At 38.2% G+C, this 60,948-nt stretch overlaps 5 protein-coding genes across 8 annotated transcripts in view; 2 read left to right on the forward strand and 3 right to left on the reverse strand.

Annotated features, from left to right (window-relative positions):
• rundc3ab (RUN domain containing 3Ab) overlaps positions 1-3,516 on the reverse strand; it is a 13,609-nt gene extending 10,093 nt beyond the window's left edge. For both annotated transcript variants that reach the window (XM_030122231.1, XM_030122230.1), the window contains exon 1: positions 3,150-3,516. In XM_030122231.1, coding sequence (XP_029978091.1) covers positions 3,150-3,256 — 107 coding nt within the window. In that variant the 5' untranslated portion in view covers positions 3,257-3,516. The remainder of the gene's footprint in view (positions 1-3,149) is intronic.
• Positions 3,517-9,329: 5,813 nt separating this feature from the next.
• pth3r (parathyroid hormone 3 receptor) lies at positions 9,330-26,981 on the reverse strand. The gene is made up of 13 exons (XM_030122229.1): positions 26,750-26,981; positions 19,878-19,983; positions 17,954-18,064; positions 17,704-17,828; positions 16,243-16,337; positions 16,018-16,171; positions 13,974-14,127; positions 13,840-13,900; positions 13,679-13,745; positions 13,504-13,598; positions 12,031-12,172; positions 10,857-10,898; positions 9,330-10,755 (listed from the first exon to the last, which is right to left on the reverse strand). The coding sequence occupies exons 1-13, from the start codon at positions 26,828-26,830 to the stop codon at positions 10,267-10,269; spliced, it is 1,722 nt and encodes a 573-aa protein (XP_029978089.1). The 5' UTR covers positions 26,831-26,981; the 3' UTR covers positions 9,330-10,266.
• Positions 26,982-28,532: 1,551 nt separating this feature from the next.
• taco1 (translational activator of mitochondrially encoded cytochrome c oxidase I) lies at positions 28,533-33,344 on the forward strand. The gene is made up of 6 exons (XM_030122541.1): positions 28,533-28,656; positions 28,802-29,075; positions 29,172-29,278; positions 30,708-30,841; positions 31,862-32,024; positions 33,007-33,344. Exons 2-6 carry the CDS (start codon positions 28,805-28,807, stop codon positions 33,214-33,216), a joined length of 885 nt encoding a protein of 294 aa, XP_029978401.1. The 5' UTR covers positions 28,533-28,656; positions 28,802-28,804; the 3' UTR covers positions 33,217-33,344.
• A 1,562-nt stretch (positions 33,345-34,906) lies between these two features.
• On the forward strand, positions 34,907-45,918 carry kcnh6b (potassium voltage-gated channel, subfamily H (eag-related), member 6b). 3 transcript variants are annotated; one of them, XM_030121939.1, is made up of 12 exons: positions 34,907-35,184; positions 35,642-35,799; positions 36,944-37,369; positions 37,554-37,947; positions 38,059-38,258; positions 38,370-38,622; positions 38,711-38,904; positions 39,030-39,138; positions 40,819-41,022; positions 42,766-42,946; positions 43,042-43,246; positions 44,590-45,918. In XM_030121939.1, exons 2-12 carry the CDS (start codon positions 35,656-35,658, stop codon positions 44,884-44,886), a joined length of 2,607 nt encoding a protein of 868 aa, XP_029977799.1. In that variant the 5' UTR covers positions 34,907-35,184; positions 35,642-35,655; the 3' UTR covers positions 44,887-45,918. The 3 variants fall into 3 exon arrangements, with proteins under 3 accessions (XP_029977799.1, XP_029977800.1, XP_029977801.1); XM_030121940.1 differs by having other exon boundaries at positions 35,642-35,757; XM_030121941.1 differs by lacking the exons at positions 34,907-35,184; positions 35,642-35,799 and adding an exon at positions 35,808-36,631.
• Positions 45,201-54,669, reverse strand: LOC115410335 (DDB1- and CUL4-associated factor 7-like). The gene is made up of 7 exons (XM_030121942.1): positions 54,258-54,669; positions 52,846-53,004; positions 51,874-51,985; positions 51,660-51,778; positions 51,336-51,545; positions 47,840-47,957; positions 45,201-46,675 (listed from the first exon to the last, which is right to left on the reverse strand). Exons 1-7 carry the CDS (start codon positions 54,393-54,395, stop codon positions 46,503-46,505), a joined length of 1,029 nt encoding a protein of 342 aa, XP_029977802.1. The 5' UTR covers positions 54,396-54,669; the 3' UTR covers positions 45,201-46,502.
• Positions 54,670-60,948: the final 6,279 nt, after the last annotated feature.

The raw sequence follows: 60,948 nt of genomic DNA on the forward strand, positions 1-60,948 counted from the left end.
TCTGATGTTTACAGTGACTGGTCAAGCTTTGCTCTTTCTGCAAGTTTGACAGTCGGCTTCTACTGGACATGGTATTATAGGCATGACAGTATGCAACAGTCATGCTTAGATATAATAGCAGGGTGAGGACGTTGCTTGTCTAAATCTAACCTATCCTAGTCCTAACTAGAAGCACTCGGAGAGCGCAGACCTCCGCCAAGGCTGATCAGTGGCCCCCCCGTGGGCCCCCCCACCCCCGATCACCACCAAAATTTAATCATTTCTTCCTTATCCCATTTCCAACAAACCCTGAAAATTTCATCCAAATCTGTCCATAACTTTTTGAGTTATGTTGCACACTAACGGACAGACAAACAGACAAACAAACAAACAAACCCTGGCAAAAACATAACCTCCTTGGCGGAGGTAATTATAACCATTAAACCAAGCCTGAAAGGTTCATCTTAAGTTGGGATCTGACCAAAATGCTCTCCTTTTTTGTTTCAGGTCCACAAACTATGCTTAAAAACTATAACTGGATCTCACAAAGACTGTCACAAAGACCGACACACACACACACATAGTCAGTTGACTTGGTGCAGGCGTGTCTATTAGACAATGCTTACCCTAAGACAAACCACTAAGACAAGTGATTTCACTCACCCATTGTTCCAGGCAACAATGTCTCATTCACTGTCTGTGACTGTGGCCAGATACTGGACAATAATTGGCTGACTATCTTCCACATCAAAATGAGCACAATCCCCTGTGCTTTCACTGTATCACAGACTGCAGGGCTGTGGCACGACCCAGATAAGCCCATCAGTGGCTCAGCAGAGTTACAGTCCTGTCCACCTGCACAGCTCATGGACTGTGTGCACAGTTGATGCTCATATTCAGGTCTAAACACAGTATGACAAACACAGACTATGAATTTACGCGTGACTGCAGTCTCCATGGGCTTAGTGTTGGCTGTTGACTTTGGAAAAGCAAGTTCACTTTGATTGTAAAGATTAGCTGTGTGCTATTTAGTGAGATATAATTGTCTAGTTGCAGATTATAACAAAATGAATATCCACCTTCGCGCAAATTATTTATTGTTGAGTAGTGAATTTGTAGCTATATGTAAAAGCACTGGGGTCTAACACAAATGTCCCTCAGGTGACAAGGAGATATGATAATAAAGTATCGTATCATATCATAAATAAAGTAGCCACTCACTGTGAAACAAAAACAAAGGAGAGAAGGAAGCCTGCTCTTACCTAATGTAGAAAAATGGCAGAATCTATTAACAGTAGCTCATTCTTAGGCAAAGGTGTCAAACATATGGCCCGGGGGCCAAATCCGGCCCGCCAAAGGGTCCAATCCTGCCCATAGGATGAATTTGTGAAATGCAAAAATTACACTCAAGATATTAAAAGTCAATCCTTTTACTTTAAGGGCCATATAAAGCCCTACTTTAGTCTCAAGTGGGTCAGATCAGTAAAATACTACCATAAAAACCTACAAATAATGACAATTCCAAATTTTTCCTCTGTTTTAGAGTAAAAAAAGTTAAATTACATGAAAATGTGTAAATTTACAAACTAGCCTTTCACAAAAAATATGAAAAATTAGAGATGTCCTAAGAGAAGTAAGTGCAATTTTGCTAATATTCTGCCAGTTACTAAAATATTTTGTGTATTTGCAGATCCATTGTGATCTGTAAATTGTAATGCACATTTACAAATGATAAGCAGAGGCAGAATATAGTTAAAATTGCACTTATTTTTCTTGATAAATTTCTGAAATTTGTCATGGTTGTTCATGTTATTCACATTTTTAAAAGGACAGTTTATAGATGTAAATGTTTCCATAATGTAATTTGACTTTTTTCACTATTAAACACATTGAAATGTTTGGAGTTGGCATTATTTATACATTATTATGTTATTAATTTACTGGTCTGGCCCACTTCAGATCATATTGGGAAGATATGGCCCCTGAACTAAAATGAGTTTGACACCCTTGTTCTAAGGTAATGAAAACACAGCAGTTCTGATTTTAGAGTAATTGCACACTAATGAAAACATAATAATGAATATTATATTCCATTGCTGCAATTACATTATTCCTAAATCCTCTTAAATGAGTAGACCTTTAACACCCATGAAGTGAATTTCAGTCACATAAGCAGAACATTTAGAGACAGAGGAGACATGAAATCAGTCTGGCACTATAGGGACGGACAATATATCAAATTAATTAGATTACTTTTGCTTTTTGAAAACTGTAAAAATAAATAAATAAATAAATAAAAATAAAAAAGCCTACACAAAATCAAAAATCATTCCTATGAAGACCCATTGCGCACAACAAAAAATCGAAATGCAATTTGCTTTGTACTATTAATTATGATCAGATAGATAGATAGATAGATAGATAGATAGATAGATAGATAGATAGATTCAGTCAGATCTCATTTGCACTAGTGCAGCTTTTGTTTTGCTTTGGCTTCAGTAAATTCTGCAGGGTCCCAGTGTTTTAGTCCTACTTAAAGTCACTGCTGCTAAATATATCTTTGTAGGTGTGACTGATCAGCTCTGTCTCCAAGTTGTAGAATAAATGCATCAACATTTATTGTGTGGGTAAGAGCCGGAGTGTCTGTCTATACGTCTTACAAGTGCAGACCTCTTTCCAACCAAACCACAAAGGCTAATCAGGCCTTGATGTACAGGTCTTTTACTGCCTCCCTGCCCCTAGTCCCTGGGGTGCCAGCTAGTCCTTGCCCCAGGAAGGTTGTCGTCATAGCAACCACGCCATCAGCAGGGAAAAAAATAAATCGCACTGACAAAGATGACACCGCTAAAACTCCCACTGAGAAGAAGCTGTGTGTGCATTGTTGTTCTAAGTGGAGTGTATATTCCTGCTGGTGTGATGTGAGGTCGTCAGTGGAGTGTGTACACGCAGGCTCCGTGTCCTTACAGGCCCACGGGAAGTACATGAAGTTCATTCAAAAGGGGGATGACGTATGCGTGGATGTCAAAATGTGGTCGAAATAAAAACACTAGATTTCAATTTAGTCCACATGCAGGGGTTTACACGGACACCTTGGGTTAATAGCTGCAGGGTTTGTTAAAAATCCAGACATCCAGACATCACACACCGGTCTGGCCTTAAATTAGACTGACCTGCAAACGGTGAGGAGGTTTTTTCGCTCCACTGCCACGTTCCGAGTGGACGCCTTCATCGAGATATCTGCCATGGCCATCGCTGCCTGCACACAGCCGGGCTCCATTCAGGAGGAGGCAGCCCCTCAAACCAAAGGACCCCTCCCTGTCGGCCACCGTCGGCCCTCCTCACCTCACTCACTTCGGGATACTGAGGAGGAGGATGCTGATGCTGAGCGCCTGCATCCGAGCGGCTGACAGCGGTACCCGGTCCTCTAAGACAGCCTCAGTCCTGGATGAACGGGACCAAAACACGGGCTCTGTTGTCGGTGTTAGTCATTAGCGCAGAGGACTGAATTAGGTCCAATCTGCTGTTTCTCCTTCTGTGTCTCCGCCTCTTTTTTTGACGTCATCACTACGTCACTGGATCAGCTGGAACCAGGCTGAAGATGACGACACACTCATCATCACAACACACACATAGAGGAAATACTATTAGAGTCATTTATTACGCTAACTATACAGTAAATGTCACTGCTTTTATATAAAAATACATACATTATGTACACTGTAACAAGGATACTGTGAAATGTACAGTAACTTGCTGGCAGCAATTAGCAAGTAAGTTGCTGTATTACATTCTAAAGCATACTTACTGTATATTAAATTACAGTACCTGTAAAATACTGTAATTGCCATTACAGTACCAATCACAGTACTGTAGTTGCTATTACAGTACTGTAATATGGTGATGGATTTTGTATCACAGCAAATAGTGGATTACTGTGAAATGGGAATTTGGGGTATTTTATTGAACACTCCAAAACAAAACCAAGCACTCAACTTTTTGTTTTAAAATGATGAAGCGAAAGAAGACATGTAGATATGTGATATGCGCATAAATTTTAGACTTACATTTCTCATGGAACCAATAAAGCCATTCTTGTTTTTCTATCTCTTGCATGGTGAGTAAAAATAAAGAACTGCTGTTTAAGGTGATAGTTTGGATTTTTTTGAAGTAATACAGTTGAGAAAATGTTATGGCAAAGGAATGGGCTGTCTGATGGCAATGTAAAAAAAATGGGAATATCCTTTATTTAGCGTACTCTTGAACCAATATTGATTTATTTAGGTGGGCTTTGTTTTAGGTGGTTAAAATTCGCTTTGAGCTGAAAAGAAAGGTTGAAAATACAGCTGAAAAAGTTGAAAGTGTGGCTTGTTGAAGATTTCTACAATTTTACAATTTCATTTAGCAGACGCTTTTGTCCAAAGCGACGTACAACATAAGCAAGAATTTAGACTTGAGGGAAAAACCCTTAGTAAGTGCAAAAAGTGCTTCAAGTTTGACTGGCTGCAGGCGCTGCCATCAAGCATTAGAAGAAGTGCTGATTTCTCCATAAGAAACCATTACAAATTTTTGGCATGAAAAGCTGAATTTTTTTTTTTTAAAAATTGAAAAATATAAATACAAGCACTAATGACCTGAAGAAGCTGAACATTTTAAAGTTTGAAGGGTGAAAATCTGTGAAAATCAGATACATTTTGAGTAGTATTTTACTTGTGGAGTAGGTGGTCACATAAATACTTGCTCCCATCCCTAGTGAAGAATATTAAGAACAAATACGTGCTTACCTCTGGATAAATTCCAGTGATGTGGCTGCCTCCTCTGGATATTCAATGTTGACCACATAGTATGACCCAAAGAGGGCAGCTAAAAAAAAAAAAAAACCTGCTCAAAATTACTGTATTTTGATTTACAGTAAAATATATTTTACTGTAGAATTCACCCACCAATTAATTTTGCCCATGATGCTTTGCAGATCTACAGCAACATACTGTATACAGGTTCTACAGTAAGCATTTGCTCATTATACAGTAATAAAGCTGTGAAAACTACAGAAACTTGTTACAGTGTATCTTAACCCTTAAAGACTTGGAACTATCTTTATGGAGAGTTTTTCCTTTCGTAAGTGATTTATCCCCATTTATTATTACAATATAATCCTCTTTATTTGGCACTTTTCAGTAAAAATCAGGTATTTTCCTATATTTAATTTACTGATCCTGTAGATGTTCGTAGAAGCTAAGAGGGAATTCAAAGGTTATTACATTAAAAGGAAGAAAATTTAAAAATATCAGAAAAAAAAAATATTACCAAATAAACCATTGGTCAATGCTGCAGAACATGACATTGTTTCCATGTTCACAACAGAGCCTCTGAGTTTCCAAATGGGTCATATTTGATCAACTGAAAAGCTGAGAAACTGCATTTTACATGAATTAGTTTAATATATTGATTGGATTAGTAGTTCAAAAGTTATTAAACATATCAGATTAGATACTTTTAATTACTGAGGGCTGTTTTGGTCTTTGGAGGTTAAACAGCAATAGTAACTTTTATAATCATAATCTGATGCATTGGTTGACATGTCACATATTATAAAAAACTTCAGCACAGAATTTAATTCAACCAAAGAAATATATCTGATGCAGACTGTAGTCAAAATTATTCAATTTCTGAAGCCTAATTCTTCATATTGTGAGCCTCATAACTGAATGTCATATTTTTGGTCATAGTATGATATCTGTGTAACTTTACATTTCTAACACTGCTGCTTCATTTTTCATCATTTGCTATGTCATGAAAAAACATGAAAAAACATGAAGGAAATGATATGCGTTTCCCATTTTTATGTATTTTAATGTATTGATAGGATTAGTAGTTCAAAAGTTATTGAACATCTCAGATCAGTAGTCACCCCCCATGTCTGCGTGGGTTCTCTTTGGGTACTCCAGCTTCCTCCCACCATCCAAAGACATGCACTGATAGGTTCATTGGTTAATCTAAATTACCTATAGGTGTGAATGTGAGAGTGATTGTTTGTCTCTATATGTCAGCCCTGTGATGAACTGGAGACATGTCCAGGATGTACCCCACCTTTGCCCTTGAGTAGCTGGGATAGGCTCCAGTGACCCCCATGACCCTAGTGAGGATAAAGCAGGTTCACAAAATGAAGAATGAATGAATGAAGATCAGTAGCTCAGAAAATTCAAAGGTTACTATATCAAAAATGAAGAAAAGGTGATTTTTCCAGCAAAATATATCATGAACTGAACATAAAAACAAGTGTCTACAACCACTGTCATTTGTAAATCTTCATGGGTTTTATTGATGAATCAATGTTGCAGAAGATGATGGTGTTTTCATGTTCACTGCAGAGCCTCTGAACATCCAAATGGGTCATATCTGATGATGATGAAAAGCAGAGAAACTGCATTTTACCTGAATTATTTGCATGCATTGGTAGGATTAGTGGATCAAACGTTATTAAACATTTTAGATCAGTAAATGCTTTTAGCTGATGGTATTTGTTGAGGTCTTTGATGGATAAGAGGTCATTGCTGGACATTTGCAGCCAAATGAATGCTCACACCCTCGACAATGATAAAAAAAAATCACAAAAGTTATCATAGCCAGTGTCTATTTTGTGCATGATGGAATTTTCAATGAGGGGATGATAAATTCAGTTCTCACTGTTTGTATGCACATACAGTATTGTTTTTCAGTAATTTAAAATGTACAACTTCAAGAAATATAATATGTAAAATATAGAAAGTATACTTAATGTGACTTTACCTTTTGAATTTGCCACCTTAATTATGGGAAAAACTGAAATTTTAGTGAACAATGCCTACTTGTGTAGAATTTTAATAACTGCTGGTAAAAAGGCTGTGACCAGGCACTGGCTCCAACCTGAACCACCTAATCTGGAAAAATGGGTAGATATTGTGAATGAAATTTACCAGATGGAAAGACTAACCTTCTCCCTTCGGTTACAATGAACAAATTTTCAAATCTATGGCCAAAGTGGATATTTTTTGTTTACACTTACCAAACACAATCTGTTGGAACCCTAAATGTACAAGAAATGACAACGTAATGACAATGTACCTGGAATTGTCTTGTTTTTTATTTACTTAATTAATTCTACTTTTTATATTTATATTTATTTATTTATTTTCTTTTGAGAGAGGAAGTCAAAGTCTCTTGGTCTTTCGTATGTGTTTTCTTTATGTAACAATGCATCCATTGTTCACTGTTCAATTGTTTTGTTTATTATTAACAAAAAAAAAAAAAAGAAAGAAAAACTGAAATGTTTAGAATGGAACGATTGGTCATTGGTCACATACTTGTTACGTGACCACAGTGTAATTTCAATGTATGCTGAAATCTTCTCAATATTTCTAAATAAAAATCTGAAAAAAAAAAGAAATGTAATATGTTTGGATTTTCATGATTAGTCATTATTAAATTTTCCCATAGTTTTAGATGAAAACTATTTTGTATGTTTAGATTCTTTTGGTTGTAAATGTTTTCCTAACTGACTGGTAAGCCTTAAAAGAAGTTTGTTCTGTGGTTCGACTTGAAAAAATAACAATAAAGTGAGTCAAACATTTAGTTAGTTGACCTCAGCTTGAGATAACACTTCAAACCAGTCTAAACATAAATTATTAAACCATTATTATGATGAATTGAACAATATTCTGAGTCTGACAGGTGCCATGTAAACAACATTTTCCTCTTCAATATTCAGAATTAGGCCTTTTTGCTGAATGGAACATTTTGTGATTGAGACATAGAATAAGTTGATATTATTTTGGTTCTATGTGGATTCTTTGGACTTGTTTACAGCACATTCAAAATATGCATTGCAAGTGATTTATTTATTAATTTATATTGCGATATTGTTTTGTCACAGATTATAACACACATCCTACTTCTGAGGACATGCATAGAACGAGTGATATGTAAATTGGAATACACACCACCAATATTGTGGGGATATTAATTTTTATTGGATATGTAAACAGCTTATTTCGGAATATTTTCCTTTTTATGAAATTAGAGAAAAACAAATGTTCATGTAAATCTAGTTTGTCAGACACAGTAGATGATAGTTATGCACCTTAACACTGGATACTACCTACTATGGAACAGCAAAAAAGAAGCAGAAGTATATTCAGGGCTTCTGTAAACATACAGCAGCTCAACATAATGTATTCATTTTTGGGTGAATATACCTAAATAAAAAAAATAATGATAGACATTACATTAAATTTCTGTAATTACACCATTCCACATCTCCAAATGTTGCACACTCTTGTCTTATTGAGAAGAAAAAGGAGACAGTTCTGTGGTTTGATGTTACTGTTGTACTTTTATTTGCCTGTTTTTAATATTTTTGCATTATTTTCTATGGTTTAACCTCATAACAACCCTAGGGTTAGGATTAGGGTTAGGCCAATATGCATGTTAATAATGTTGGTGTAAACATGGCTCAAATGTAAGCCTAGAATGGGTCTCGTTTAATGTAAATGTACAACCAGGGAAAATGCTTCCTAAGTACCCTTCTGACAATATCTAGGGTTACTGTAAGGGTGATATCAGCAGCAGCGCAGTCATCATGTGGGATCATTTCCTTTTTCTGTAATGTCCAGTTAACTTCCTCCTCCTCCTCGTGCTAAGAGATGCTCACATTTCTGCAGCCACTGAATCAAACCAACTATAAAGTGTCATCACAAAGCTCACACAGACACCACCAAGTCCCAAAGCTTCCCTCTTTAATGAGTGGACAGCTGGTTGCCACCATACATTGCTGGTTGGGGGTAGGGGGTGGAGCTTTTTTGTGGAGCAACCACCCATGCATATCTGTGTCTGCTGCTCCATATGTTTAGGTCCTTAATATTTCAACAAATTAACTGAAAAATGTTTCAACTGTAGTTTCCAAGCAGTAATCCAGTCGTCTCTATAGCATCCCAATGGGCCCTATTTTTCCTTGCATAGGTGTTAAGGTCTACAGGGGTCTTGTGTGTTTTTCCATGCAATCCAGTTCCCTGTAGTAGGCTCTACAAACACAGACAGACACAGATAATGCCTCAGTGTCATTTATCTTGACAGTTGAGTCAACAGCGGGTCAGGACTTCCATTTTAAAAACAGGGGAAATAGCTTTATCTAGTCTAATCACTTTATCTGTGACCTTTTTATATAGCTTTTATTCTGCTACATAGTAAATAGTAAAACCAAACTTGAATTGAAGTGGAAAAAATACTGCAATAAAATGGTGTAAAAGCAGTGTGTTTCTGTCTGTCTTATTATATAAAACAGCTAAACTTTATTTGAAACAACATGGTAACACATTTATTTAGAATTATCTTACACTCATACATATATCAAGTACAAACATAGAACAATAATCAATGCCTCAAGTATTTACAGGTACAATGTTGTCTGTTTTATGGGTAGTATTTGCTGTGTTTGTGCTAGAGCCAGGTTTGTCACTCTTGCTCAAGGCCTACAAACATCTTGAAGCCTGAGACGATTGTGTGAAATACTGGACAGTGTTGATAGAGCGGTTGGGGCTAGAGGTTACACGCAGAAAGGAGTTTGAGGTTTAGTCTGCCAAGGGCAAAAGGTCTAAGCTTCTGCCTTTAGGTCCCTGTCAGACTGATAAATAGTACAGACAACAATGGACAAGATGCAGAGAGAATCTAAACTGGTTCAGACATGTGTTCTAGACATGACTAATAATTAAAATAACTCAGTTATGCAGAGATAGCTGAGCAGGTTGTAACAACAGGACTGTAATGTGTATCTGGCAGATGTCAAAATGTCAGATTTCTACAACAAATTCAACAAGACAGAAACACAAACTCAGCTATAAGTACAGTTTGAACTGAGGTTAAATGTTTCACTGGCTCCATTCAGACAATTCTGATCTGGAAAATCCAACACAGAAAAGACACATCACAAAAAAGACTCAGTGTTTAAACATCCAGGTCGGTGTGGGCTATTCTGAGTTCTCTACAGCATCGTATCTTCACATGTCATATTCCACATGGTACATATGACAAGTCTTACATTCCTTATTTGATGTATTAGGATCATTATGGCCTCACTGTCATTCTCCTGAACGACTATGTGTACATACTGCCTCAGAGTTTATTTGACTGAAGGTCAAGTTAGAGAATCTATTTTTCTGTTGCTCCCTGAAATGTCTGTTTAGATAGATCTTCAGTCCACCTTTGTCTTCTATAAGTCATATGCTGTCATGCTTGTGTGACTATTTATCCAAACATTCACAAAATAGTCTCCATCTCTTTCAGAGACAAGGAACTCTCTGAATCTGCTTCTGTGGTTTGTGGAGGCAGTTCCTCGTGATTTTTCATGTCACCACTTCCTTTGCTGGTTCTACTATGCCTGGGAAAAACCTGAGACTCCAACCCCCCCGGCCTCCGCATTGTGCACTCTTGGTTGGGATCAGAGGTGTCGGTATCACCACGTACGCAACCCGAAAGCTGGTTATGAGGATGGAGCGAGGTGGAGTAAGTCAGTCTGAACTCCGTCTCAACACCACTAGCAGCACCACCTGAGCCCATGACACCGCCAGTGACGGGCAGAGGCCTGGAGCCGGCAGCAGATAGGTTAACACTGTGGGTGGTGGTGTGTGACATCATGCCACCATAGTAACAGCTTCCGCCGCCAGCACTGCTGGTTATCCTGGCTTTCTGTTTGAGGTCATTCGCCAGACTGCGTCTTAACCATGCCTTTTTTACTTCAGCCTGCACCTGAGAACGGAAACAGTAAACAGGAAAAGTAAAGATAAATTGAAATAAAGACTGAAAAGAGTAAAAGACTTTATTTTGAAAAGAAATCGAAGTTATATTACCTCGCCATTGCAGAAACAGTAGATAAATGCCACAAAAAAACCCTACAAATGACAGTGAGGTTTGGTGAAACAGATGCACACGTATAGTATAACTGTATAACATATGATATGTAATTTGCTTTCAGGGCAAATTTGGTCTCATACTCAACAAATGCTGGTGCAGAAAATATCTTTAAACCCATTTAATGCTGTTTCTCAAAACAGTTCAGCTGGTCTCACAGTTTGATTCTCTCATAATTCACCAGTCAGCAGATACACAATGATTGTTGGTGCATTTCTGTTTATCACATCCCCAATTCCCTGTTTGAAAATTGGGGATGTGATACATGTACATGGCTACCTTTAATCAGTTTATAACATGCAGTTAGGTTAATCTGGACTCTAGTTTATTCAGAAAATTCACAGACTGATACAACATGTCAATATCTGTGTGACCCACAAGTAATTAATATAATAAAAGCAAAACATAAACCTTCCTATATTGCGTTAAACCTAAAACAGTAAATGATTGAATTCAGTTATGATGTTTGCATTGAATGTATCTTTGAATGGAAAATTTTTCACATCCCTGGTGGAAAATGCTCTCAGTTTTAACTTTTTAAACATTTACCAGAACAAACAAGCAAATATTACAAAGATGAAGGATCTCAGTGAAACGTGTGCAGCTTCACATATTTAATGTTTGGACTGAGCTCTTTACTTCCTGTTGCATCTTGAGAATTGCATCAAAGCCCTCAAACAAAAGGTTAGAATCAAGTTATCATTAAGATAGGACTAATATTTTTTAGTAAACATCATCATCTAAGTGTTTATATGTGCATTTTTCAATCACTCAGCCTTTTTTGAGTAAAACATGTTGATGTACATGTATCAGTACTGACTGGTTGCATTGCTTGAGGGACATATTATTTCTATATAAAGGTCACTTTAGTCACTTCATCTACTTTTGCACTGAAAAAAACTAATGATTTTTTTAAAGTGTCACTAAGGATATACAATTTAGGGAAAATTTGGGTTTAAATGGGTTAATTCCACTTGTACTTCATATTTAGGTTTTGCACTTATAAAGTAATTCACATTAGACTAGAACAGTTTTAACCAGCATTGCATTAACACCCTTGTTACTATAATAATGGCTGTTATTTATTTTAAGGATTGCATGTTTGTGTCTGACCTGGGAAGAGTTGAAGAACATCTCATAATGCATCTGCACCTGCCACAGCAATCCATTGACTTCAGTGTAAGGGAGAGCCATGAACACCATATAGTGAACTCCAAACAAGGGCATGAGGACCAGTGTGGACTTGAGCAGCTTCCTGCAGATAAGGAGAACAATAGGGCATGCATCTATAAAACTATATATGGTCATTTGACGTTTGTGAAAGCTAGTAATGGCTTAAGTACAAGGGGCAGCAGGCTGAAGGTTGCCAATGCCAACAGACTCAATAAGCAGATCCACAAGGCCAGTAGTGTTGTGGAGATGGAGTTTGACTGTCTGACACTGGTGTCAGAGAGGCGGATGTTGTCTAAAATTAAGACAATACTGGACATCTCCTCTCTCCCATTCCATGACGTGCTGGTCAGTTACAGGAGCACGTTCAGTAAGAGACTTTCCACTAAAATGCACCACCGAACCACACAGGAAATCATCCCTGCCTGAGACCATCAGAGTGTTTAACTCCACCTTATAACCTCAAAATTATAATTACACACAACTATATTTTTGTACACTTATTTTGTATATTTCTTTAACCTAAAGACCCAAACATCCACCAGTGATCAAAATTGTCTATTGATCTAAACTGTTTAATACTTGTTAATCCACTAATCCTATCAATCCATGTAAATAAATGGTGTAAAATGCAGTTTGTCATCTTTTCATGGTCATCAGATATGACCCATTTGGACATTCAGAGGCTCCGTAGTGAACATGGAAACACCATCATCTTCTACAATATTGATTCACTAGTAAATCCCATGGAGTTTGATAAATGACAGAGGATGGAGACACTTGGTTTTTGTTCAGTTAATGATATATTTGCTGAAAAAAGTCATTTTTCCTTCAGTTTTTTTCTGTTTGTGATACAATAATCCTCAATTTTAATCTGAGTTTTTGTGAACATCTATATGATCAGTGAATTAAATATAGGAAAATATTTGATTTTCACTGAAAAAATGCAAAATACAGAGGAGCATATCATAATAAATGGTGAAGAAAGGTTAAATAGAGAAAAAAAATGCATTTGGGAAGTGCCATAAACGTAGCACTGGGTCTTTATGGGTTAATTATCATATTGATAATAGATTGTCTAGTACATATTGTACAAATTGCTGTTCTAATTTTGTTTTAATATATATGCTTGTATATTTATATGTTTATTTATATATACTGTATGTATGTGTGTGTGTGTGTGTATGTGTATATATATATATATATATATATATATATATATTTATTTATTTATTTATTTATTTATTTATCTGTTGTATTGATCATTTCTTTCCTGCTGTTTTTTTATTATACTTGAATCGGGCAACTGTAACACCCAATAATTTCCCCCTGGGACTAATAAAGTATTCTAATTCTGATTCAGAAGAAGAATGTGTTAATATTATTGCATATCATTCAAGGAAAGTTCAGTGTTACCGGTATTGCTGCCGTGGATCCAGTTTGCCCGTGTTAGTTTCCCACAGTTTAGAGGCCAGCACACGTACGATGTTGAGAAAGAGGAGGAAATTCACCTGCAGGGGCACAGATGCAGCATTTAACCTAAGCATCAAATATCACTTAATAACATTACATGTGAATCTCATTTCCTTACAACAATGGCTGCTAGAATGGGAACTTGATAGATCCACTTTAGGTTTCCAGCACTGATGTCCCAGCACCTGGAAACAAAGGAGTATCTGATTTGATCATTTGCGCCATGGTATATACAATATGCATATTAAACTAGTCGTAGATGTGCATCTGATGACTCACTGTGTGTCTGCAAGTGATGCACGAGCACTGACCCAGATGGACACAAACACAGCAGGAACACCTAAGATGAACAGCGACTGGTAATTCACTGTCAGCATGATATGTTAAGCATAGCAGCCTGCCTTGTCGCTTACCCCACCCAGTGATGATGAGGACCCACAAGTAATTCCTTTCTGAGAGGAAGGCCATGAAGATGAGGCTGTGTAGGTACAAGCCCTCCACCAGGATCCAGTAGTGGTTGGTGGCCAGGAAGTACAAGAAGAAAGTGACGGCAACTTTACATCCAGCCTGGGAGAAAAAAACACCAGGAGCCACTCAAACAAACAGGAGATGGAATATCCAGTTGTGTTCATAAGTTTACATACCCTGACAGAATGAGCATGGGATGGTCTTGGATGTTTCAACATGACAATGACCCAAAACACAAGGCCAAGTCGACCTGTCATTGGCTACAGCCGAGAAAAGTGAAGGTGAAGGAGTGGCAATCCGTGTCTCCTGACCTCAATATCACTGAGCCACTTTGGGGAGGTCTCAAACATGCATTTCATGCAAGAAAACCCAAAATCTTAAAGGAACTTAAGGTGTTTTGCCAAGAAGAATGGGCAGCTTTACCATCTGATAAAATAAAGTGTCTCATCCACAACTACCACAGAAGACTTCAAGCTGTCATTGACGTTAAAAGGGCCAATACAGAGGATTAAGAACTAGGGTATGGAAACTGTTGATCAGGGTCATTTGGGTAGTTTCTGTTGTCAGTATGATTTAAAGAGCAAACACATTTATTTGATAACAAATGGCTTCACCCAACCACTAGCCACAAGTGAAAGAAATGTTTTTGTATGATCATTCATATTCTCTGAAAAATGGCCAAAGAATCATAAATTCTGCTGGGGTGAACACATGAGCACAACTGTATGCACCATTCTGTCAAACCAATACAAACTGCCCCACAGTCAAAAACATGGGTCAACTGGCCTCCTGTTACCTGGATAACAGGAGTTACCTGGGTGTTCACCTCAACAAATAAACTGGACTGGATAAACAGTTCAGATGGTTACCTGGGTGTTCACCTCAACAATAAACTGGACTGGACAAACAACACAGACGCCCTGTGCAACACGGGTCAGTCGTCTCCACCTGCTGAGGAGACTGAGGGCCTTTGAAGTGAGCAGGGTTCTGCTCTGGACATTCTGGGACACTGTGGTGGCCTCTGCAGTACACTTTGTCATCGTGTGCTGAGGATCGGGCAGTACGGACAGACAGGAAGACACTCAATACACTGATAAGGAGAGCCAGCTCTGTCTTAGGCTGCCCGCTGGACTCCACTGGGGAGGTGGTGGGCAGACGGATGTTGGCAAAGCTGACGTCCATCATGGATAACCCCTCCCACCCCTTGCACCAAACTGTAGAGGCCCTGAGCAGCTCCTTCAGCACCAGACTTTTACACCCCCTGTGCAAGAAGGAGCGTTTCCGTAGATCATTCCTCCCCACAGCCATCAGACTATATATACATATATATATAAATACCATATTTCTAATTTTTTTATTCCCACTTATGAGGTTTTTTTTTTCTACCTGTCTTTCTCTTGCACTGGTGTGTTGTCTGTTGCTGCTGTTAACTGTGAAATTTCCCGAAGGTGGGATCAGTACAGTCTTATCTTATCTTATCTTATCTTATCTTATCTTATCTTATCTTATCTTATCTTATCTTATCTTATCTTATCTTATCTTATCTTATCTCATCTCATCTCATCTCATCTCATCTCATCTCATCTCATCTCACCTCACCTCACCTCACCTCACCTCACCTCACCTCACCTCACCTCATCTCATCTTATCTTATCTTATCTTCACTTCTGCATTGCACTGCGTCAGGTCATCTCTCTTCATATTTCTTCTTGACTTAGACTAAGTAGAGAAATATTGAATGAAAGTGTGTATTTATGGGATTTTCCATGCAGCTTTTGAGCTCACTGCTTTGCTGAATAGTGGGGTTTTGATAGATAGCAGAAATATCGTGGACTTACACCACTTTAGAAGACTGAGTACAATGATGTCATATGTCCAAAAAGCATTTTCTGATCAAATATTTTAAGCTCCAGATTCTAACTTTAAACATACAAGATGCTTGATAAAAATAAATTATATCTAAAAAAGTAAATAAAACAACCTATTTACCATATGGGGCTTCTCTATTGTGAACTCAAACTCCATGTTGCTGTCGTCAGTTGTGGAGTAAAGAACGGCGTCCTTCACAAAAATGCTGACAGCCCGACATATAAAGGAGGTGAAGAGGTGAATGTGGATGTAATTGCGAGTGCAGTGGAGACGCCTGGAAGATGACAGAGACACCTTAAGGATGATGGACATCAAATTATTACACAAATATGTTTGTATTCATACTTAAAACAGCAGAGAATGGAAACTGCCACCAGCAGCGACGCCAGGGAAATGGAATATCCAATAGTGTACATGAGGTGAAGTCTCTCGAACACCTTCTGAAACAAAACCACACTGACTCAACTTTGTCAGAGAATAAGGTCAGCATGGCGGAAATGATCACACTAACTGAGCAGCAGAGCGTTGTTTTATACAGACATCACATAAAAAGCATCATCACACTGTTATGTGACTATTTTCCAGTTTTTGACACCGGTATTCTGATAAAAGAGCTTAGTTGGTGTAAATATGTTCAAAGTCATTCTAAATAAATGAGGAAAGGATAAATCTGGATGAAATTGTTTTTCTAATTGACTGAATCAGATTCTGCTTTGAGATGCTTTGAAGGATTGTTGCCATATACTTTTTGTACTTTTTAAACAAAGGTGCCAAGTAACAAAGTAAAAATACTTCATTATCTTACTTAAGCAGAAATTTTGGTTATTTATACATTACTGGAGTAATTATTCTTCACCTTACTTTTTACTTCTACTCCTTATATTTTCATGCAATTATTTGTACTTTCTACTCCTTGCATTTTAAAAATAGCCTTGTTACACCGATTTCATTCTGGCTTGTCATTGTTCAAATAGAAAAAAAAAAAACTATCCAGATAAATGGCACCATCCAGATAGAGTGAATCTGATTGTGGTTGGATGAGAAGTATAACCATATACCATTCTGACATCTTGTTGGTTTGTGCATGATCCATCGCACCTGACTTTTGGTACCATTCCACTACTCATATTCAACTAGTCATCATGTCTTCTGCTCCATGAAACACATGCTGATGCTCAGTAGGACACATATATGGTTCTTTAATACATTTGCACTGGACTAAAATCCGTTCAATTTCAATGGGTATATATGCGGCTGAGACAGGTAGCCTAGTGCATCACACATGTTTCAACATTAACATTTTAATATAACATTATGGTCATTATAGCCTTTACAAAAATGCTTTTTGGGGAGGTGGGGTAGTGCACTATAGGCCCTGTGGCACCACCTGAGCTTTTGTCCTAAAGGCATTTTTTTCCCCTTGCATTTACTTTTATACTTTAAGTACTTTTGGAACCAGTACTTTTACTTTTTTTTTTTTTGAGTAAACAGCTTGAGTTGATACTTCAGCTTCTACTGAAGTCTTTTTAAACCCTAGTATCTATACTTCTACCTGAGTAATGAATGTGAATACTTTGGACACCTCTGCTTTTAAATTGTTGACAGTGTATTATATGTATGCTCTTAGTTTAGTGATTTGTGTATGGTTTTAGATCTAAGTTTATTATGTGTTTTATGTATATTTTTAGTGTGGATATATGGCTGTGATTTTTATTTTCTGTAACTTTTGCATTAGAGATTTCTAATCTCAGTGAATTTTTCCCGAATGAAGCTTAAGTAAAATAAATAAATAAATTAATAAATCACCTCCTCTTGGCTCCTGTGGTTCGAGGTCAAGTATGTGGTGCACTCTGTGTAGTTGACCCATGTGCGGTTGATACTGGGAACCTGCTCCCAGTTTCCTGATGTGTCACACTGGCGATAGGCTCGACCTAGGACGCAGGTACACAACGCACTCATAGGTATAACGACAATTAATGGAGCAGTCTCAAACCTTGTACAAATAAACTACTGCGTTACTGCTGCATATTAACCCCCATCCACTGACTGTTTTTACCTCTGTGGTTGAAGTCATAGATGTATGCAGGACACAACACTGACACCAGCTGACCCGCTGTGCTCCGTGGCCAGCAGATGATCCCATCCCACTCTGGGATGCAGTCATCATCTTTAAAAGAAAATGGCAAACACATATCATTAGCCTCATTGCATAAATGGCAGAATCATGTTTTTTTCAGGACATAGCGAATGATGAAAAATGAGGCAGCAGTGTTAGGAAAGTAAAGTTACACAGATATCATACTTTGTTCAGAAATATGACATATTCAGTTATGCTATGAGGCTCACGATATGAAGAATTAGGCTTCAGTAATTTAATAGTTTTTACTACAGTCTGCATCAGATACATTTCTTTGGTTGAATTATATTCTGTGCTGTAGTTTTTTATAATATGTGAAATATTAACCAATACATAAAAGTTACTGTTGCTGTTTAACCTCCAAAGACCTAAACAGCCTCCAGCAACTGAAAGCATCTGATCTGATATATTTAATAACTTTTGAAGCACTAATCCGATCAAGACATTAAAATAATTCAGGTAAAATGCAGTCTCCCAGGGTTTCAGTAGCATCAGAAATGATGTTGGATGTTCAGAGGCTCTACAAACAATATCATGTTCTGCAACTTTGATTCACTAATAAAACCATGCAGTCTGAGAATTGACAGTGGTTTAACCATTTGTTTTTATGTTCAGTTCATGATATATTTTCCTGAAAATCTCTCTTTTTCTTGGTTTGATGTAAAAACCTTTTAATTTCCTCTGACCTTTTACAAATATCTATATGATCAGTAAATTGAATATAAGAAAATACCTGATTTTCACTAGAAAATGGAAAATGCAGAGGATAATATAATTTATGATGACAAAAGACAGAGGGAACGTGACATGTGGAGAAAAATTTTATTTGGAAGTTGCCACACAAATAGTTCAAGGTCTTTAATTTTGAAATAAAAATCAGGTATTTTCCTATATTTAATATACTGATCATGTAGATGTTCATAAAAGCTCAGAGTAAATTCAAAACATCTATATCAAAACAGAGAAAACTGAGGAAAAAGTGACTTTTTCAGTAAAATATATCATCAACTGAGCATAAAAAATTCTACAACCACTGTCATTTGTCAAACGACATTTTTATTGATGGACGTTGCATAATGAGACGGTTTTTCCAAGTTCAGTATGGAGCCTCTGAACATCCAAATGGGTCATATGATGTCAGTGACAATGTTAAAACCTGCATTTTACCTTAATTATTCACATGTATTGATAGGATTAGTGGCTCAAAGGTTATTCAACGTATCAGATCAGTAGCTGTATTTAGTAGCCGGTGGCTTTTGAGGTCTTTAAGGCTTAAGTGAACATCAGAATAAAAGCCACTCCAACACTTTTTTCTGTTGCTGTGTTCAGTGTGTTTCTGCTGTGTGTCATGCTTCTATGTGTTTCTTCTTTCGTCTTCACCCTGGGGCTCCATCTCATTAAGTTTCTTTCCAAATTATCTGAAAAGGCCGTCATCGGTTCCTACGTCACAGCTTGAATGAAAAATCTGCCACTATTGTCTGCACCTACATTCATCTGTCTAATCACAGAAACACCGGGCAGGAGGAAATGGATGGATGTTGTATCTGATCCTAAATAAATCACTGACTGTAATAAATACTGCTTCTGAATATACGTTGTGATGTGCACTTGCAGACCTCCCTTCGGGGTTTAAAGGATAACGCTGACAAAAAGGCAAAGCTGTCAACTGCATCTGTTCCCCTGAGGATGACCTTTTACCTGGACTGAAGGTTTAACTTTGCATAATGGCTGTGTGTTAAGTAACCAGCGTGACCTATAGTTAACCTGATTACACCTCAGTGGGGGTTTGGAGAATATTTCTCTGGTGCTTTATGTTTAATGGTGATGAATATCAGCGTCGTACCTTTAACGAGAGCCATTTGTGTCTGGATGTTCTTTTCACACCTGGCATGGGCACCAATCAGAATATAGATCTGCTCATCTCGGGTGATAACATCATCAGAGTCGACCTGCCGACACAATGTTGAATGGTTCAAACAAATATAAGGTGATGTCAATTTTACTACAAATACAAGTGGCAAGAAATAGAAATGTAGTTTGATTTAAGCAGTATTCTAACCAGCAGGTAATATATATCCCTTAATAAATTACCTGCAAATCTAACAACGAAAGCTGATCTGATGGTTCCGCACAACTGAATTTGTGTTATATATTTTTTCCTAATATAAATATAACTGTATTGATAAAACAGTTAACCTTCCAGAGTCCAGAGTTGCACTAAAAATAAATATTGTTGAAATTGCACTTAACTGTACCTTTCTTTGATTTGAGTTGTTGACTTCACACAGTACAGATGTTGATACAATGACAATACTTCCAATGTTGATGCAATATATATAAAATAATGTAAATATTTGGCCATCAGTCAAACTGTCCTTTTAAATATTGGTCTTCTTTTCCAAATATATTTATAATTTTGTGTGTAATTGCATAATAATAACCTCAGAACTAGAATCTGAATATTTTATTAATATCGAGGGAAACTGTTGTGTGTTATTTATTCTGTGCGAGTATGAAAAAAAATTAGTAGGAAAGAAATTATCAATACTACAAAATAATTTATACATGCATATATATGTATAGCTCTGATGTACATTAATATAAAATTCTCTGAGGATTCCATGTGCATAAATTGACTGCAGCTTCATAGCAATTTATTCTTTTGTTTGTACAACTAACTTACAATGTAACTTAAACATGATGATAGTACAAACCTGTACGCAAGGAAATATTCTCTATCTGGACCTGCTTAAATTATAATTGACTACCACTGGTCTAAAGGAACATGAATAATCCTCAACACATGCCTTTACTTTTTGATGAATTATTCTTTAGTGCTCATGATTTCCATAAAAACATGTTTGTGACTGAGCTCTTAACTTACCTTGAAAATGACAAATAATAATCTCTTCACTATTGTTATTTTTCAGGTCAGTTTCATTCTTACGAAGATACTGAAAACAGCTCCATCTGTTAAGTTCAGTGAAAATTAATGCTGTTTTTAGTGCTGTCAAATGATTAAAATTTGTAACCAGATTAATCACAGGGTTGCTGTGGATTAATTTCAGTTAATCATGATTAAATATCATTCATTTTTAAAGTATACTAATTGCATTTTATTTTGCATGAGCAAACAGACTCAAGAAAGAAGGGAATATATACACACTTAATGTGTTTATTAAACACCAACAGTTTCAATAAAACAACTTGAAACAACTGTTCCGTCTTAGATTTTTTTGTACCCATATTTCCATCCAGAGGGCCAACGTGCTGTTTAGTGTCTTCTATTTTTATGGGTTGGTTCTGCTGCCTGTCATTACCAGATCAACGGCGGCCCATTTGCACATACATGACGTTAACTCTACTTGGACAAACTGCCCAAAATGTCTTGGCAAAGACGATCAGAGTCATACTGCGCTGCAGATGAGTTAACTGCATTAAAATTTTTAATCAGATTAATCATGGTGACGGATTAATCTGGATTAAGGGATTTATTTTGACAGCCCTTGTTGTTTTACATCCCATAAATTTATCACAAATAAGAAATTCAGGTCAACCGAAGAAATATACTAAGAAATGTGAATGCTCGACACTAGTTGTTATATGATCTGTTCTGTAAACTGACGCTGAATGACTGATGACTGACTGTTCTTATATTTTTATAGAAGAGGTGCAGACTTTCTTCAGTGGCTCAAGTTTTTTTCACCCAGCTGAACATAATATAGTTTAATATAGAGGGTCCAGTGTGAAAGATTCAGGAGGATCTATAAATATTTTTTCATTCAGGTACATTCAGAGGAAAATATAAACTGTGCTTTTATTCCCCTAGAATGAATCATTTAGGGCCATTCACTTCCACGGAGTCCAATACTGACTGTTCTTATTTTATTTTGTAGCATATGACATTCTATCACCCATGTCTGAGTGTAAATCAGTCTATTTTCAGAGTATACAAATGTATAGACTCATCTAGGCCGGCTACTACGACAAGGTTTAGTGGTGAAAGGATGCAGACGTCAGTCTAACTTCACGCGTCTGTGTTTTATGACTCGTCTTCCTCACAGGAAGGGTCTGCAGGGAAGCTTGCAGAATGTCTTGGAAAACACTTTAGCTGACAAGCACCTTTTGACCCTGTTCTTTATTAGGAGTTTTACTTTTATTAGTCTAGTTGCTCTCTCTGCATCCTGCCTGACAGGAGGAAGAGGGATTTACACCCCACATCAGAAAAAGTTGGAAGAGTATGTTACCAGATCGTAAATTATCTCTGACCTGCCAAAAAAAAACCAAAAACATCTTTTGATCCTTTCGAAACGTATGCTTAGAAGGTGAATATGCCAAATGATTTTAGTTTCAGGTGTAATTTTGTCCCATTCTTCATTGTCATCATTTGTGTTTCAACATTATCTGTTGAGGACAAATCAGAGCAGCTGAACCCTCTGTAGCAGAGATGCACTGATATACTGACCGAATCTGCATCAACCAATATATCCTGATACCAGCCAATATCAGGACTAAAAAGCTGTCATTTCACTGATAGCAATGGCAATTTATTAAAGATTTGGATTGAATATGTGGTCATTCAATGATATGTTGAAGGGCTGAAAGGCTTAAAACAGTGATGTAAACCTGTTTTTATAAGATTTCTTGGTTTCTCTAGCACTAAAGCGACAACAGAAACAAACAGAAAAATAATATTGGAATCAGCTATCAATCAAACTGTCCTTTAAATATCAGTTTTATTTGCCAAAAATATTAATAATTTTGTGTGTAATTGCATAAAAAATAAACTATGATCAGATTCAGAATACTTTATTTATATTTTCCTAAATATATTTATTATTGTTTTTCATTATTTTAGAGGAACAGGCAACAACACCCACACATCAAAACAATCCCTACCACCCCCCAGTGCAACAAAATATTCTTGACAGTCGCATCTTAATTGTCTATACAGACAAGTCGTTTATAAATTACAAAAAAGGTGTCTAGATCTCATAAAAGTCTTTGATCTTTCCTTTAGCCAGGTCAGCTTTTCCACCGCCAGGTTATAAGACATTTCTTTAATCCATTGGTTTTCTGTGGGTACTTGAATATCTTTCCATTTCAAAAAAAGAACTCATTTGGCTTGTAATAAGAAAAAAATTAATAGTTTCCTTTTTCTTCCAGTTACATGAAACTGCTCAGGGAAGATGTACAAAATACACATATTCCATTAATCTAGAAATTAACTTAAGAGTCTCTTTCCAAAAATTCTGAAGTTTCTCACAGGCCCACATACAATGAAACAAAGTTAGTACAAATGTAAGGAATGCTAGGATTAGTTTTACAGGGGTGACATATGTTCTACATGACCATTTGTACTGTAATAGTCTGAACCTGTTGTTAATTGTTTGTGTTTGAGCTATAAGGCTGGTCCTCTCCAAATCCTCTACAGAGGTTTCTCTTTGAAGATCATTTTTAAAAAGCAGATAACTGAGAAGGAGAATTCTCCTTAGTACCTGCCAACAGTGTATCATAAAACTTTGACAGAAGACCTTTGCTATGACAATGGTTCTTTATGACACTTTCAATAGTGGATAGAGAGGGTTCTGATGTATGTTTAATTAGTGTAATTATGTGACAGAATACTTAAACAAAACCAGGGGAAAGTGCTGTGTATTACAGTTGCTCTGTACAACTATAAGTAGTAAAAAAATTGTCAATAGTACAAAAAAAACTAAACATATATATATATATATATATATATATATATATATATATATATATATATATATATATATATATATATATATATATGCTCTCCAGCTTCTTAGCAAACTATTCTTTTGATTTTGACAAATTCATGTGCTATAAATATTTTCAGTCTTTTGAGGATACCAGAATATTAGGGTTCCTCATAAAATATTCTTTGAAGTCTCCTTCACTTGGGCGATCTGTCAAACACAAACACTCCAGACGATCTGATATGCTGCCTCCAGGTGTTGTGAAATAGTTGGAGAGGGTGTGATATGTGATAATTCCTTGTCAACTTTGTTTTTTTTGTTTTTTTTTTCTAATGGCGGCAGGGCTACATGGGGTCTCATCGTCCCCTGGACCCTGGCCATGCAAATGAACACGAGTCCTCAGAAGCAACTTTATGTTCTCAGGTACATTTCACAACCAAGCAGCAAAACTAGCAGTGAGTAAACTGGAGCTGTCACATGACAACAGCAGACAGACACAGATGATTATGGGTAAGCTGAACTGAAATGAAGGTTTCTGTACCTACAACTTCATCCAACTATATTTCATATTCTTCACGCTCCTTACAAACTAGAAAAAAAAAAAAAAAAAAAAAACTGGCATAATCAATTAAAAAACTGCCAAAAAGTGTGTAGTATTTCCATTTCGGTAGCACACCCAATGCAGTACAGTTGACTTCTTGAGTGACAAGCTCAGATATAGGCATGTTGATCAGCCCACTTCAATTTGTTGCTTTATGACAGGGGTTCCCAAAGTGGGGTACATGTACCCCCAGGGGTACTTGGAAGAAGCCCAGGGGATACTTGAAATTTTTTTTGGAAAAATACATTAAATAAGTCATCATGTACTGAATAAATAATGAGAATTAATGCTGAAATATAGAACACATTGAATACATTCATATGATAGTTTAATTGTCAATCATCTTGTTTAAGCTTTGGTAACATTTTGAGAACATTTCTATTTTATATTATTCAAAATTAGTTTATTTGAGTAGCTAAGTAATTATTTTTTGTTTTACGAAAGGTTCATTAATTAATTAATGACCAATTTATTTATTTTTCTTGTCAGTGAAAGAGGGCACTTTTCAGTTTATATTTTGCACACAAAATTTACGATAAAAAAATGTTATTATTTTTTTTTTATATATATTACAGTTAAATATGTGTTGTTTGTTTACAAAGTTTTGAAAATATAAACAGACACCTTTAGCAAAGTAACAAATTTTGCCAAATTTTTTTAAATCAAAAATGCTGAAGTGAGAGTTGAGGGTACTTGGCTAAAACATATATTTTTGGGGATACTCCACTGTAAAAACTGCTTTATAATAAACTGTGGACACTTTGACAGTGCTGGTAATGATTATACAGTGTATGTAAATGTGTGTGAGTGTATTAATTAAGAAACAAAATAACGCTACAACAAAGCAGCCCAGTTTATATACAGGTCGACATTGTGTTGACAGGCAGCATAACTCACTAAAAGCCGGTCGATACAGGATAATCACTGTTGTATGATGGGATTTTCTGCAGAGGCACGGGATATGACAGCAAAACAATCAGTCACAGACACTCTTCATCTTAAATTTAATTTGCAGTGTTTGTGATTTTCAGGCTAAGTGGGCAGAGGATTGTAAGTCTATCTGAGGTCGACACCAGGGATCGACATGGAAAAATGAAGAGACAGTGTGGAGAAGAGACGGTGGTCAGTGTTTACGTCTGCGGGGTCAGGCTTCAGTGAGTGTGAGGTTAAAGGGGTCAGGGCTGATGTGCGTTTGTGAAGAAAACCAGACCACAGGTAATTTCTTACGGTAAAGATTGAGAGCTGATAGTTGGATCTCCCTGCACATGTTGTTGTTGCAGGGTTTGACCCAGTTGTAACCGTAATCTATCATTTTTAACTCTTCATGTTCCTTGTACTGACTCTAACCTTTATGTATACTTATATTCATATTATTTGTGCAGTCATTTGAAGTTTAAATGGAAAAAAAGATTAAATTTCTGTACTTTGAACGTTTAATTTTTGCATTTATTAAGTTTAGCAATTACATCTGAATGCCATAATATATCTAAAAGACAAAATATACAAGGTAAGGCTGCAAAATAAACAAAAAAACCTGCAATGTAAGCCCGCATACTCATACAAAAGCCAGGTTAGTATATGTGTGGTGTTGTTTTGGATGTAGTTATGCTGAGCAGAGAGAGGTACTGTATAAAACAAGCAAAATCAATGTAATTTTTTTTTTTTTTTTTTTTTTTTGTGATTTTAAGTTTGTATGTTTCAGCCAGAAAAAAACATGCACACTGAAAATGATGCCTGATGATGTGGATTTTCCTTAATAACCAAACAAATAGACTCAAATCATAACATGTTGCTCAAAATAATCAGAATATGACTTTACAAAACATGCAACCCTAGCATTCAGTGTCTTTAAAATAACACTGAAATTCTTCTTTTCATATTTGTTTTGCTTAAAAATAAATATACTACAAATCCACTGTTGGAAATGTATTCTTCACAGCTTCATATGTCCATGAACTAAATATTGCTTGAGAAGTTTCCGGAATGTTTCTTGAACCATGAAATAAATCCATGGTCAAACGATGAAAGAGAGTCACAGATACATGAAATTTTCTATATTTGGCCTAAAGACCAGCCGTATGGGAGTGTTATTTCTGACTCAGTTTCTTAACAAAGTGTAATATTTTATGCTTCTGTGTGAAGAGTTTAAATTTAGACCATAAAATGTCCTTTCATATCCTTTTTTTCCCTTTTTTTTTTTTTTTTTTTTACAGAACTTCAAATCGAAGCATTCAATAATACTGAGATTTTACTTTTTCATTTATTGTTTTGTTTGGAAAGGTGATTTCCCAGGCTGGTTACACAAGTCAGCATTCTCTTGCATGTAAATTAAAGTAAATTACATAAAATTAGAACTAGAAGGAATAGTAGAAATAAGAAGGTGACACTTACCAGTGCAGTTACTGTTACTAGACAGTGAAAAACAACCAAAGCACCAACTCCCTCAATGACGGTTTGTCTGTGGCGTCCCATCAGCGCTTCTTTTAGGTTCAGTAGTGAACAGAGCTGTCTTTGTGGTTCAGAGATGTTTAGAGGTGGTCTTTTACAACCCTGTCCTTTATCTAGTCTTCTTCTTATCACTCAGGAACATCATTCATCAGGTTTGAAGGACCATGTGAGGATCTATTGGCAGAGTGCAGACTGCAGGATCTGACTGTGGGGGAGATCTCCTTCAAGCTTAGTTCTTTTGACTACACTCAAAGATGGCTTGGACTTGATTGGCTGTGGCTTCCACCCTACTTAACCCTTTGTCTTGCTCTGTTTCCTTTGACCCACCTTTTCTGACCCCACACTTCTCTTAGCTTTTGCCATGGTCAGTGTTTTGGAATATAATGTATAATAACACATTGTATCTGCTCCTATTTTACACACACATCAGAACGTCATTCGGTGCCTAATTGAACATATTTCAGATTTTTTTGATCCATGCCAAGACCAGAGACTGGATCACACATCATCATAAATAGAAGCAGTATGATTTAATAAACCTTAGTCTCAAGAGATCAACATTTCTTATCTAGTTCCCACACAGGGACATTTTAAGACACTGGCTACTGTTTGTGCCAAAACAGATGGACAAACATGAACTATTATCATCATAACTTAAGCGGTGTTTGTCCTCTTAAGGAGCTCTAGTTTCTAAAGTCACCAGTAGAATTATATCTAGACAAAATATGATTTCAATCCAAACACCAAACTTAACTTAACTTTTGATTTGTTTGTTAATTGTTTTGTCCATAAATAGGTCAGAAAAAGGTTAGACATGATGATCAGTGTTTCCAAAAGTTCCAAGATAACATCCTCAAATGCCCTGTTTAGTCCACAACCCAAAGATATTAAACCTACTGTCATAGAGTTGTAAAGATACCAGAAAATATTCCAAATTAATGATAAAGAATCAGGATATTTTCTTGAAACTTTTTTCTTTAAACAAATGCTCAAATTTGGTATTTGATAAACAAAACAGATGTTGATTAATTTAAAGGTTGACAACAAATAAATTAATTGAATAACCGCTGATGCTCTAATGCATCTATATCAAAAGTGACTTCCAAATGTTACCAATAAGTCTTGTAGTCTCTATATAGTCTACATATACTCAAAGTTATTTATGTTTCATGTATGTATTATAAACATGTTGTCTGCTACAAATGCATATGAGACAATGATTAAAAACAACAACAACAACAACAACAACAACAACAACAACAACAAATAATAATAATAATAATAATAATAATAATAATAATAATAATAATGATAATGATAATGATAATGATAATGATAATTAATCGAGTTCAATCAGACAACATTTAAAAGTAAAAAAAATTAAATAATTAAATTATTAATTTTAAAAATAAAGTCCAATGTTTTTCATAACATTTGTACCTAAAACCTCCATGTAAAGCCTCCATATATTCTACATGTAATTCAAAGTTATGCATCTCTCACATGTATTATATACATATTGTATGAGACAATGATAGAAAAATTATAATTTACGGGTCTCGTTCAGAGAACAGTAAATGATGAAAAAATATTGGAATGATTAATTTTAAAACAAATCTAAAGATATCAAATAAAGTCCGATACCCGTCGTTTTTTCTTAAACATATGGGCATAAAATATTCTAGAAAAAAAAAACCAAAAAAAAAACCATCAAATGAAGATTCAACAAAGACTAAAACTGTCAGGCTTTTATTTTGCAAAATTGATGTTTTTGCGTCACCGGAAACAGGAAGTACTGGGCCCACAACAAGGACAGCAGCGGCTGCGTGGTTCACTGAACTGTCCAAACTGTAAGTTACAAAGCATAATTTAACACTATTGATTTGTCGACAGTGATATTCCTGCTGTAGTATAAAGTCAGACTGTCTGTGCTCATATGCAGCAGTTTGACGGTGATAGCTGACTCTTTAACCCGCTCCCTGTGTGTGTGTGAAGGGCATGGTGGGGCCGGCGGTGCTGAGGGCTCTCCGGACCCTGCGTCCCAGGACCCTGACCCCGGCTGTGTGTGCTGTGTCGGCCCCAGTAGTCTCCGTCCTGTCCCCCTTATGTGTGTGGAGGAGCTCCCCTGTGCGGACACTGCAGCTGTGCTCCGCCTTATGCGCCGGACATAACAAGTGGTCAAAGGTGAAACACATAAAAGGTCCCAAAGATGAGGCGAGAGGAAGAATGTTCACCAAGTTTGGGATGATGATAAGGATAGCCGTCAAAGGTGAGCTCAAATAACTGCCCTAAGGTGAAACAACTGCCTTCAAAACTGTTTTCTTGTGGGATTTCTATAAATATGTTATATCTGATGCTCTTGCAGAGGGTGGACCCAATCCAGATCTGAATTTAAACTTAGCCCACATACTGGAACAGTGCAGGGGCAAAAACATGCCCAAAGCATCCATCGAAGCTGCAATCAAGGGTGCGGTAGGTTCACAACACACTGTGACCATGTAGGTGGAGGGGAAAATCAAGGGGAAATATCACACTAGGAGCCTCTTTTGGATAAGGAGATCAGCAAACTCTGAAGTTAACCCTAGATGGAAAACCCAGAGGAGACTGGGCTTTGGAAAGCCCAGGGTCAACAATTCACCATGGCCACAGGTCAGATAAAGTTCAGTGGACTTAAAATATATGCATGCATTTACAGACAACACATGCATTTATCTCCATATATTGATAGTAGTAACTTATTTCGCTAATCTCATTTTTTACAATGGATTTCTTCAATGGATTATATTTATTAGTTATGACCTAACGTGACAGGAACAAAACAAAGGAGGCACAAAAAGGCAGTAATAGGTTCTTAATCTATTGGGTAAACTGCAGACAATTTAGTTCAAGTTAAAATGTCAGCATGTTAAAACTGAACATAAATTGATCCTCTATATTATAAATACAGGATAATAATGTACATCTACACATCATGACAGATGATCATTCATTGTTCATTTGTCTACAGCAGGGGTGTCAAACTCAGATCCTCGAGGGCTGGTATCCTGCATGTTTTAGATGTATCCCTCTTCCAACACACCTGATTCAAATGATAAGCCTATCATCAAGCTCTGCAGAAGCCTGATAACGACCGTCAGGTGTGCTGGAAGAGGGAAACATCTAAAACATGCAGGATACCGACCCTCAAGGATCTGAGTTTGACACCCGTGGTCTACAGTGTCTGTTTAGGGTTCTTTTATTATTTGATTTAAGCAGAAATTCAAAAGTGCACCGCTTATATTCGGAGCTGAGACTGTGAATGTGGAATGTGAGGCTTCAGAATGCTCAAGTTTGAAGTTGGCAAACTAATAAAAAATAGTCAACAAAGAGAAGGAGATCCTCTCTTAAATAGCTTTAATAGCCTTGGATTATTGTGGATGTAGAGATATGCTGTAATGTCATCAGTACGAATGAGGAAGTAAAGCCACTAATCAGAGAGCTTTGTTAGATGGCATGATGGCAGGAAACACAGGGTTTGTAGAATGAAAACTTGGCTTCTTTGTGAAATCAGTAAAATAACCCACTCTCACCTTTAGGACTTTACATACTCAGAGTTTTTACTAAACATGTTTTCTGCATAGGCTTATGTAATGAATCCATGTAACCCTTCCATTTCAAAGTTCCAAGCAGACACACTAATGCACACTGCTAGTCCCATTGTACAGTGTGGCTGAGCATGACAACAGTCAACAATAACTGATATTCTGTATACCTCATGTATGCCTAGTGTGGTTGACATATGTGACTGTATCCTGTTGTCAGTCATGATGGTGGCACTTGTGCAGCCAGAGATGATACATGGTATAAAAGGATTGAGAATCACTGCTGTAAAAGTTAACCTATGTGTGTCGTTGCTCAACAGGAAAAGGCGAAACCAACGACCCAACACATGTTCGAGGCTCGGGGACCCGGTGGTTGTCTGTTGCTCATTGAGGTCCTCACTGACAACAACTCCCGCACCCACCAGGAAATCAGACGGCTGCTTAACAAGAACGGGTTAGAACTGGGACTCTGTTTATCCAATCAGAAAACATTTGTAATAATAACCCTGGTTGGCAGATATGTAAAGGGAAAAAATTGGCATTTTTATGTGACTTCTTGCCTGTGGGTGGACTATGTTGTTCCTGTTTTGTGGGAAGCGAGTCCCAAACATCTGCTGCACAAATCATGATAAAATAAACATATTATGTAAAATAAAAATGCAATCTGATGAGTCCAAAGGGAATACTTAAAATTATTACAATACAGTAAAAATAACCTTAAAATGACTGTACACAGTAACATAGGGCTTCACAGCAGTATTATCATACACATAAGGATGATAAGGAAAACACTGACTACAGTTCATGACATACATCATGTATCGGGGTAATTGTGGTTGGTGCAGTGGATTCCATGCACAGCAGTAACCACTAGATGTCCCTATACATACTGTTATTGTCAGTAGATCAATGTTCACCTGAGCACTGCTGTCCTAAACACAGTAACAGATTTCATCATGAAAAAACATAATTTATCCATTATCATTTCATGTTTGGTTAAGTCTCCGTCTCCTCACACATAGGCATATGAACTTCTTGATGAAGCACATGAAGCAAGTTGTCACTAGTTCAGTTTGAGAAAAGGTTACAAACCAAACCTGTTGTCATTTCCACACCAAACATTCTGTAATAAATGACATGTTAAAGGTTTTATGTTATGTCCAGTTTGATTAGGATGTATGTTGTATGAAACCTAATTTTGTGTCTAAAGAAAATAACAGGCTCAAATCAAGTCATCTGAGCAATTTATACATCAGGTTTGCAGTTATAAAGGAAGTAAGTCTGCTGTTTTTGAAGCTTTGTAACTCATTGAAAGAAAAAATAAGTATCAGTATTTTTAAGAATATATATAACAAAATAGAGGATAATCTAATTTAATTGGCTTCCCTGCCTTCTGTTAAAAAAAAAAAAAAAAAAAGAAAAGAAAAGAAAAAACGCCCATTCACATTAACATTAGCATTATGTTTTCCCACAGGGGAATGTTTGCAGAAGGCACTCGCCATAATTTCCACAGACGGGGCGTGGTGGTGGTGCCAGGTCAAAACATCACGACGGAGCGAGCCCTGGAGCTGGCCATCGAGGCAGGAGCTGAGGATGTCCAAGACACGGAGGATGAGGAGGAGCAGCCAATCCTACAGGTCAGACGGTACAGTCAGGCTGGACTGAAGACCTGATGGCACCTGTCCTTTACTGAGATAGTTCCTCATTCTCTTCATTCCAAGGAGAATTCTGCCTATTAGGACAGAGGCCACAACTGGACATGAAGCACCTTGTCAGTCATTAGTCCAATTACCTTTGAGCCTCAGAAAATGGAAGGACTTTGTTTAAAAATGCTTTTAATCCCTAAATGGTTAATACAATATTTGTGTTAAACCCCTTGAATCAAAGTCCACACTTCAGTCATCTCTCGATTGTTTAATTTCTAATCCACTGTGGTGGAGACAAAATGACAATATATGTGTAGTGGACCTGACTGTATGATGATAGTTTAATATTTAAAGATTAAATCACCACTATGATCAATGTGGAAAAAAACTTGTTACATTAGATTTAATGTTAAACTTGTCCTCATAGTGGAAATACTCTTGTTAGTTGGGCTGGGCAGTATGGACAAAAATGTTATTGTGGTAAAAAAAATTATCATCAATTCATATCACCAATTATCTTGATAAATGTTAAATAATTAGCAGATTTTTATTCTGGGTGAACATTAAAGAAACAGACAATTATTTGTGGTTTTAATTTATTTTTTATAGTCAGAACATGAAAAAAACAACAGGCAGCAGAAAATTTAGAACAGATGGAAATTATTTTTGAACATCAAAATATGCAAGGGTGAAAACATCAAAAAGAAGAATTTTTAAAGTGTTATAACAGACAGCATCGACAAAATGAAATTACAATTGCGACAACTGTCAACAAAGACAACGAGTCTTACTGTTTTGTCGCCCACTTGTTCTCAGTCTTGTTATTTTAAGTCTTTGAAAGTAGTTGAACTGCTTATTGCACTGGGATCATGGCATTTTTCCCCCAATTTTTTTTTTTTTACAGTAACTGACCAAATACGCACAGCCCAACCCCTGTTTAACTAATAGTTCGATCTGTTTCATCTGTCTTCAGTTTATTTGTGACATGACGGAACTGAAGAAGGTGCGAGCGGCACTGGAGGAGCTAGGAATGAAGATTACATCGGCTGGGTTGGAGTTTCTTCCCCACAACTTCTCATCCCTGGACCAGGATCAGCTGGACAGCGCTTCAACGCTGATAGAAGCCCTCGATGACTGCCCAGATGTAGTCCGAGTTTGGGATAATATCCAAGCTCACAGCTGAGGATCCCTTTTGGACACTTGTGGACACTGAACATCTTAGATGTGAAATATTTAATTTGACCGAGAAAGGATTGTGACGTCAGCATAAAGGACAGACATTGAAAATATAAAGGTGTTGAACATTTTCAAGCAGCGTATGTGTCAGTTCACGCTAAAGGTAAAGGAGAAAGTGTTGACAGAAAAGGTATTTCTAAGCCTCATCAATGAGCAAAGTGTGAGAAATGTTCATCTTAAAAATATATTAAATGGAGTATTTTTACAGTGAATATCAACACATACCAGTAAAAAGGAAATTTCTAATCTTTCTTCAAAAAATATATACAAACATACAGTTCTGTGCAAAAGTCCCAGACCAACGTTAGGTTTGTTGGTTCAGTAAAGTCCTAATGACCACATATGCATTTCTCTGTCCCTGTATTAAGATCCAATCTGAATATATGTGAAGCATGTACAGCGGTGAAAACAGAAGTTTCAGGAAATAAAACCGCTTCTATAAACGAAAGTGCTATTTAATGTGATCTCCCTTCACACTTAACATGTCTTTAACCCTTTTGTTCAGACAATATGAGATTTATTGAATACATTTTCTGATGTTTTATACCAGGTTTCATTCAACACACGTCTGATGTTTCTGTTTGTGCAGCTTCTTGTCATGGGGTCAGAGGTCACACTAAATAGTGACTTTAACCTTTGCAACACATTTAGTTAAGTTTTTTTGTGTGTCTTTTAAGGCTGTGCAGATATTTATTGTATTTTTTATTGTATCTGAAGAAAAGAGAATTGGAAATAAATATGTATGCTCATTTCATCCCAAAAAACAAAGCTAAAGGTGGACCAAGGCTTTTGCACAGTACTGTATTTCACAAAATTTGCAGCAGTCAGATTTAATGCAACACAAGTAACTTTTTAATGTGATAAGTTATACTACAGGTCGATACAGCCTGGTTAAAAGACAAATTTTGTTTGATGTGATTCAGCAACAACTATTTATGTAACTATGTTTTGAAAATTATCTGATATCTGGTACAAATTTGAACCAAACCTAGTGAAAAATAATGAGTGACATTATGGATACACACACCAGTGACTGAATTGAGTTCTGAGAGCTAAACTTAAACAATATTTAAGGCTATAAAAGTATTTAGAGCCAAGTGTTTTAGATTTTTAAGGGTCTATTAACATTTTCGCATGATTTTTTTAATCCATGGCATGTTCTGAATACAGTGAGTTGGCATCAAATGAGTTACACTAACAGAACTCAGGTTAAAATGTTTTTTTTCACCACACCAGAATTAAATAATGTACTTATTTATAGTGTGTTACTTAAACAGAATCATATAGACAGCTGAAGGTTACAGCTGAAGGACGTTTTGACTCAGTGTCATCACAGGTCGTTACCCTCTCATATTAGTGCAATGTCAACATTGCAGTCAATAAGATCCCACATTAACTGTATGCATGCAACATATTGAACGGTTCCCATACATTTATGCACCTGACTTTCCTTTTTTTTTTTCTTTTATCAGTACAGTGTCATGTATGGGATAGCCAGAACTATATTTTCAACATATACGATGAACTGAACAGTGAAGTGGTAATTTGACATTAATGAGGAAGTCCAGTGTAATGGCTCTGTGCCTATTTGCTCTATTTATCAATGCCCCTCATTGATTTTCCTGGCAGTTCCTCTCAGCTATAGGATGGCATCGATTGGTTTCCAGTGTTGGTGAATAGTGCACAGCAACATGTGAGCTGGAGGCCAGTCGTTTGCCCTGTGAGTGCCAGAGTGGAGGGTTCAACACTGACATCTGCATCCACGCACCGAAAACAAGAAGTGCATTTGTTTTACCTAAATATGAACCATGAATGAGGAAGACAAGTATTTTTAACACAACTGACCAAAAAGTGTTTTGAAGGATGTGTGTTTGAGTCATGGCCAAGAAGGATTTGTCGTTCTGATATCAGTCAGGTATGTATGCAGATTCATTTTCTATTGTTTGGTTAAAGAATTGAACAAGTGAGAGCAGAGAGAGATTCGTACAGTGTAGCTGCCGCCTTCACTATGTGATAACTGTGTGAGTGCAGTATGGAAACTATCCTGTATTTGAGGGCAGAGTATTTTGGGAGGGGCACAGCTAGATGGGCATCCTGGGAAATCAGAGCAGAGAGGAATTTGTCAAGTGAAGCGCAGAGTGTTTAATCACAGCTATAATATTGTACATGTCAAACCATTCATGTTTGTTATAATAGTTACGACTTTGCTCAGTGAAAAAATCATCCATCATAATAAGAAATGAATAAGAATAGAGTTAGCAACAATACAAGTAAATGTACAGGCAGAAGGGTTTTCCAGAAAATGTAAGTAAGAGAATAATTCTGAAAACCCTTTGATTTGTGTGGAAATTAAATTTGATTATTGCCCTCAGTCCAGCAGAGCTCCATGTCTGACGCAGACCCTATAAAGACTGGGGGACCAGTCAGCAGGGGCCCCGAATGCCGATCACCTCCGACTCCCAGGATGGAGCTGCTCAGTCCCTCCAAGGTGAAGGACCGCTCTCAGAACGTCACAGAGAAGGTCACACAGGTACGGGGGCTCAGTCTCTGGCTGTGTGTGTCAGTTTGTACTCGAGGCATGCAGCTGGACTGACTGACAGCCACGAAGGGTCTGCTTATTTATTCACTGAGTTCAGTTTCTTCACCAAATTTCACATCTGTGAATTTAAAGCCCATGATGCAACACTGTTACACGGTTTTAGTACATTGTTATATTTCTCACACCCAGGATGTTTTGTTTCCCAAGAAATAAAGTTGCCATGATGGAAGACAGATGTTAATTAACCCCCTAGTGGAAAAATCAGTAAGTAGTTTGGTGGCTGATGTTTTCCTTCTGGGTGTGAAAAACAAAGTTACATTGAGCAACAGTTCAATTCAGTCATACTGTTGTTAGTGCAGGAGCCCTGGGGCTCAGCATTCTGCATCACTGCCTCTGTTATGGTACACTGTGGATATGAAACAAATGCAAGGGAAGTGTTTCCAGAAGCCGGTCCCCTCGCTGCATTAGATCTCAGTTCCTGTGTCTCTGCTGATGGATTTAACGGCATGTACCATCCACACAGCTGCTGAGGACGGTTTGGTCAGCAGATATTATTTCTGAACAGGTATAGATGGTTACTATCAGGACATGAACTCAGCTGAGTGACAGCTGACTACTTCATAGCCACAAAGCCACCAAAGTAACTTTTTTGGTTATCTGGAAATAGTTCCTCTACCTGGATGTAATATTTATCCAAGTCGTGCCTCTTTTGTGAACCACTGAGGACAGGATGGTTCAGGATTTACTGGATCTACAAGGATGCAAAACCAGAACATGCAGCCTCCACCCAGAGATCGGTCAGAACAGTGCATCCTCTAGAAAGGTCTGTTGGTCAGTATTAGAGCAACTTACATATCTAAAAATGCTTGGGTTTTTTTGTCAGAGAAAATACTCTTTGTTCTATGAGATGTGTAACAGTAAGAGTTTTTAATTTTACAGTGGTATGTTTGTGGTGTTTTCATTGATACAAAAGCGTAAATGGGCCTTTTGGGAGAGGACTATTTTAGCTAAATGTCTTAGAAATGGCTCCAAATGACCGACATTAAAAGTTCACATTTGCCTCTGTAAGATACTTGGATGATTAAAGGACAAATGTGTGAGAATCACTGCATACTGATGCATTCTTTGTGCATAGGTACTTTCTTTGGAGTCTGATGTACTGCCTGAATATAAACTCCAGGTGCCAGAGACAACATGGTGGATCTTGCTTCATTACAGCCCCTTTAAGGCATTTTGGGACTGGATCATCCTCCTCCTAGTCCTCTACACAGCGGTTTTCACCCCTTACTCAGCTGCCTTCCTCTTAGATGAACATGGGGATATACGTCAAAGGAGTTGTGGCTACACATGTAACCCTCTGAATGTGGCGGACCTTTTGGTGGACGTGTTGTTTATTGTTGATATAGTCATAAACCTCCGCACCACCTATGTGAATCAGAATGATGAGGTTGTTACACAGCCAAGCCGGATAGCCAAGCACTATATCAAAGGCTGGTTCCCCATTGACCTGTTCGCAGCCATCCCTTTTGACCTCCTCATTTTCAGATCTGGCTCTGATGAGGTAAGAACATTTAATAACATGTTATTGACAAAAGTGACTCATTCAAAAATGTTATTGCTTGTGTTCTTTATAAAATTATTCTGGAGAAATTTTGATGTGTTGACGTCTCTAATCTCCTCTTATTGTTCTATCTGCTCATTTTTCATCTCAACCTTCTCTTCTGTTTTGTTGGTGAACATTAAAGATGGCAACCTTAACCAGTCTCCTGAAAACAGCCCGGCTGCTGCGACTGGTCCGCGTGGCAAGAAAGTTAGACCGGTATTCTGAATATGGGGCAGCTGTCCTCTTCCTGCTAATGTGCACCTTTGTGCTTATTGCACATTGGCTGGCCTGCATTTGGTACGCTATTGGCTTTGTGGAGAGGCCCTACACAGAGACCGGGTGGCTGGATAACCTGGCAGAACAACTAGGCAAGGTCTACAATGACAGTGACTCCACCTCTGGTCCGTCAGTCAAAGACAAGTATGTCACTGCTCTATACTTCACCCTGAGCAGTTTGACAAGTGTGGGCTTCGGTAATGTGTCTCCAAACACCAACTCTGAGAAGATCTTCTCCATTTGTGTCATGGTCATTGGCTGTGAGTTGACTAACACTGACCTCATGTAGTTTTTACATCTATAGGGCTTCATATGACATGACTGCAAAGGTCTCACTGTTACTTTTGTGTCCTGCTTTATGCCTCTCTCAGCTCTTATGTACGCTAGCATATTTGGGAATGTGTCTGCCATTATCCAGCGGCTGTACTCTGGTACAACCCGCTACCACACCCAGATGCTGCGAGTCAAAGAGTTCATCCGTTTCCATCAGATCCCAGGTGGACTGCGCCAAAGGCTTGAGGAATACTTCCAACACGCTTGGTCCTACACAAATGGGATTGACATGAATGCTGTAAGTGAAAACTGACTAAGGATGATCATATGAGACCTTCTAAGTCCTGCCATATTAACTAGTATCCCAGTCCCCATACTGGTATGTTGATGGTCTTTCTTTTCTCTTCAGGTGCTGAAGGGCTTTCCAGAGTCTTTGCAGGCGGACATTTGTTTGCACTTGAACAGGTCTCTGTTACAGAACTGCAAGGCTTTCCGTGGAGGCAGTCAAGCCTGTCTGCGTGCTTTGGGGATGAGGTTCAAGACCGTTCATGCTCCACCAGCAGATACCCTGATCCATTACGGTGACATTCTGGACTCTCTGTTCTTCATCACTCGTGGCTCCATCCAGGTCATCAGGGATGATGTGGTTGTCGCTATATTAGGTAAAGAACATCATCATAAACGTGGATGTAATGTCCCCACTCAGTGTAAAACAATCCTAAGCATTGAAACATATCCATGCTCTTGCAGAAAAGAATGACATTTTTGGTGAGCTTATTCACCTGTACGATGAGCCAGGGAAGTCCAATTCAGATGTAATCACCATCACCTACTGTGACCTGCACCGCATCCCCAGGGAAGACCTGCTGGAGGTCTTGGATATGTACCCCAGCTTTGCAGACAACTTCTGGAGGAACCTGGAGATAACATTTGACCTGAGAGATGTCCGTTGGTGACTTTTTGAGAGGAGGGGAGGAGGCTTTTAGACTGATCAGAAAACAGTGATTTATTTGACAATAGACTGAGGTTGATTAAGATGTTCGTTATTCATGTTTTGTTTGTTTTTAAGGCTGACCAAGTACCACCGATAATAACAACTGATGATTCTGGTGATGATTGTGGTTGTCGTCACAAGTCAAGACACAAAATACACTCCTTGGATTGTAGAATCAGGCCAGGTGAGACTATTTGTGTTAGATCTTTATGTTTAATGGTTATTTGGACTGCTTTTGGATTGTGCACCCTTAAAAAATATGCATGCAGTATCGTATATCACACAAAATCGCCTCACCGCCTCACCGCCTCACCACGGGGGTCCCCCAAGGCTCTGTGTTGGGCCCCCTCCTTTTTGCCATATACACCACCTCACTCGGTCAGATCATCCACTCACACGGCTTCTCATATCATTGCTATGCTGATGATACCCAGCTCTATCTGTCATTCCCACCTGATGACTCCACAGTCTCAGTGCGGATCTCAGATTGTCTCTCTGACATATCTGCATGGATGAAAGCCCATCACCTTCAGCTGAACCTGTCCAAAACTGAACTGCTGGTCTTCCCAGCTAAGCCAACCATACAGCTGGACATCTCCATCACTATTGACTCCATACCTCTGGCTCCTACCAGTGTAGTACGTAACTTGGGAGTCATGATTGATAATCAGTTGACCTTCACGGATCACGTTGCCTCTGTCACCCGATCATGCCGTTTCACTCTGTTCAACCTAAGAAAGATCAGGCCATACCTAACCGAACAGGCCACCCAGCTCCTGGTGCAGACTATGGTTATCTCCCGTCTTGACTACTGCAATGCTCTTCTAACGGGCCTCCCAGCTTGTGTTGTCAAACCACTACAGATGGTCCAGAATGCAGCAGCGCGTCTGGTCTTCAATCAGCCTAAAAGGGCACATGTCACCCCCTTACTCATTGAGTTACACTGGCTACCCATAGCTGCCCGCATCAAATTCAAATCTTTAATCCTAGCCTACAAAATTCTCCGTGGGTCTGCTCCTGTCTACTTAGGTGCACTAATAAAAGCTTATGTCGCCCCACGACCACTCCGCTCGTCTGGGGAACGTAGTGTGGTGGTCCCCAGACCTTGTACAAGACAATCCAGGCTCTTTTCATGGGTCGTTCCACGTTGGTGGAACGCTCTACCAAGTGCTACAAGAACAGAGTCATCCCTGCCTATCTTCAAGAAGCTCCTGAAGACCCAGCTCTTCCGAGAGCACCTCCTGTCCTAGCACTTTCAAACATTCCATTTTAAATATTCTAATAAGGTTTTTCCCAGGACAACCACAGATTCTTTCACGATTATCTCTGGACCTGCTGCGGTGGTCCGGCCTCTTCCCTGCCCTCATCATCACCACTCACTTATCCTCAACCGCCTCCATGTGTCTCCCCCTACTCCCCCTCTCCCCCAGTCCCTATCTCTATCGCTCTCTCTTTTTCCCCTTCTCTACTCTCTCTCTTTAACCCCAACTGGTCAAGGCAGACGGCCATCCTCCAGGAGTCTGGGTCTGCTCGAGGTTTCTGCCTGTTAAAGGGAAGTTTTTCCTCGCCACTGTCACCAGTCACAAGTGTTTGCTCCTGGAGGATTCTGTTGGGTTTCTGTAGAATTGACTTAGAGTCTGGTTTTGACCAACTCTATATATAAAATGTCAAGAGATAACTTTCTTGTGATCTGGCGCTATATAAATAAAATTTGATTGATTGAGTGATTTAATTGGTTTTCCCCTGTAAGTCGCTTTGGAAAAAAGCGTCTGCCAAATGCGTAAACATAAACAAAATGTTCTGCAATCAGAAAGTCCTTTGAATATGATGCAAAAGGATGATTATGTTACTTTCCTGTGAACAGATGGAATAGATCATGAGGACTCGTACCCTGTTCAGTCCTTCCACCATCGTCACTCACCTCCACAGACCCACTGGGATGACCGCTGCAGCTGTGGATCCCAATGTTCCCAGTCTAGTGAAGACCTGGCTAAACCTCGTGCATGTGGCACCAAAGTAGAGCTTTACCCAATGGGGAGAGAAGCCATGATGGACAGAGGCCACCAAGGTAGATGAACATGATGTTTGACTTGAGATATTCTATCACCATGTGGATTAAAACTTGAATATTTTAGGTAAACTGTACAGCCCTTATTGTAAGAAATCTGACTTTGAGTGCAGTCAAAAAATTGCTTTGTGTGTAGTCTATACTTAGTGCCTTACCAATAAGCAAAAGAGATTCAATATTCTATATTTGCATGTTTTTATCATATTTATCAAACTGGTGCCTAAGTGCTTAACCCTCAAAGACCTAAACAGTCAACAGAGTCTAAAAGCCTCTACTGATCTAAATCATTCAGTAACTTCTTAACCACTAATCCTATCAGTGCATTGAAAGCAGCAGATATGACCCATTTGGATATTCAGAGGCTCTGTTGAAACACCATAATCCTCTGTAACATTGATTTACCAATCAAAACCATGGACTTGTTCTAAACGCTTATTTTTACATTCAGTTAACAATATATTTTGCTGAAAAAGTCACTTTTTCCTCAATCTTATGTTTTGACTATTGGATTACTGAGCTGTTTTGAACATCTACACAATCAGTACATTAAATATAGGAAAATATATGATTTTTTCCCCTGAAAATGCTGAGGATAAATGAGTTAGGGAAAGTTAAATGTAGAGAAAATGTAATTTGGAAGTCACCCAAAAAATAGTTGTGGGTTTTTAAGGGTTAAATATGGTGTGTACCAAGCCTGATGTGTGATGGTAGATCAGGAAACACGTGAATATAGAGCACAGCAGGATTAACTTTTTGTGGGCTAACTTTGAAGTTGCATTGTCCTTCAACGAAACCCGGTGTGATTATTCCTTTGGCTTTTGGATTATTACAGAAAATATGGTCTGTGGGAAATAAAAATTCACAAAGCTTTAGCGTTTAATTCTGCAAGATAGTTGTCATGAATGAGAATCACATTGAACATTTTTAAAGTGTGAATCTCCTCAAAAGAAAACCACTGTTAAGGTACAAATGAATCATCACCATGAACCAACTTGTCTGATTTCACCAACTTCTTCTCATGAAATGTTGTATTTGACATGATTGTGTTCTATGTACTACACAGAACCCTCGTCATCTAATTTAGCTACTTGGTGCAAAAGCCATTTATAAAAGATGTCAAGTTTATAACTAGGTATTTACTTACATATTTCATGGCATAGAAAAAAATTCAACAACATCGCTTATTTTGGGCATATGATGAGCTTTTCCAAAAATGACACTTGAGATGAAGAAACCAGAAAGTTTAAAATGTTAACTGTCAAATAGTTACAGAGCTCTACAGTGCCCCTAGTGGTCAAAACCTCGGGGCAGCCATGGCTCAGTTGGTAATAACCGAAGGGTTGGCGGTTTGAATCCCGCTCTGTCCATGTGCTGTTGTGTCCTTGGGCAAGACACTTCACCCCCCTTGCCTCCAGTGCTGCTACTCACACTAGTGTATGAATGTGTGTGAATGTTTGGTGGTGTCAGTCTGCCCCAGGGCAGCTGTGGCTACATATGTAGTTTACCACCATCAGAGGGAGGATGTGAGAGCGAATGAATAATGGATCCACTGTGTGCGCTTTGAGTATGCATTCATAGAAAAGCGCTATAGAAATCTAATCTATTATTATTATCATTATTATTAAAACCTCACAATAAGCATTTAGATTATATATGCTACAATATACTACATTTTAAACTTTCAGTTTTTAGCATCAGTTGGAAAGAACACCATTTCCATCTTTCATTTTGTATCTTCCTCAGCTTCATCTCTAAATGTGCCAGGAATGTATCGATACTGGCCAGACCGTCAGTCTCCACAGTTTTCCAGTCGTACCTGGAGATCATCATCTGTTCGCAACTCATACCACCCACCGCCTTTCACAGAAGAGAGGCCCAGCGAACTGGAGTCTCGGCTTGAGGTTTTACATTCACAGCTCAACAGGTGTGTTTATTGGATCACATGTTCTTCAACAGTGATTATCAATGCACTGAACAACCATTGAATTTTTTTTTTTCTGGATATATCTTACTTTACAGATTGGAGACTCGCATGACAGCTGACATCAACGTTATTCTTCAGCTTCTCCAGCGGCAGATGGCTCCTGTACCTCCAGCTTACAGCTCTGTATCACCCAGTACCCTCCCCTCAGACTCACCTGGCCTGTACGGGAACGGGACAGCAGTGTTACACACCATGTACCCTATTTCCCCCATACAGATGGGCAGCCGGGCACCCACAGAGGTATGGACAAATACTACATGGCACATATTACATCTTCTTTGGGTAAAAGTTTTCAGGAATGGTGCTTTTCAGATTCCAAAAATTACCTCAACTATCAATAACAGTGGACAGCAGTGTACCAGAAAATACCCCTACAGTGTCCTATAGTTTACATTATGCCAGGTTATTCTGCGTTTTAAGAATAAAACAACAGTAGCTCCATAAATCATCTCTATCTCTGTCTAACTCTATCTACCTCTATTTCTATATATCTCTATCTTTATCTATCTCTATCTCTAGGTGTGCTAAAGATCAATTTTGATTCACCAGAACTGTCACAAATTAATAATAATATAACAATAACATTATGTCTTAAGCGTTCACTACGTTATTAAAATACCAGTGGTTGCTGATTAGTAATGGCTCTATGAAAAACCTCCGCCATAGCATTTCCAGTTCACTACCTTTTTTTCCACATGAATGAAATGAAGTTAGAAATGTTCCCACTACGCACAGTTCATGGATTCATTTTTGGGATTGGATTCTGGAACCCCAAATGTCACCCATAGGTTTCAGCAGTAAGATGCTCATTAGTGCATAAGCCAAAAAAATATGTTTGGATTCCATGTTACTTATGCATTATAATTGGCCATTGTGCATATAGCCACCTCCCTAAAATAACTACGTCTGTCATTTTTTGGATAAAAATTAGTTTTTTGCCTAAATCATCAAATATTCAATTTATGATTAAGTTTTTCGTGTTTCCTGAAAAATATGATAAAATGACTTTGGTAATTGTTTTATGGAGGTGACAATATAGACCAAGACCAATGTTTATTTCCACTAGTGTTTCCGCTACTGCCCCCACCTGGATCTCGACCAGTGGGCCCTCACGCTGTGGTGGCATCCCAGAATTTATCAGGACAAGTTAAAACATGTTAAACCTCAGTGTTCTAAGAAGTGCAGGTAAACTCCTGCTGTAGGTATCCTATCAACAGTTTTATGCATCTTTTCTTATTAAGGTCTGCAGTGCAAATGCTTTTTGGGCTGAGACAGACTTTTTCACTGTGATCCAGTGAGTTGCCACCAGGGGTGTACATCCATGGTAGAGCACAGCTACTACTTACTTCCCTAGTGTTGGACTGAGTAGTGTGAGGCAGACTGGGGTCGAACTCAAGGCGACACTGGGTCAGTACTCCAGTAATAATGCAAAGTGGTATTATGGGATAGCTAACCCAGAACTGCCTGTTAGATCAGTGTTTTTCTCTGCAATACACTGACGTCTTTGCTGTGACTTAAAAAGTGTTCTTCCCCCAATGACTTTTAAAGTAGAAATATTACCTATAGCTTTTTTTTTTCTTTAGAGCTCTACACAGACTAATCTTAAAGTCATCAAGAAGTCCCAGGAGTCGTTGTCCAGTGGCATCCATGTGACTGTGGCATCAGACGACACCATGTTCATGATGGTCACCCCTGAAACTGAGACCCATGCAGGGTTGGCTCCACAGCTGCCCCAGGCGTCTGTGGGATCCTCCCTTACGGACAACCCCAGGCTCTGCGGCAGCCTCCGCTACCCTTCACTGCCCGGTAACCTGGACATTACCTCAGGACTGGAAGACATCCAGAAACACCTCTCAGATCCAGTTCTGCCTGTCATCTGACAACCTTCACGGGCTGCCAACCACGACCACTGTAACAACAGTGAAAGAAGAAACTCAGTGCTCCTTACAGACCTCTGGATGAATCTATGGGATTAGAGCAGCTCCTCGTCTGAGGTGGTTCAGCTGTGTCTCACATGAATAGAGCTTCAAAGACAGAAAATGGTGACCAACACAAGACTGCAAGTTAGTCTTTGGTGATGGCTTTTTCTAACATTCGTCTCCTCATCCAATATTATCATAATGTCTAAGAGACTAAATATGGACTGATAAAACACAAGCCAAACTGTCTTTCCACTTCTTAGTGCTTTTTTTTGTCCTGGTTTTTCCCGGTTCAGTACATATTTTGAGTTCTGGTCCTCTCTAACTTGTCACTTATAATTCGTGAGTAATTCCCTTCTTGGTAATTACAGAGCATCTTCACGCAGACTCAGATATTAAACAATATGTTGGCTCACATTTTTTTTAGAAAACTGTTTTGATTTTGTTGAAATGGTTAATAACAGAATGTGACTGCCAAGAAGGTAACTGGACATTTAACAATTTGTAATTATTTTGCCACTTTTCTCTGGTGCACATTATGTGTTTTAAAATGAGCATAGACATATCTGGGGCATTCCTCTTAACAGTTGTTCATTATGTGCTAATCACCTGATCTGTAACCATGCTGATCTGACTCAAAATTCCCCAAATGACATCTATACAGAATTTATTTCATAAATTTATGCTCAGAAAAAAGTAACACCAAACAGCTGCAGCAGTTGTAACCCCTTTCACTTGTAGTTCCCACTCCAACCCACAGTTCATTGCATTCTTGATGCCAGTTCCTAGACTCTGACAACATCCATTTTACCTGTTGATTCTCTACATAACATAGAAGAAATAATGGATGATGATTTCTTACAGTATTTTGCAGTAACTGGAAGAATAGATTCCACCTATCATTTCTGTAATATATATTATTATCAGTACTTTGTTGCTTTACTGTGAAATAAGTTATATTTTGTCTAAACATGAAGCTTCTGTCTAATGATTTAACTGCACAGAACTGTTTATTTCTGTATTAAACAAAATAATGTAGCAAAAATAAAATTATTGGTGAAAATATTAGAGAACAAAAAACTGTATTATTATAAGTACAGTAAACTATTGGACACACTAACACAACTGAGGTGTTTTTCATATCACAAATGATGTTCAGTTCAATCAAATATATATATTTATATACTAAAAAATGACTTGATAACATGAACACATGAATCCACGTAAAACACATTCAATCCATGCTTAACCACGGCTCAAAAAAGGGAATAGTTGAGGATAACATGGTGGGTTCAGTGGGAGTAAAACACACTGTGTAACGTGTTAACCCTTGCTCACCTTAGTTTTCTGCAGTACATCTTGTATTACAAAACTGAATATCAAAGACATGGTTTTAATTAAATGCATCTTTACGGCCTAGATTTGTCACACAGTTGAAAAAATCTTTATGAACGATCATAAAGTCCATGTTCCTTTCAGACATGTCAGCTTGTAAATCCAGCTGAGAATGTTTTTGAGTCAATTTATGTCTGGCTTCGTTTTTTTGTTTTCAGTCCTGGGAGGATCATAACCGCTGCTCAGACTCGAAGGATTTCTAGGCAGTTGTTGTAGCAGATACCAATCCAGTCTGGCTGGGTGGAGGCCCACTGGACATTATTGATCTCCCCCTCCGCTGTGTAAGCCAGTATAGGGTCCTCGATGGCCCGGGGCATCTGTTGGATGTCCCAGATTAGAGCCTGATGGTCGTCCGCTAGACAAAACCAGGGGAGGACGTTTGATTTTAATCAGTTCATTTTATTCAACAGGAAAACACACTCACAAACAGTGCATGTAACTGACCCAAACCATATTTTTCATAATAGTGTGATTATCTATTTTCCTATATACAGGAAGAGTCTTCACTCCAAGCTCGGAAATATCTTTATTTACAAACTAGTGGTATTTATGAGTCTGTCTGGATGTGAACATCTCTGACTTAATATTGTACTGTAACAAGAGCTGCAGCAGACACCACTGAGGACTGCTGCCTCCCAGTATCACTAGATAGATTTCTCATGTTATAAGTTAATGTTTGGTGGTTTCATGTTTAGTATGTATAGAGCTCCCTCTTGTGTTCCACAGAAGTTACTGCAATGATGTTTAGGCTGAAGTTGAAGTGGTCGGAAATTGTATTATCTCATTCCACAACAACTAGGCTCTTAGCTGATTATTAGGCTTTTAGCTGATCATTAATTGTCACACAAGTAAGTGCAATTAAACTAGACTAGTATAGTTTAATACACCTTATGAAGAAGAAGAGCTGTTTATTGATATTAAACACTGGAATAAATACATGTAATTACATTGTTGTTTACCTTTTAAGCTTTGCAAAAAAAAAAAAAAACCTGACATGAATGATTTAAATTAACAAAGCCTATTATTGAGCTACATAAAGAAATAATAATAAATATGACACACAGTAATCCCCTGTGTCTTGCATTACATGCAAGCACATAGGGAATTCATTTGATAGTGAGAGATTCCTTTAAAAGTAAAGTAGCTTCAAATAAAGCAGCGTGACTCAAAGTAGAAATAATGATGAAAATATGACATCTCTCACTGTTTCATTCAGGTTTTACTGGACAAGTGACTGTAGATGATATTCATGATGATGCAAAATAATTATGGTTCACAAAAAAAAAAAAAAAAAAAAAAAAAAAAAAAAAAAAAAAAATATATATATATATATATATATATATATATATATATATATATATATATATACATTCATATACACACACACAATAATGATAAAGCAAGTGTGTAATAGTTGTGATATATTGAACAATAAATGCAGGTATATTCATTAACAATAACCCATGGACTGGAAATAAAGTGTGCGAAAATAACTGTAGGTGTTGTAAAACATGCATACCTGCTGTGCAGATGTGGCAGGAGGAATGTGGCGCCCAGGCAATCCCATTGACACAAGCCCTGTGGTTGCTGAGTCTGGCCACTGGAGTACAAGGCACACGCACATCTAAGATCACCACCTGCAGAAACAGGCAGTGACCAATTCAGCACAAAGCAAAAGCAAAGAATGGCCTGAAGACAGGAGGAAACAGACATTCAAACAGGTTCCTTCAGGTTTCTACCAATCAATTTAAAGATGAGAAAATAAAAACACTTGTCACTACGAGAATAAAGTCATAAAATATCCATATAAAACCTGTAATTTCATGAAAATAAAGTCGAATACAAAAAGAATCACAATGTTATGAGAATAAAGTCGTAGTTATAAAAAAAAATCATAATTTAACAAAAATGTAATTCGTTTATGAGATTAAAGTCGACATATTCTGACAATAAAGCCGTAATATGACAAGAATAATGTCGTAATTGAAAAACAGGTGGGAAAAATATCCTAATTTACCAAAATACAGTCGTACCCTGCTGGTCCACAGCAGTAGTATCTGTGTTGTATAAAGCATTTGATAGTAATTCTACTTACCAGTACCAGTAGATCATGCATATATTCTGGGGTCAGTACACAGTCTACTGTAAATGCACTTTGGATCAGCTGGTTCTGGGCCCTAGTTTTGGACCCTGGTTGTGAGTGATGATGAAACCATGTATATTTGTTTCAGGTAAAAATAGCGATGATCCCCTACACCCTGGATGTCAGGATACGCGATTTCGGGTCACATGTCAACGTTCATGGACCACTTGGTCTTTGGTATCCATGTCCAGTCCAACTGTCCCTCACTTAATTTCATATTTCACACTTTCCCGGTCTCGCTGTGTTTACTGCTATACTCTGTCATGTTGAGCGGGTTGGTTTTTGCCCCTCAGTCTGATTTAGAGGGGCATGGCCTGGGGGGGAAGTGACGTATGTGCATACCCTCTACAATACAGCGTAATGTTCAATACCCACAATGCACTGCAGCAAAGCTAACTGTAAAAACGCCATGAATCTATGCACTGAAAAAGTTAATCAACACATGAAGCTTATGTTGCACAGAAACATGGCAGTCATGTTAAGATAAAGTGATTCGGTCAGGATTCAGAAGGTTTCAAGACAATATACGAATAGGAAATATACAAAGATTACGAGGCTATTAGCAAGCTAGCCCATGGCGACGCTACGGACACTATATAAACTAGCACAAAACCTCCACAAGAAAACAACCCCAGGTCAGTTGTAATATGTTTCCCACAGTTTAAGACCAAAGAGCTTATGCTGCGATCTGCCTGGAATAAAAACACATTGAGTATAAAGGAATACGCATGTTATTTGAGCAGGACTACATGAGCCACATACTGGCAAACAGGAAAGCTTAACGGCTCCATTAGAAGGGAGATGAAGGAAAAAGGCATTCGTTTACAAATGCAAGGCTCCCTGTTCACCTGAACATCGCTCATCTGATGTGCAGGAGGCAGATGTTGATCTGTGGAGAAGACAAGTGATTGACCCGGGTACTCCAATCACCAAGACAAAATTATTGGAGTCAGGGGTGACACAGCAGCAGGTGGGTCATCCTACATAAACGGTGGAAGTGCTGTCACTTACTTTTGCAGACACCAAAATAGTTTAAGTTGACCTAATAATCGCATTAACTATATATGTTTAATAAATAAAGACTGTCTTTGCAATGACACAAATAGAAAACAAAGTGAAAATAAATATAAAATAAAAAATATATATAAAATGGCAATTTATTTAAAATGCCAAGTTCAAGGAATTATCTTGTCATTTTCATCATACAAGGAAGTGAAGCCCATAGTTGTCATTTAAACACTTTTTTTTTTACATGAATTAAAACTCATTCACATTTACATAACATTACATACACTGAATACAACATTGATATGGTAAAGAAATAGAAATTATTATTAATAATATCAAATAAATATCAGTCACCCAAAATTATGTCACTGATGTTACAGCTACTCAAAACAATTTTATTTTGAAGTAACTAGCGACATTGTACCTGTGGTGCCATTGTACGATAGCATGATAAGTAGAACTTGTCTGCCACCACTATCCATTTGTAAACTACCATTTATTCATGCATTTGAGCCAACATGTGAGGCATGAAGGGAAGAGCATGTATTTGTTTGGTCTGTGAAATATGATTAAATTCATACAGCGGTAGTGAACTGAAGCCCTCACATTTTAGCATCGTCTGCTAGTAGTAGAAATGTCATGAATGGCAGCATAAACACTGGCGAAAATGGAGTATGGCGGCAGGGATGAAGAATTGAAAGTAGAGAGAGGCTAAAATCGCCCAGCATACCTCACATTTGAAAACGGACATAAAATTGTGAACGGCATGGGGCCTGTGAAGGTCTGTGGTGAGCTCAGAGTTGGTCCGAGGTGAGCTGTGAGCTGGTCTGTGGTGAGCTGGGACCCTGTTAAAATCACCCAGCATACCTTACAACATTTGAATACGAACATAAAAGTGTGCCTAGTAGATAGTCAGGTAATGTTTCTATTCATTTGGCGAGTTTGGCAGCGATTGGGCCTGTGAAGGCTCAGGAAAACCCATACAAATGCCCTCCTGTGCTGCAACATCGATCGAACGGACATCGATGGGACAGACATGGGGCAGGGCCCAAACGTGCATTATATAAGTAGGATAGGATAGGATAATATTACTTACACTGGACTATAAGAAAAATGCACACACACATAAATAAAAGCAGGGAAACTTCACAAAATTTGGGCCCGTAACGAAAAGAATTTACGTCAAATGTGCTATTTAGAGGCAGTATTAGGTCAAAATCTGAAATTCTATGAATTATTGAGAGAACAGGTTTTGATTTCTAACCTACAAGTTCTACTTCAACACAATGTCTGTACATAACAATACATGCACTTTTCAAATTTCCTCTAGTGAAAGATTTAAACATCTATTCTATAAATGTACGTGAACCTACGCATATATGTAAGATAAGATAAAATAACATAAATTAAGATATTCCTTTATTAGTCCCACAAGGGGAAATTCCAAATTTACAGCAGCAAGAATAGAGTTCAACAAAGCACACAAAAGTAAAAAGAGCATTCAGCCAGTACAATGACTAGACACATAACAGGAAATACAGATATGCAATCCATAAATAAAATTCAAAAAAAGTAGTAATATCTTGAAAACTCCAGCCAATGTTTGTGTTATTAAATATGTAAGACTTAGCACATTTTATTTCTGAACCATAAAATTTCCAAAACTTGAGACCACTGTTATCAGTCACCATTTGCTTCAGCTTCTGTTGATAAAAATGGTTTGTAACATCCTTTTGGCACTGATTAATCAGTGCATTGTTAAAAAAAGACTGTATAAGTATTTAAAGCTAATATTATGGCTGGGCAGTAAAATGAAAATAACCCCAGTATATTTTTCCAAATGTTTACAAAACAATAAACCAACCTCCATGCTGTCCATGGCCATGGTTGCCAGGTAGTTGGGGTCCTGTTTGTTCCAGCAGAGCCGGAGCAGCGGGTGGTGTTGGGGGTCTTCGTAGATAATAGTGCTGTGCTCTAGGTGACGGAGGTCAAACATACGAACTGAACCATCAGCTCCAACAGAAGCAAACATATCTCTACCGCCACCCGCACGGCTGAACGAGATGTCGTAGACCTGCATACCAAACAGATGATGAGCTCGGGTCAGTCCTTGGACACGTCAAATAGGTGTCTACTTTATTAGACAAACACATGTGAAAGTGTTTGATCCTTTCTGTGTCTGATTTACCTCTTTGTCATGAGCAATGAGCTGCGTCTTGACATGACCTGACACCAGGTTGACCCTGCCCAGAACCTGTCCAGTTTCCAACCCCCAGATTGTACATGTGGTGTCAATACTGGAGGTCCCTGCTCAAAGAAGAAGACAATCAGTGTAAAATAATGACAGTTCATGCAGTCAACATCAGCTCCGACTACATCAAACATGAGTACTGAGTTCTCACCTAACATGTTTGGATCCACCTCGTTCCAGTCGAAGGATGTGAGCGGAGCACAGAAGTCTGAGTTCTTGTTGTTGTTAAGTAGACACTCCAGACGGGTTTCTGTGTCACTGACCTTTCAACAAAAGGACATATTATTGTCCAGGAGATCAGCATCACCCCTTGTTGCAGTAATAAACAGGTGCACAGCTTCTGGGCCTGAGGAGAAGTTATGTTGTAACCACGATCACATAGACCAGGGGTGTCAAACTCATTTTAGTTCAGGGGCCACATTCAGTCCAATTCGATCTCAAATGGGCCAGACTAGTAAAATAATAGTATAATAAGCTATAAATAATGATAACACAAGCTTCTCCTCTTGTTTTAGTGCAATGCAAAACATTAAATATGAAAATATTTACATTTACAAACTATCCTTTCACAAAAAAGATGTGAATAACCAGGAAAAATTGAAATTTCTTAAGAAAAAGTGCAATTTGAACAATATTATGCCTCAACTTAACATTTGTACATGTGCATTACACACAATGTTACACAAACATTTGGTAACAGGCATACAGTAATATTGTTGAAATTTTGAAGCTTGGAACTAAAATAAGAATCATTTCTACAATATTATGTGTTAGCTTATTATTAACGCAACTTACAGATCAACAAATGCTCAAAACATTTAGTTACAACCAGAATATTGTTGAAATTGTACATAACTTTTCGGTTGTTCACATTTCGTTGTTAGAGCGTTATGATGCTATTATTTTACTTTAGATCACATTGGAACTAAAATGAGCTCAACACCCTTGAAAGTTAATATCTCCAGTGTAATTTTTGCACTTCATAAAATCAAGCCGAGGGCTAGATTGGATATTTTGGAGAGACGGTTCATGATAATGAATATTTATGTCCATATCTGTAGTTAATCCCCCTTAAATCTTTACACCAGCTCAAGTGGAATGTGAATTTACATTCAAGACTTACCCTCCAAATTCTCAGGTAGTCTCCGCTGGTGGCCAGAAGGTCAGGGTACATGCCCTTTGTGTCAGGAATCCACATGATCTTTGTGGTCGGGTAGGGGTGGTCGAACGTGTTTCGACATAAAAACTCAGAGCTCTCCTCCTCCAGACCCACTATCTGAACCTGTGGACACACAACAACAACTCACCTTAAGTGAGCCAGTGTGGTGTTACTTAAATGAACGGGTACATTTCAGTCAGTCTATGTGACAGGTGGTGATGATTCTAGGGATTCATTGACAGGGATACGTTGGAAAATGTAATATTAAAAATGTTATATAAATGCTTTTACATTTCAAGAAAATAACACTGTGTCTAGTCACGACTAATTATAGCAGCAAATTTTGAAATTAATTTGCTATTTACATATTAAAGTACAACCACAATCCAAAAGAGTTAGGGCACTGTGTATAATGTAAATAAAAACAGAATGCAATAATTTGCAAACCTCATTTATCCATATTATATTCAGAATCTAAAAAAATATATCAAATGTAAAAATGCCCATTTTAATAAAAGGTAATTGTGAATTTGATGGCAGCAACACATCACCAAAAAGCTGAGACAGAACAATGTTTATCATTATCCCATTTTCTTAGAACAACTCTCCATAAACATCTGGGAATGGAGCAGACAATTTGCTGGAGTTTTGGGGGAGGAATGTCATTTAGAATTTTACACAGCCTCCCAAGTTTTTTAGAACTAGATTGTAAAGACAAAGTAGAATATTGTCAATAATTTATTTCTTTTTCAATTTTTAATATCAAGTAATAAATAATGAAACTAATGATAAAATGTAATATATTAAGAGGCAATGGCAGTCATCCTGTTGTCCCATTCAGCTGTACCTTATGGCAGATACAGGTATATCACCATAATAGTTTTATCTTTAAAGATTATAGTGCTTGTTGTGTCTGCAACCTAATTTCCCTTGATAATACTGTATTTTACCTTGAATGTCATTAAGGCATTATCATATTCCACACATTGCTTTACATGTTGAAAGAACCCACGCTTCTAAATACTAAATGAGGGCAAAGAGCCGCCTACAATCATCACAAAATGTCAAAGTGCACACACAACTCAACATTGACGTCATGCATTTCCACGAGGTTGTAGTTCTAACTGGCACTTGTTAATATGAGGAATAGCAAAGTCTTCCCTGATGTCATTAGTCTATGATGAGTCACGCACAAAAACACATCAAAGTACTGAATACTGACAGCTTATGGATAGTTACTGTAGCTACATCCTAAAAATGAACCATCCCCCTGTTTGTCATTGTGTCTATTTACAGTGCTGTGTCCAGGACCCGCCATGCGTTCAGGGTCCAGGAACAGCGTGGGACAGGTCGGTCTCTTTGAAGTTTTGCGTTACCTTGTTGTTGTATTCCTCCACGAAGCTGCCGAGTGCCAGGCGGAAGCGTTTATCCGGTCGGACGGTCCAATTCATGGCGTAAACTGTCCACGGCGCCTCGTATTTGTAGATTTCTTTACGTTTACCGTGTAGCGACATTTTCAAAGGCCCCAGTTCTGATAGCCTCTGGGTGACGACCAATTACCTGCAGAAGAAGACGACCCTAAACGCGTCGCCACAACCGCCTACTTTCCAGTAGTAACTTATTGCCTTCACGTTGTGTAATTTCCACAGAAGTAAGCTAAATGTTCTGTCCGTGTGGTCCGGACGTCTTCTAAATGACAGGAGGTGGACGTTACATGCAAATAAATGAATTAAATGTGTGTGTTTAACAGTGAGCTCCACACACATCTGCTGATAGATGTTGATAATATGGCTGCGACCGGACAAAAATAGTAGAAAAGAAAGCGCCACCGCTGATGCCTTCAATAGACGGCACGAATGTCGTAAAAACCACCACAAAACACACAAGCACAGGTTTGACATCAGCTATTAAAGCTTTAATTAAGAGACACTCAACAGATTAGCAAGGCTGTGTTATTTCTAATCGATTTTATGAGGGCATTTATTATGTTAATACCAGGGTTCCTACAGGTTTCTACAAATTAAATAATTTTATGACCTTTTAAAGACTTAGAACAGAATTTAATGCCTATTCCATGGCCACACTGGCAAAAAATTTGTGACTCTTAGAATTTAGGAAAATGTATTTATATACTCCAGTGCTACTTTTACATAATGAAGTTGCCAGAGAGTTACTCATATTTAGCAACATTTATTTACAAAGCTAATTTTCATACACATATTTTGTACAATACATTTGTAATTTTGTATTCTTTATTTTATTAATATTTTATTTATATTTCTTTGGTTTAATATTTACAAAATTTAAAAATTGCTAATTGGAAACTGCTTTTTTTTAATAAAGAAAATCAAAACAAAAACACATACAACAATTTGCATGTTGTTTTCCTGCATATTTTAATAGGCTACTATTTCAAAATTATGAAATGGAATAATCCTATATATTTTATATAATTCATTTAGTAATTAATAAAAAAAAATTTAAAAAAAAATTGTATGTGCATTTTCAATACTTCGGAACGTTCTCACTCAGTCAATAAAACTTCACCAACATGTGCATGTTGTATTTCTGAATGATTTGACCTTTTCTAAATTCACATATGCTGTCAAAGCATATCAATTAAAAACAGAACTTTGTGCACATAAATCCAGCATCCTTCTATCACTTCTACAGTCATCACACTGGAGTGAAACCTGGAGGCACCTCTTCAGGTCCGACTGAAACTGCCTGAGCGGATGCGCCGATAGCACATGCACCAAACTGGACTTTCCTATACTTCACTTTAAACACAAGTAGGCAAAAGAAATTCTAGGACACTCCAATATATGGTACAGTATGGAGCCCGGGAAGGGACATGCAAAAAATAAAAATTATTGCGTCATAATGCAAAAACTATTGCGTTATAATACAATAATTTTTGTTTTTTGCATGTCCCTTCCCAGGCTCTGTACATTAATTATAAGTTTCTATGCAGCAAAAAAAAGTATTGTGTCCTTGTGGCCAAAGCGAGAAGTTTGATTATTGATACATTTATAGAAATGCTTCATAGATCTGTTACGAAAGCAGAAACTGCACCGTGGCAAGCGGACAAGACACTAAACCGATATAAATGAGCGCTCTGTGTTGACAAACAACAAAAAAGAGGATGTGAGACAACTTAAAAATACGAATATGTACATAAATGGGAAAAAAAAAAAAAAAAAATACTAGATGGGTCACAGTGATACCATTTGGGCAGGGAAGGGTCTTTGAATAGAGGTGAGAGGACAGCGCTCCATTAACAGAGCCGTCTTTTGTGGAGTTGACAAAAACAGTCCATTTTAAAACCAATCTCCTGACCAGCTCACTATGACTATGTTGCAGCTTTGTGGCTTAAAGAGTCCATGAGTTCCTTTTTAGTAAAAAGGTTTTTATTTATAGCTCAATTTGACAAAATCAAGTGAACCTGCTCCTCTTTTCCTTCACCATGCTTCTGCTGTGATGTTACTCTGAGGTCACGTCCACAGCACCACGGGGAATACTATGTGAGACAGTTACAAATACTCAGTAAATTACAGTGTTTGCCAAAAACAAACATTGAAGATTCAAAAATACATAACATGTGGGGTGCCTGTTACTGCACAAATAAGTGAACAATGTTTTGTAGAAATGTGCTGTGTCCCACACATATCTCCAGGTTTACATGGCCGATCAAAGTCAAACAAAACCTTTTTCTTTTCTAATGCTTCGATTACCCTGGAGGGTTAAAGACCAGAGATCAAGGGAGGGTTTCTCAAGACATCCACCACAAACTGTAGGTTTAGAAACTATAGATTTATGGTTTAAGTGTAAACTGGTGAGCAAAGAAAGTAGTTAATGCTACCATTGTCACAACTGGGGGGAAAAGAAAGGAGTCAAATGCTCGGTACTGAAGGGGAAAAAAATAACAAGTTTATTTTCCAAAAAAAAAAAAAAAAAAAATGAAAACCAGACAACGAAAAACCTAATACAAAAACTAAAGTAGAGTCCATAGAAAAAAAACCCATACAAACCTGAGTCAGAGTCCGTGAATGAATATGATCAAATGTCCGGGCTATGGAAAGGAGTAAGGAGAATGGACCAGCGCTGCATGGCTGCAAACCTAATCCTTAAATAGGCCAATGGTAATTGGCTGCAGCCACGCAGCGCCAGCAGGTGAGTCTGATGATGATAATGATGATGACAAAGGAGGAGCTGAGGGTCACACTGGCACAGACCATGACCACAAGGGAGGAGCAAAGAGTCACACAGGCACAGATCCTGACAGGACCCCCCCCTCAAGGGACGGCATCCTGACGTCCCCAAAGATATGAAAAAAGCCCCCACGGAGACCAGGGCATCCTGGATTGTAGAGGGGATCCTGGCAAAAAGGGGCATGAAGAACCACAAGCGAGACCAGCTGAAGCACCTCCTGGTGGGACGGCGTGAAGAGCCTCCGGACAGACTGGCTGAAGAACCTCAGGCCGAACAGGCTGACGCACCCCCTGGTGAAATGGCGTGAAAAGCCTCCGGGCGAAGAGGTTGAAGCACCTCCCGGTGAAACGGCATGAAGAGCCTCCGGGCAGACTGGCTGCAGAACCTCAGGGCGAACAGGCTGAAGCACCTCCCGGTGAAGCGGCATGAAGAGCCTCCGGGAAGACTGCTGAAGCACCTCAGGACAGACCTCCGGACCAGGACGTTGAAAACCTCCAAACCAGGATGATGTAGCCCCTCAGACCAGATCATGGAGAAACCTCCTGACCAGGACGTGAGAACCCCTCCAAAACAGGACAGAAAAATCCCCTGGTTCGTGGACCTCCAGGGCTGTGGCAGACAGTACTCCAGCTGGGCTTAGGACATTGACTGGAACTGAATATGGCTGGACTAGAGACTCTAACTGAGACAAGACAGATGAACACTGACTGGACTACAGACATCGACTGGAATTGGACTATGGCCAGACCCATGACTCGGGCTGACTGAGACTGGACAGACAGGGGAACGGAGAGGGAGACCGAGACGGGGAGACACAAAGAGCGAGGCCGAGACGGGGAAACAGGAATGCTGCATGGACGGAACCGGACTTCAGGAACGCTGCCGGACGGAACCGGACTTCAGGAACAGGCTTTAAAAAACGCTGCGTGAACAGACAAACAGATTGCAGGAACGCTGCACGGACAAACTGAATCAGACTTCAAAAAACGCTGCGTGGCCGGAACTGGACTTCAAGGAGGGGAAACTACCAGACGGCATACTAGCCTCCAGGTAGTACTAAGGAAAAGGGAACTGGGCCAAGCAGAGAGACACGGACAGACAGACACAGAGACACAGACAGGCAGAGGGACAATCTACAGAACTGAACTGATGAGAACGATAAAATGGAACTGAAGAACATGAACTGCAAGAAACAGAGCTAAAGGACAAACAGGGAAAGAACTGAACTAAGGAGAAACTGATGAAACTGCAGACAAAGAATAAAGAGACTAAAGACAGACTGAAAAAAAACACGGGGAACATATAACGCACATGGACTGCAGTAACACACATTGAAAAAAAAAAAATATTAGCACCCACTGAGAAATACACACACACACAGAAGCTAGGAAATTCACACATAGACTAAGAAACAGACTGAAAAATACACAGAAAGACAAATACACACAGAAACACACACAGAGAAACACACACAGAAATATACAGAAAACGGCACACAGACAGAGAGAGACAAGGAGGAACGAATAAAACAAGCAGAACAAACAAACTAACATGGACAGACAGATCAGAACTAATAAACTCACTCAAACCATTAGACACACGAAGGAAGAGAAGAACCCGGACCCCACGAAGGCCCAGGTCCCCACATGGAACAGGACACTGGAAACACAAGGCAGGAAACAGACGAGAGACGCACCGGAAAAAACAACACGGGAGGAGAGCCCGGATTCAACATGGTCCGGGACCCCACATGACATGGGAACGCCGGTAATACAAGACAGGAAACAGACAGGGGACAGATACACCGGGAGAACAAACCGGGGTGTGCACCCGACGGCTCCGGGACCTCCCGAACCAACCGGCACGGAGGAGACCGCGCCGCCGGAGCTGAGGACAAAGGTAAGTCTCAGAAAAGCCGGATATGGGGCTGGGAGCGACGGTACCGGGGAAAATCAAGGAAAGACGAACGAAACCAGGAATAACAAACTAAAACACGGAGATACGAAAAAAAAAAGGTCCCTTCAGTACCGGCTGAGTCCAGGTGTGGCTGATCCATTCTGTCACAACTGGGGGGAAAAGAAAGGACTCAAATGCTCGGTACTGAAGGGGGAAAAAAAATAACAAGTTTATTTTACAAAAAAAAAAAAAAATGAAAACCAGACAACGAAAAACCTAATACAAAAACTAAAGTAGAGTCCATAGAAAAAAACCCATACAAAACCTGAGTCAGAGTCCGTGAATGAATATGATCAAATGTCCGGGCTATGGAAAGGAGTAAGGAGAATGGACCAGCGCTGCATGGCTGCAAACCTAATCCTTAAATAGGCCAATGGTAATTGGCTGCAGCCACGCAGCGCCAGCAGGTGAGTCTGATGATGATAATGATGATGACAAAGGAGGAGCTGAGGGTCACACTGGCACAGACCATGACCACAAGGGAGGAGCAAAGAGTCACACAGGCACAGATCCTGACAACCGTAATAGTTGTAAATCATCTTCCAACATTTAACAAAAACTGTGTCTTTACTAGGGGTGTGTATTGGCAAGAATCTGGCGATAAGATACAAATCAAGATACTAGGAACACGATACAATATATCACGATATATCATGATACTGTTAAAAAGGCAATTTTTTGTTCGTTTCTTTTTTTTTTTTTTTTTTTTTATGATTATTTCCTTAAAGAATTGAATTACACCAAAAATATGCACAAATACTTAACACATTTTCATTTGATCACAACAGGATCTACTGCTATATCACAAAATTTTCCTGTATTAAAACTTAAATTATGTTTTACAGACACTACAGTTTAAGATCCTGCTCAGATGTTCATATTCCCATGGTTCATAACTAACATCATAACATTATTTTTGTGCAATCCCAACAAAGGAACTAATATTATTTAATAAAAGAGTGTTAAATAATAATAAATAAAATATAAATAAAACAAAAAACAAAAATGAACCTCCATAATATCTGCATTTGAATAAATACCTAAAAATATCGATACGGTATTTTTTAATATCGATACAGTATTGTGAAATGAAATATCGCAATATATTGCAGAACCGATATTTTCTTACACCCTTAGTATTTACATGATACTGTTGGTAAAATTTTCTGTGGTATAAGCCCTCACAGGTTGGAATATGTTCTTAAGGTCCAGTTCATTTGGAAATATGGTAGACAGAAATAGGATGAAAAGCTGTAGTCTGAAAAGTAACTTTGAAAAGTACAGTGTCTAACAAAGAAGTAGAGTAACACAGTAAGTATAAAGTTACATACAATGGAAATACTCAAATAACTCAAAACTATATGATCATCATGTTATAGTTATGTTAGTTTTGTATGATAGCTGAGTGAAGTACTTTGTTCTGTTTCACTACAGAAGAGTCTATTGTTACATTTTGTCGCACTCATCCCAAAACCTCACAATTTCTGGCAGTAACCCCATATTACCAAGATTTTATTTGGACCTAAAACGTACAGAATCTCACAAACAGTTGGAAGTGGTTCAAGTTCTTTAGTCATAAATATGTTATGTTCAGTTCACAGAAAAATAAACACTGATCAGTGAAACCTCTATGGGCGACATAAAAATAAGCAGCTAGTAATAATAATAATAATAATAATAATAATAATCTTTATTTATATAGCACTTTTCATACATTAAAAACTGTAGCACAAAGTGCTTTACATATCAGTTTAAAAATCAGTACCGCCCCCCACCCACACCCACCCACTCACCCGCACACACACATACACACACACACACACACACACACACACACACACACACACACACACACACATATATATATGCAAACCCACAAGCTCACACATACTTAAGAAG

Source organism: Sphaeramia orbicularis, chromosome 19 (genome assembly GCF_902148855.1).
Source record: "Sphaeramia orbicularis chromosome 19, fSphaOr1.1, whole genome shotgun sequence".
Taxonomy (NCBI): Eukaryota; Metazoa; Chordata; class Actinopteri; order Kurtiformes; family Apogonidae; genus Sphaeramia; species Sphaeramia orbicularis.

Excerpts from the sequence above, each read along its gene's own strand:
- pth3r (XM_030122229.1), bottom strand. The coding sequence starts at position 26,830 with ATGGGACGCCACAGACAAACCGTCATTGAGGGAGTTGGTGCTTTGGTT. Across the intron at positions 13,746-13,839 it reads GCATCACTTGCAGACACACA|GTGCTGGGACATCAGTGCTG; the intron begins GTGAGTCATCAG and ends CTTTGTTTCCAG. Across the intron at positions 10,756-10,856 it reads ACTGTTTCTGCAATGGCGAG|GTGCAGGCTGAAGTAAAAAA; the intron begins GTAATATAACTT and ends TTCCGTTCTCAG.
- taco1 (XM_030122541.1), top strand. The coding sequence starts at position 28,805 with ATGGTGGGGCCGGCGGTGCTGAGGGCTCTCCGGACCCTGCGTCCCAGG. Across the intron at positions 29,076-29,171 it reads GATAAGGATAGCCGTCAAAG|AGGGTGGACCCAATCCAGAT; the intron begins GTGAGCTCAAAT and ends ATGCTCTTGCAG. Across the intron at positions 30,842-31,861 it reads CGGCTGCTTAACAAGAACGG|GGGAATGTTTGCAGAAGGCA; the intron begins GTTAGAACTGGG and ends GTTTTCCCACAG.
- kcnh6b (XM_030121939.1), top strand. The coding sequence starts at position 35,656 with ATGTCTGACGCAGACCCTATAAAGACTGGGGGACCAGTCAGCAGGGGC. Across the intron at positions 35,800-36,943 it reads TCACAGAGAAGGTCACACAG|GTACTTTCTTTGGAGTCTGA; the intron begins GTACGGGGGCTC and ends CTTTGTGCATAG. Across the intron at positions 39,139-40,818 it reads GGATTGTAGAATCAGGCCAG|ATGGAATAGATCATGAGGAC; the intron begins GTGAGACTATTT and ends TCCTGTGAACAG.
- LOC115410335 (XM_030121942.1), bottom strand. The coding sequence starts at position 54,395 with ATGTCGCTACACGGTAAACGTAAAGAAATCTACAAATACGAGGCGCCG. Across the intron at positions 53,005-54,257 it reads TGGAGGAATACAACAACAAG|GTTCAGATAGTGGGTCTGGA; the intron begins GTAACGCAAAAC and ends GTGTGTCCACAG. Across the intron at positions 51,986-52,845 it reads ACTACCTGAGAATTTGGAGG|GTCAGTGACACAGAAACCCG; the intron begins GTAAGTCTTGAA and ends TTTTGTTGAAAG.